This window comes from Mchenga conophoros, linkage group LG13 (assembly GCF_057382185.1).
Source record: "Mchenga conophoros isolate Kocher_MC1m ecotype Shallow Benthic linkage group LG13, M_conophoros_male_GT1.1, whole genome shotgun sequence".
Lineage (NCBI taxonomy): Eukaryota > Metazoa > Chordata > Actinopteri > Cichliformes > Cichlidae > Mchenga > Mchenga conophoros.
The window spans coordinates 7,162,926-7,223,873 of NC_140538.1; the positions used below are offsets into that span (position 1 = coordinate 7,162,926).

General features: G+C 37.5%; 2 protein-coding genes across 6 annotated transcripts; one reads left to right on the forward strand and one right to left on the reverse strand.

Annotated features, from left to right (window-relative positions):
- The first annotated feature begins 23,652 nt into the window (after nucleotides 1–23,652).
- On the forward strand, nucleotides 23,653–43,979 carry LOC146560764 (acetylcholine receptor subunit alpha). 2 transcript variants are annotated; one of them, XM_085296199.1, is made up of 12 exons: nucleotides 23,653–23,894; nucleotides 30,755–30,895; nucleotides 31,444–31,575; nucleotides 34,070–34,206; nucleotides 39,675–39,719; nucleotides 40,085–40,194; nucleotides 40,339–40,534; nucleotides 40,633–40,870; nucleotides 40,973–41,196; nucleotides 41,302–41,416; nucleotides 41,518–41,642; nucleotides 42,289–43,979. In XM_085296199.1, the coding sequence occupies exons 1-12, from the start codon at nucleotides 23,840–23,842 to the stop codon at nucleotides 42,415–42,417; spliced, it is 1,647 nt and encodes a 548-aa protein (XP_085152325.1). In that variant the 5' UTR covers nucleotides 23,653–23,839; the 3' UTR covers nucleotides 42,418–43,979. The 2 variants fall into 2 exon arrangements, with proteins under 2 accessions (XP_085152325.1, XP_085152326.1); XM_085296200.1 differs by lacking the exon at nucleotides 30,755–30,895.
- Nucleotides 43,980–44,223: 244 nt separating this feature from the next.
- Nucleotides 44,224–56,985, reverse strand: lnpk (lunapark, ER junction formation factor). Of its 4 annotated transcripts, none has more exons than XM_085296203.1 (16): nucleotides 56,827–56,985; nucleotides 55,788–55,858; nucleotides 54,506–54,547; nucleotides 54,260–54,310; nucleotides 54,031–54,167; nucleotides 53,758–53,816; nucleotides 53,163–53,203; nucleotides 51,965–52,048; nucleotides 51,820–51,871; nucleotides 51,540–51,656; nucleotides 51,191–51,277; nucleotides 50,812–50,917; nucleotides 50,089–50,159; nucleotides 49,596–49,766; nucleotides 48,335–48,415; nucleotides 44,224–47,045 (listed from the first exon to the last, which is right to left on the reverse strand). In XM_085296203.1, the coding sequence occupies exons 2-16, from the start codon at nucleotides 55,812–55,814 to the stop codon at nucleotides 46,852–46,854; spliced, it is 1,320 nt and encodes a 439-aa protein (XP_085152329.1). In that variant the 5' UTR covers nucleotides 55,815–55,858; nucleotides 56,827–56,985; the 3' UTR covers nucleotides 44,224–46,851. The 4 variants fall into 4 exon arrangements, with proteins under 4 accessions (XP_085152329.1, XP_085152328.1, XP_085152331.1 ...); XM_085296202.1 differs by having other exon boundaries at nucleotides 51,191–51,295; XM_085296205.1 differs by lacking the exon at nucleotides 48,335–48,415.
- Between the last annotated feature and the right edge of the window lie 3,963 nt (nucleotides 56,986–60,948).

Below are 60,948 nucleotides of genomic sequence, written 5' to 3' on the forward strand. Positions count from 1 at the left end.
GTCATACTTATATTGTTACGCCCAGTTCGTGCTGATTATGGTAAACATAGGAAATGGATTTGGTTAGTTTTGGAAAGAAATATTGGACTATCAGTGTACCTGCATCCTCTGTAAATCATCTGTTCAAACCTGAACCTTTCTGCTCATCAGCTGGGGCCTTGGTATTGTTTTCATTGCTAACTGCATGGATCTCCTGCAAGTACTCTGGTTTTCCTCTTTGGTTATGGGAATTTATGATTCTGAACTGCCCATAGGTGTATGGGCAGAGTGTACAGTCTAATGTCTCACTCTGTTAGCCCTCTGATGAACTAGCAATCACGGGGTACCCCAATTCTCAACCTATGACACAGGTTCAAAGGGTGGACTGCGGCTAGTTAGATAAACATTTTATAAAATGGATGTCAATTCAGTGTAGTTCTTAGTGTGATTCCCCATCACATGTTAGGAGCTACAGCTTGTTTTCAGCATTCTCTAAATTGTGGCACCAGTGGGGTTTCAGCCATGGTTCATGAAATGAAATGGCACACACCTCTGGTTGTGAACTCGCTTGATGATTAAACTGTATCAACTTTATCTAGTAAGTTGCTGTTGTGTTTAACCTCTGACATATGTTGTTAGTGACGAGGGTAACACTATAAATTAGTCATTAAGAATCTATTTAAACTGTTGCAAAAAGTTGAATGAGATTCTCAAATTGTGTCTAAATACATGTAAATTATCTTAAGAACAGTCAAAGGAGCTTGCAAAGAAAAGCGTCTGGACTTCTTTAAGTTGCTTGAAGACGTTTCACCTCTCATCCGAGAAGCTTCTTCGGTTCCAAGGTCAAATGGTGGAGAGTCTCAGATATAAACCTAGTGGGAGTTTCCCCCCACGGAGGGACAAAAGGACCTCCTGATGATCCTCTAATCGCCTGAGCCAAGGTGTGAAACTGGGTGTGGGTCCCCATCAGCCAGAGTTTCGGGTGTGTTCATTGTGAAACCTGGCCCCACCTTATCATGCGAATTCCTGAGGTCAGATGGCCCAGGATGTGAGTGGGCGTTAAGGCGTCTGGGAAGGGATCTCAAAACTGGATTATAGATGGCAGAGAGTTGGTGTCGTAAACCCCCGCCTCTGTTCAAAGATGGTCGCTCACAGTGGACATAGATGGCTTCTTTCACTCCTCTTTCAAACCATCTGTCCTCTCTGTCCAAAATGTGAACGTTGGCATCCTCGAAAGAGTGTCCTCTATCCTTAAGATGCAGATGGACTGCTGAGTCTTGTCCTGTGGAGGTGGCTCTTCTGTGTTGTGCCATGCGCTTGTGAAGTGGCTGTTTGGTCTCTTCAGATGAAACCATGGTGTCCTTTGATGTAGTCTCTCTCTTCACTTGCATACCCACCACGGAGGCCGTGGAGACTGTCAGAAAACGACTACAAGAAGACAGCTCCTTGGAGGACAGGACCAACTTCACACCCGATCAGATCTGCACACTGTTAGACCTCTGCCTCACCACTACATATTTCAAATACAACGAAGGCTTTTACAGACAAAAACATGGCTGTGCCATGGGCTCCCCCGTGTCACCTATTGTAGCCAACCTTTACATGGAGGAAGTGGAAAGGAAGGCTCTTGGCTCTTTCAAAGGAAGAGTACCCAGCCACTGGTACAGATATGTGGATGACACCTGGGTCAAAATCAAGACCCAAGAAGTGGAATCCTTCACTGCGCACATTAACGCTGTGGATAAGAACATCAAGTTCACCAGGGAAGACACAAAGGACAACTGTTTGCCTTTCCTGGACTGTGCTGTGCACATTGAAGAGAACGGCAAACTCAACATCGAAGTTTACCGGAAGCCCACACACACAGACCAGTACCTCCTCTTTGACTCCCATCACCCTTTGGAACACAAACTTGGAGTAACTAGGACCCTACACCACCGGGCAGAACATGTTCCCTCTAAGCCTGAAGGAAAAAAGAAGGAACACACACATGTAAAGGAAGCACTCAAAACGTGCGGCTCTCCTAAATGGGCGTTCTTAAAGTCAGCAAAGAGGCACAGAAAAGAAGATCAGACACCAGCGAGAGAGGATAAGAAGGACAGACGCAACAACATTGTCATCCCCTATGTAGCCGGTGTATCAGAGAAACTGAGGAGAGTTTTCTCCAAGCATGACATCCCGGTGCATTTCAGACCCAGCAACACACTCAGACAAAAACTGGTTCACCCGAAAGACAAAATGCCAAAACACAAACTTAACAATGTGGTGTATGCTGTACAGTGCAGCGAGGAATGCTCAGACCTCTACATTGGAGAGACCAAACAGCCACTTCACAAGCGCATGGCACAACACAGAAGAGCCACCTCCACAGGACAAGACTCAGCAGTCCATCTACATCTTAAGGATAAAGGACACTCTTTCGAGGATGCCAACGTTCACATTTTGGACAGAGAGGACAGATGGTTTGAAAGAGGAGTGAAAGAAGCCATCTATGTCCACTGTGAGCGACCATCTTTGAACAGAGGCGGGGGTTTACGACACCAACTCTCTGCCATCTATAATCCAGTTTTGAGATCCCTTCCCAGACGCCTTAACGCCCACTCACATCCTGGGCCATCTGACCTCAGGAAATCACATGATAAGGTGGGGCCAGGTTTCACAATGAACACACCCGAAACTCTGGCTGATGGGGACCCACACCCAGTTTCACACCTTGGCTCAGGCAATTAGAGGATCATCAGGGGGTCCTTTTGTCCCTCCGTGGGGGGAAACTCCCACTAGGTTTATATCTGGGACTCTCCACCATTTGACCATAGAACTGAAGAAGCTTCTCGGATGAGAGGCGAAACGTCTTCAAGCAACTTAAAGAAGTCCAGACGCTTTTCTTTGCAAGCTCCTTTGACTACGATGACCTGGATGACTGAGAACCTTCACAGACATATCTTAAGAACATTTTGTGCAGAGAATTGAAGTTACTGTTTCAGCAATTCAAAAAGCTTTAACAATAAAGATCAGTGTTTCACTCCCCCCTCCCCAGCACCATGCTTAGTAAAGGAATGGTATACAAAAATCCCCATATTGTTTGTTTTCCTCTGTTGATGTACACTAGAATGAAAATGCAAAGATGTATAATGAAACCAATAAGGGAAAAGCAGAACAAGATGAAAAACTAAATTGTGCTGCTGTAAAATATGACCTCAACATCTCATAAAAACACAACACCTCACATCAGAAAAAACAAGCAATCAACACATAGCTCTGAGAAAATTGATATCCAAGGTTATGCTGGCAGAACAAGACTGGGATAGCATAGACACCAAAAGTTGGGGAGCAACAGATGTAACAGGATTACAATAATCTAATTTCAAATGCAGTGACAAACTTGCTTTAAGACAGATTGATTTAGTGATGTTAAAAAGCCTGAGAAACAAAAAAAGGTAAATTTCTGGGTTATCTGTACAAACTATCACCAATCCCTTTAATGCAAAGGGGAAAGAATAAAAACTGCTTGTGTTGACAGTCTTCTGTAATGACAGTAAAACTGTGCATCCACACCCCTAACTCCAGAATCCACATGGATGAGGTATTAAAATCACCCTGGTATGACAGGGGAAGCTGCCCATAGTAGGCACAAGTGCAGATGAACACATTAGCAATCACTCAGCTGACACAAGATTTCTTTTTTTGTTTGTTTGTTTTGTTTTGTTTGGAAATACAAAAAAAAAAAGAAAAAAAGAAAAACAAAAAAGCTGTTCCTAATAGTTTTGGGGGAATATCCTTTGATGGAAAACAAACCCTGCTTTTCTGAGCCTTGTGTACAAGTGTCTGGAGGGCTATGTCCACTACAGATTGGTGTCCCCCATCTTTCAGCTAATTGTCAGGGACAGCCTGGCAATTCCACAGGTAATGGGAGAGCAGCCCTCTGCTAATGGATTTCTATCTGCGAAATGAGACTTTGGAAGCAGCATGACAAAATGATTGACAGGTAGATTAAAGCACAGACAGAGAGCAAGACAGGAGTATGCACACAAATAATGTGAGAGGATGAAAAGGAGATAAGTTACAAAAGGAAGGATTAAAAAAGAGATATAACAGAATACACAGAACAGCTCTGGAACAAAAGCACTGATACAAGCAATACAGTGGCACCTCATCCAAGAGATGAACTTTAGAACAATTTCTTGAAACAAAACAAGATCGACTTTCCACTCATGTTACATTTTTTCCACTTAAGGGGCTTAAAATGCTATTTAATAACATATTGTATTATTAACCTTGGGCAATGTGAAATGAAAGAAAGGATCATCATTACAATGCCAGTCACAGAGCTGGAAATTAATTTTACAGGAGACGTAGTGCAGAAAGTTATTTAAAAAACAGTGATTGTTTTAAAGCCTCCTCTAACATCCGCTACCTTTCTTTACTTAGAAGTCATCCTAGACACATTAACTCCAGATACTTTAAATCACTGAAAGTGTTGAAAGCTACTGACTTGCATTAGATGGTGTCAGCTAGGAATACTCGTCATTTGACAGCATAAAGCTGTTTGCATGGAAATATGATAAAGGCAAACCCTGACTCTGAATAGCAATAGTATTGATAAATTAAACAACAGCTTGTATCTGCAGCTTCAGACAGGCCAGACTATATTTACTAACTTCTATGGTCAGGAAACAGAAATGCAATAATTTAAAAAGCAACATTTTGATGTGGAGAGGCAGCTGTTTCTGTGCCAGAACAAAGGATATTTTTGTAAGGAAGAGATCAGAGCTAAACCCAGACATTGGGATATTCTCATTGGATGTATTCAGTTTTCAATTTTGAAACATTGATTTTTTTTTTTTTGTTTTTTTAGGGTTTTTATCTTTTCCTTTTTAGTTAAGACTACTATCTTGGCTTGGGCAGATAATATCTTTATCAATTACAACACAGACTCTTGAAATTTTTACTGTGTTGTTGTCAACTTAAAGACTATTTTTTCTTGATTTAGCAACTCTGCATCATATGCCTGTACGGTTTTTCCCCCCCCTTTGTAAAATAACTGCATGTAGGCTCCTGCCCCACAAGCACAAGTTTGTACTTGCTAATGATAAATGATGATTCAGATGAGTGTTTAAAGGAAAAACACTAGTCGATATTCACTGTTGAACAATTTTTTTTCACAAATAATCACAATTCATCAGACATCACAGATTGCTGTAATATGTGAAGTAAAGAAAGAAAGTTTTCATTTGTTTGCCGTTTTGCACAAACGGCAAACAAATGAAAACTAGACTAGTACTCAAGAAATCACATTTCATGTGAAAGTGGAAATGCACCCATAAAATGTCAAAGGCTCTGACCTTTTATCTAAAACCCATTCGGTTATCGCTGTGTGCAAGTTTCACTAAGATCTGATCTGACGAGTAGTAATTCTTTTGAACCATGGAGGGACAGATGGATGCCTTACCACCACATAAGCTAATGGGTTCTATGCCAATTTTTAAAAAAATTTAATAATGCATTGCTCTTTTAAATAAATGAGTGGCCATTCAAAAATTTATAAATACTTACCGTCCACACTTGATAGTGTGATTTTCATGTTGAGTTAAACTTCTTCACGTTTTGTGAGCTGTCTTTAAAAAGCCATGGCTCTGGTTTCAACACATCCTTTTGAACTAAACATTTTTTAATTTTTTTAGATCTTCAACATCACAATTACAACCAAAAAGTACAATTCACTCACAATCTCTCCTTGATTTGGTTAATAGAAGTCTCTCAGTAAAAGCATGGTAGCACTTCACTCATGTAACTGGGCCTTTGACGTTGACTGATTTTGATTCCCGTCCTCATGATGCTGCAGGCCGACCCTCATTGCGCCTAGGAGGTATTTTCCAAAACACTCGATGACAAAAAGGGGATTTTCTCGGGATTGGTTCAGTGAGCTTCAGACGGCGAACACTATTACTGCTGGGACATCATTTAGACAGCAGCAGATGGAACACGCATTACAGTAAGTCTCACTACAAGGGTTGACTTGAGTAGGGGTGTTGTAACCATGATTGCGGCTTGATTGCTTTCTTTCCAACAACAAAGGAAATGACGGTTGCTTTCAGATGAAATCTTCCATGTACAAAAGGTTGGTTTTCAGGAACTGAGATTCAGATATGATAATGCTTAGACTGACCATCATCCTCTCGGTAAGCTGGATTTGTTTTGCCAATTTAAGAGCCTTCACAAAGCCAGTGTAACAAGTAAGCAAAGAATAATCCTCCCCCCATCCTAAGTATTTGGATCATCTAAATTCCCTTTGCTCAATATGTTCATCCCTCTTCCTGTATCTTTTGCTTTCGTCATCTTTTCTTCCTTCAACTCGTCTTTCCCGTCACTTCCTTTACAGGAAATAGGAAAGTGAACTGTTTCTGTTTACTGCAGTTTCTCTTTTTCTGACACTCCTTTCGTTTCCCTCTTCTGTTTTCTCTCCACTTTTGTTGGGCTTTGGAAGCTTCGATGAAATCTGTCTGTTTGCAGTCCGATTCGTGCCTTTCATGGGCCATACTGTTATGATGCCAGTACTCATCTGTCTCTCTTTTCCTCCATTCTCCCCTTCATAAAAAGATGAGGATGACTTTTTTTTTCTTGCTGTGCTCTTCAGTCAGATTGTTTTTTCGTGCCATCTCTGTTCTCTCAGTCTGCGGTCTCTCCTTTGCTCTTTCGGTTTTCTGTGCCAAGATGAAAAGATCACTCTTGTCTGCTGTTTGTCGTTTTCGCTCTGAGAGTTTTTCCTCTGGTTCTTTGCCACATGCTGCTAGTCTGACAGCTTGGGTCAAACGAACTGACCCACCACGCATTGCTAATGTGCTCCGGGGGAATCCGTTAAATTATTCTCACTGCGGGGGTGAAGACATACACTGGCATCAAACTCCTCAAGGTTACGCAGTATTTAGCCCCAAAGCTTCCAGCTGTTTACAGAAGATGAAGCACAGATGTGTGATAAATTAAAGGAAAAGCCAACATGAAGAGCCTTATGTTGTTAGGTCACCATGTGCACATAAAACTACTTCATAGTGTTTTGGTGTTGATTCTACGGGTCCATGAAGCCTTACTGGAGAGATCGAACTCAATTCTTCCTAAAGATAATCCCTCATTTGCTGATGGTGTCAGAGAATCCAGCCTAATACGTCTAGGGCTGTTTTCAACCAAAGAAAGCCTTGACCAGTGGCGTGCATGCGTGCTTGGGGGATTTTTCTCTTGATGAACTTAATCTGCTACAGTGTAGAGGTACGCTCTGCCTGCTAGCCTTTTTAGCCTGAATTATAAACAGACATTAAAAAGCTGCTCTTCTGCCATTTTTAACATTTTCTAATTTAGAAAAGTCAGTACAGGAAAACATGCATTACAGTAAGTCTCACTACAATATAAATTCTTGTTAGATTAGATTGTAACACACAAACTGCCACAAAGTTTACACTCCACTTTTACACCATCTGTTTCAAGAAAGTGCAGCCACAGAGTGAACAATTAAGCTAGCTGTCACTGTCAGGTTGCCACATGTAGATGTAGTCTGCTCGTCCCGCTGTCAAAAATAATGGAGTTATCCTGAAAGGCTATTTTAAAGCACTTTTCCACTTGTCTGTGAAGGTTCTCAGTCATCCAGGTCATGGTAATCTAAGGAGCTTGGAAAGAAAAGCGACTTCCAAGCTACTTAGATCACTTTTCCATTCATGAAAATTTATGGTGACTTTTCCTAGTGATGAAAATTTTGTCAGATAAAAACATTTTGACCAAACAGCTGTCAAGGTGAAATAGAGACTGTGGTTCTAAACAACTTCAAATACTAAAAAAAGAAATTCAAATGAATTGAACTGGGCATAAAAAGGCATTCTAGGCCATCTTACAGGGGAAACCACTGATGCCTGCCAGCCTGCCACCACAAGGTTGAAGAGAGGCCAAGGTAGCAGCAATCCACAGACAAAGACAGCTTCAGGCAATACTCCACACCAATACTACTTAAATTTATTCAACTACAAAATCCTGACAGTTTTACTTCTAGATAGTTATTGTAGACTTCAGGCTCAGTTGGTTCAAACTGCTCTAAACAGCAAGTAAATTTGATTTGAAGTGCACTGTTGTACAGGAAAAGAGCAACTTATAACACAGAAATCTCTGTAGCAAATACATTGTTACGTTCCCCCCGAAGGGGTCTAGGCATGCGAGTGAGGGGACCAGTAACAAATGAGTCCGGAAACAGAGTGAAAAGGAAAACAGACAGTTGTTCTGTATTAATATAGTTTTATTACAAATGATATAGGTTTATTACAAACGACATTAACTTAAAGAGCCGGCAACGCCGTTTTACCAATAATGCCAAAGAAACAAAGGAAACACTCGCAGCAACAAAAGACAAGAAGACTACTAAACAAAAAACGGAGGCACTTCCCACACTTCCTACCCTACTCCTCACAGCGGGGAGACACTCTCAGGGCCCACAAGCCCGTCTACTCACTAGTCAGAAGGAGGCTGTCTGTCCAAAACCTAGCACAAAACCATGTAGCGCCACAGAGGGGAAAAAACCACCCTGCTCACAGCTCATCCCCAGTTTAAATAGCCTCAGAGGTGATTGCTGACTGGAGTCAGGTGGCAAACGAGGCTAATCAAAAGCAGCTGTGTCCTGGGGAGAGAGGAGAGTGAGAGAGACAGAGGGGGTAGGAGTGGCAAGAGAGGAGGAGGCGGGGAGAGCGGGCAAACACCCCACCCACACACTCCCACAGCCTCACGGGATGTAACATACATAATCAAAAAAGTAAAAATCTTGACATAATATTTTGTTTTTGCAATGACTGGGAACAAAAATTGTAGCTAGGTTTGAATTCTGACAAATTGCCAAGACCTTTTTTTAAAAATACCTAATAGGATAGAAAAGTTTCCCCCAAGAAAAAAAACAAAGATCCCTCAGGTGAACTTTGTATCGATTTGCAGTGAGTAAGTGGGCCCACAACATGCTAGTTAAGGATTACATCACATCCAATACCTTTCAATACCTAAAATTCCTGAAATGTAATCCTATTTTTAGTTTATTTGTATATCAACTTTCAGGTATCATTGGAACAATGTTTTTCTCCATTTTCTGTGTATTATTGTAGGGTACAATACAATATAAAGCACCTTGAGGCAACTGCTGCTGTGATTTGGCGCTATAGAAATGAAACTGAATTAAAATTAAATGAAATTTACTGAGGCAGCTATTGTTCCAGGAACTTTATCCATCGGTAGCTAATGGATAAAGTACCTCCAAAATGAATGGACCAGGCATGATAGAGGAAGACGGAAGACGGAGTTTATGAAAATTGCCATTTTCTGTTTAGTTAATTTAGGATGAAAATATTGCAGTTACCTTTAAAGGTGTTGAGGCATTCAGTAAGATGAAACAGAAGCAAATCCAGGGGTTAGATATAGCAGCAACTCGCAATCACACTGAATTTACAGTACGACCTGGATCTAAATGACAGAGCCATGTTGCCATCACCATTAGAGAGCCTGCTGTACCTCAATTATTTCTGTTATACCTGCATTATTATCATCATCATCATCAGTAGTAGTAGTAGTAGCTTAGTGTGTATTTCTATTCTAAGTAGACACAAAAGTGCAATTCCCAAGAAAAGCTCTTTGAGCTCTACTTAATTGTTTGTACACTCATTCAGAAGCAGAACTGTGATACTGGCAAGAGGTGCTGAGAGAAGGAAAAAGGAGGAGGAGCTAATTAGGGAGAGGTACAGACAGAGAATAAGTGTGGAAGAAGACCACTATACGTGTATGCTATGTGCACAAGAACTAAATCTATGCATTGCAGTATCTCCCGGCATCACGGCTTTTTCATGCCACTGTATGTTATTTCAAACTGATATACACATTTAATTCTGTTCATTTGGACAGAGTGTTTTTAGTGGGAGAAACATCATCATTTATCCAAGTTACTTCTTCAGTCCAGCTGACTGCAGGCTTCCCCAACCTTATAAAGAGTACAGATGCATAACAACCAAAACTAGTATTAGCATTAGTTACCATAACAATGAGCCACAAGCTTTTATGATCATAAATGTGCAAACTGTCATGAATCATTGATCATTGGCCATGAATACTATTCAGAGGGCTCTCATGGCCCTGAGTACATAGAGATCTCTGTGAATGGTACTCTTGGCAACTGAATATGGGTTGTGGCCATGAAAAGTTTCTTGCACTAAAAATCCTGCATCCAGATGAATGGAATCAATTTTCTGGGACTTCCTTACCTGGATTATTGAGAACGCATCAAGATTTGTGTCCTACAGTTTGCCATGCCTGACTGAAGTGGAACATACACTGGTCGTTGACATCAACTCGTCTGAGGTAAGATAAAAGTTTGCTGGAATGCACTCAGCTAGCCAAGCTTCAGTACCACAAACATCAAAAGAGTTTTATTTTGAACAGTAAACACACATACTAGACATTATCTCAGTGTTATGTCTCTAGTTTAGGTCTGACAATGCTTAGGGTTTCAACTCTGTATAGCCTGGTTTTACAACAAGCTGCGATTTACATATTTAAAGAGAGACATGACAATTGTTACTTTTATGTACTATAAAAAGAAAATACAATCTGAAATGTTTCATGTCAGGCAAAATGAAAAACAAACTAGCAGACCATCTGAAACGCTCAGCTATGCAAGTTAATAAATCAGTAATAGAGCCTAAATTGGCATAGAGCTTAGTATTACATACATTCTGCTTTGTGACAGAAAATAACAATTACTGTAGATTAATGAATCTTAATTTTCTTGCTAAATCTTTATTTCCGAGCATAATTCTGACTTTGTAAGTCTAACCATCTAGACACAACAGAGCGAGAGAAAAAAAAAGAAGACAGGTGGAAGCACAGAAATAGATCAACAGACTGTCAGAAAAGAGCAGACACATGAAGCCCTGGGGAGATGTTGCGTCTAGGTGAGGTTTTACAATGTGGAACATCACAACACTTCCATATCAGACATGAAGAGGATTTCCACAGCAGCTCTCTTCCTTCTTCTGTCATTTTACTCTCTCTCTTCCGCTCTTTTGCAGATCTTTCTGCAGCCCCACCCTTCTGCTATGGTTTCTTGCCACATCTGTCAGGTAGAAGACAAAAACCAACTTTTTTTTTCCTCTACAGTGTATTCTAAAGATAGTGTTGTTTCACTGAAACTTTATAACCAAAATTACACAATCTAGCATTTTAAAAAAATATAAACCGCCGAAGCAGTGAAGTAGATTTTCATTGGTGTTTGCGTGCATACTGAGAAGTGCTTTAAGTAACCCCAAAGTAGAAAAACATTATGTAACTGGATACCATTTACTGTTTAAAACTGCTACTTCCTGTATACCACCCAGTATCTCCTGAGCAATGCAGCTTATTTGACTTGACTGATTAACATTGACAAAATAATTTGATAATTTTAAGTCTGTCCATTACGATTTAACTTAGCTATAAATTATGAAACAGTTTCATAAAAAAAAAATGTTGCTTCCCATTTCTCTGTAATTCAGTACATGACTTCCCTCATGGATCTAATCACTTTAAAATATTAAGTGTCACTATAGCAAGCCTAGCCAAGTGTATCTAATGTTACTCAATGTACTTAGCATGGGCATCAGCAACACAGAAGCTAAGAACAAATGCATCATTTTTGATTTGTATATCTTTAGCTTTGCATTGTTTTTCATGTTTTGTTGTTTGCACACTGCTGACAGATGAGGATGTAATAAATGAAATAAATATTCTGCAAAATGCATGATGTAGTGTCCAGTTTTCAGTCTTATATGAACTAACTAAATAAATAAATGAACAACAAGCATTTTATTTATCCCAGCATTGTTAGTTCTTGCTGGACGCTTTATGTTTTCAGGTTGTCTGTCCTTGACACCTTGAAATATTTTTTCTTTATAAATTTGGCCAAAATATTTACCTTACTCAAAAATGAACAGACAGGATTTTTGGTTTTCTTTGTGAACAGTTTAGCGAAATTTTAGTGAAATTGAATTAAATTAATTATCTTTATAATTATCTTTTTTTTTTTGCTTTTAAAATGTTACTGAACACATAATTTTCCATTTTTACTGTAAAAATGTTCTCTAAATATTACACTATTAAATGGTATGTCAAAGTGATAAGATAATAATGATGTTTCAGTGTGCTTACTAAGGCCAATTAACACATTGTTTTTAATGCTTACCTATTCATACTGTGAAACATCACTTGTGAATGGCCTTTTTATAAACAGCTGGTGTTTTCTAGCAGCGAGATCTGCTATAAAACTTTGTTTATTTTGAGTTGTATAATCTTTTCATAGAGGGTAAAGATTGATTTGCCCTTCTCGAGCCAATAATACGCATGAGGCTATGTTGATAATGACAGTCAAGCACACACATCATCCCCAACAGACTGCAGGTATATGGATCACACCCTAAATTGCATAGAGCGCATCTATGTATGTATGCACTCAAGTAATCATGCATTCACAATTTTAACATCTTTGTGTAAATGCCTGGTGTGAGCCCATATGTGTAATGTGCATACTAATGTGTATGTGACAGTCAGTTTTTGTGCTGCAAATGTGTGAAAATGCTGTCTGTGTGTGACTGGGAGACAAAGGTAGAGGGAGCAGAGAGAAAATACCAGCATTGTCAGTTGCACTTAGTTCAGAGCCCATGTGATGAGTTCTCCACAGTGGCTGCAGGGGCCATAACCCCATTATTCGCAGGTCGCACACGCTGACCCCTAGTGTGGGAGTTTATGGGATTGAAAGTCCGGTTGTGGTCTCGTTGTGTACTTTATGGACTACATACATCGTGTGTGCATGACTGTACGTGTATTCGAGTGAATCATGACAAAGATATATATAAGAGAAAATGTAATATCAGCTAAGATTTGACCATTTTAACTAATTTATGTTCAGTTCAATATAAACAGCCCTCAGATATGCCCACAATCCTTTTTATAAGGAGGAGAGAATATACTGGAGAATTCTGAAATGCACAAGATGACCTCACTGGTCCCAAAGAGCCAATCAACAGTCAAACTGTGAAACACATTAGCTAATCATAATGCATTGATGGATGGGAGCGGATTTAAAATAATAATAATAATAATAATAATAATAATAATAATAACAACAACAACAACAACATTTCAGCTGTGTGATGGCCAACATACTTCTGTGCTTATTATAAGCAGTTATATAGCTTGGATAATATATAGCTAAGTGTACCTTTTAAGCTTTTCTTTATGTACTGTGTCTATAACACAAATTAGCCTAGCCTTTGTTAAGTGTTTTCATGTGACAAACAAAAACGTGGTTCATGTTGACATCTGGACCAAGTGTTGTAACAGCTCTGTCACATTCATTAAGAATGTGGCTACAAAATAATAGAATCATTTCAAAATAATAGAATCATTTCAACATGGCTGCCAAGCTTCTTCTTTGTTCTAGAAGCCCTTAGTATGCTCTGTGATACAATCATCTCTGTCACCGCCTGTGTCTAGAATCTGGGGGCCATGTTCTACTTCCTACCAGTGTTGGACTTTACGCTGCTTCATCATTCTCTGTATAATTGACAATTATTATTTATTTATTTAAAAAAAAAAAACAAAAAAAAACGCAAACTCTGTACTTCATTAACCCTTTAAAGCCGGTCGGAGCGGACACGCTCCATTTTGCGTAACTATTTTAAAATCCCGGTAGCACTGCAATCACGTAAGCTAGCGCAATAATTTTTTTTGCATATGAAACCGGAGGAGTTGTACTTACATCTTATGCCATCAACTTGTCCTAGGTCACAGTTTCCTTCTACATATAGCTTTGCAAAAATTGCATAAAAAGCGCTTGCAGCAACAAAAACATAATATTCCAGAAACACGCTTTGCCGATCCGATCAGCTGTTCATAACACTTCCTATGTCCATCAGCGTCGCATGTCCGCCATGACCTGGCCGAAACCGGAAGGGACGTCATTTTGCGGAAATGTAGTTTTTTACCATCAAGGCCTCATGAGCCTATACTGGTGTTTTTAAAAGTTATGTTTGACTTTATGACTTTCTGTGTTGTTTCTGGGATGCTGAGGACTCATATTGCACTGCTGGAAATAGTTTATTTTGATGTATATGCTGTTATTTTGCAAATTTGCATTATAATATTTATTTTCGTCTTTCCTGCAGTATATGAAAATTGGTGTATTTCAAAAATAAAACTATGAAGACACTCAAAATAAGTTTTTGTGGTGGGAAACTAGTTTGTGCAACTTTTTTGTATTTACAGTTTTGAGGGATAAGCCTCTTAAATTTCTCTAACTAGAAATATATGTTAAAAAAAATCAAAAACGATTTTCAATTTTTTTGTAGTTTATTGCACTTTTTTGCAATTTATGCAAGTACTATGCACTTAATGCATACATATTATTAAAATTTGGGCTATAATGGTTGTATTGATGTATAGCAACTTGAAATGCTCCCAAAAATGGCTCCACAGCATGTAAAAATATAATATAAGCTCTGGCGGACTTGGTGCTATGGTAGGTCTTAAAGGGTTAAATCATACCGAGTTCCTTCAAATGATTTAAGTGCACTTGAACTCTAAGAACTCCACCCAGAATATTTTGGCAATGCACCAGTTGTTGTCCATCAGCTAGAGCATGCTCACAGGTATTAGCCCTGAAAGCTTCAAAGTTCTCTTTTCCTTTGTAGGACTGGAGCTTAGATCCTGCATGAAAATTTTGACACTACATTTTGATTATTCATGACTGTGGAAAAGAAGGATGGAGTTGAGACACAAAAAGTGGAGGTCATGCTATTTTATGTAAAGTCACTTAAGCACGTTTTTGTTAGATTAGGAATATAGATAATGCTTATTGTTATTATAGTGTTTACAAGTATTTTTTTTCTTTTACAGGCAGAATTTTTGCTATTTAGTCTGGTCTGTGGGTTTTTTCAAAATTAATCAGTACTGTGATTCCTCCTCTGACATGCTTTAGGGTCACAGGGAGAATTGATTTTTTTTGTACAGTAGTTATTGGGGGTCATTTGGGTTGAAGTAGAACCAGAAAATGATATATACACTTACGAACTGTAGATGTGACATGTAGGGCTGATCATGTATGTACTCTTAGACTACATATTTGAAACAAGTTAAGACTGCATTGCATATCGTAAGAATTCGAAAGTTGATACATTTAGACATAAACTCACTAAAACTATGCTTCTGTTTCTGTCAGCCCCCCAAAATCTTGTTTCCTCAAGTCTGTATATTTGCAGAAGCCAGTATACTTTAATCAATTTAAAGCATACCACAGTATCTTAAAATTCTTGAAAGTTTTATTTCAGTAAAACAAAAAAGTCATCTTTTACTGTTAAACTGATACAGAGACTGAAAAACAATATCAATGGGACATGGATTTCCATCTTTCTAACTAGACACTTTAACAAACTAAATAAACTTCTTGTTGTGTACACCAAGATGGTCATATTACCTCATGCCCACCAGGGACCAAACGTAGTAGATGTAGGTAAATTAAAAACACATCAGTGCTCTCATCTTACAAGGACAAAATGTAAGTAAATATAGTATCTCTACCAAGAATTGAGGCTAATTAAAATATACTAGGACTCTTGGCATTTAGGGACTTAAGTGATCATCTCTCACCTGGGGCCTGTTCAAGGGGACATTGGATTTTGACTTTCCTTCTCTAATAGAGTTTCTTTGAAACAAAAGAGCAAGCGAGAATTTTTCCTACTTCAAAGAATCATGAGCACAGAACTCAAAGCAGCAGAGAAGAAAGACAGGCGCATGCCCTCAAAAAAGAAAAATTAAATCTCGCTTCCTGTCCATCTCTTCTGTCTTTTGCCTTCTACTTTCATACTGTGCTATAGTCAATACCTCATGCTGTGGAGTCAGAGAGGTGAGTTACTGAACATGTTTTCTAACAAAGTCAATTTTGTTCACTGTCCCGGTATATAAGCACACAACAATAAAAAGCACAGTCTCGATTTTGTAACGATAGAGCCCCTTGACACTGTTGTATTTGGATTAATAGCATGTGGCTGGGTGATTATTTTTGTTCTTTTAACCATTTAGTGCCCTTTGGACAACATTCCAAGAAACACTATTCAGTGCATGATCGCACAAATACTCTGATATCTCGACATCACTATAAAAATGAGTGAATACATTAAGCCAAGTATGACCTGACTACACAGAAGATTTGAAAATCCACTCTTGATTTTATAAAGATGTAAAAAAAGGATCAACAACATAACTAATTTCCCCCCCATTTCAGATTTGACAAGATCGTGATTTTCAAATGTTTGAAAATAATAAGCAAAAAAGAAAGGTTGATGTGACTGTTTTTATCTTAAAATGTATAGGTTCTTTGTTTTTGAACCATCAGGTGAATGAAGTCCTGCAGTCCAGTCCAGTGTTCATGGTGTAGCGTAATTGCATGCTGCTTTACTAAAGCAAAAAAAAAAAACATGCTGAGCCAAACCTAAAACCATCAAAAAGTCTTGTGTGGAATTCCTTTAAATAATGAGCAAAACGTGGTCCAACACCCACAGCACCAGTTGAAGATAGCATGTCACAAGTGTGGGAGTGTCATTTAAGAGTAAGTTGGGGTGGAGTCTTCTAAGAACTGAATATACTCCCACTGAAAATTAAACTGTATTTTTCCCTTTTTTAGATCTTGACTCGCTCTATTGGGGAGAACATCCACAGTGTTTCATTAAGCTTCCATGGACTTCAATGCAGGATTGCTTGACTTTGAAACTCTTCTCAACATATAATGCCTCTCACATGATACTCACCTTATGTAATACATCAAAACTTTTGAAAACATTTCTGTCTTTGTAGAAAAACATTATATGCAAAGAATAACACGAAAAGGATGTGAGCTACACAACTGTCCTGAATAGATCATTTCTGTTCTCATTCAGGATACTGGATTCCTGATAAAAAAAAATTAAAAAAAAAACCCAAAAGAACAACTTTGCAAAGACAGGGTCTAATACATCCACAAAATCAAAAGCCTATTTCTTTTCCTTGACTATATGACAGCAATGAGACTGGCAGCTTTTTGACAACTGTCTCCTCTTAATCAGTAACCTCTTTCTCTGCATTTTACGCAATGGCGTTTGCTGTTACCAGTGACCGCAGTTTACTCTGGTCAAATTACCTTCAGCAATTTGCCTTTGATTTCTCCTGAGAACCATAGATACTTTGTAGCAGACTACGCAACTACACTTCCCTGAAGAGCTGAGATATGTGATGTAATACATTTCATTTTTGGTGATGGGTGGAAAAAAGTTACACAACTTCCATCTTTTGTGCTCCCTATTCTACTATACTTTAAAAATACCCAATAGTCTAGAAGACATCCACATATTTTCCTATCCTTACAAATAACCATCCTCTTAGGGCAGTATTTGTATTACACACAATCATTTATTACACAAAGCCACATTTACAGAGACCATGGCAGGATGAAATTGATTTTTTGTGCCTCGTAAGGACACTTTCAATTCTCTTGATGGTGTCTCACGACAAAGGCCTTTCTCAAAACCCTGTAAAAAAAGATTTCATTTTTTAAAATCTCTGCTTGGCTGGAATGACTATCCTTGTTTCTTCAGTATGTCTATCTTTATGTCTCTCCCTCCCTTTATGTGGCCTGTTGTATTCATGTGATAATCAGATGTTTTTACATTGCAAAATATTTAAAATGACTGAATGATGCCAGACAGAATGAGTAAACAGACCAATATCCCCTCACACAGCACTTCAAATTTTCATCAAGCACCTCAAATTGCAAGCATTTTTATTTAACATTATGTTAAACATATTTCTGTCTGGTCTTTTTAGACTCTAACCACTGGAATGTAAGCTCTTCACCAGACATCGTTTAGCCAGCTGGAGAAATCTGCTCTTTCTAATCTCAAAGTACTCAGACTTTAACTTCCAGCATATTGCATGGATGAAATATTACTCCCACCTCCTCTCATATGTTCCAGTCCAGTTTCATTCAACAGCTGTGGTAACCATCAACACCCCAGCTTGAGAAAAGAGTATATTGAATAAACACACAGTATCTGTATCTGCAATATGTTATCCCAAACAACATATTAAAATGAAGCTGTTTTGCATTTGGAGTCTTTCCAGTCCTTCAGTTGGTCAGAATAATAGCTGAGTAAATAAAAAGCTGTGAGGTTTTAAAGATGTTTCATGTGTGGAGCACGCTAGAAATACGTTTGAATATAGAAGTTTGTTTTTTGTTCCAGATCCAGTCATGTTTTAAAGTGAACAGGCCTGCCCACTCTAACTAGGTGGCCCAAACATCTATGAACCAAATCCTGTATCTTTACACACGTAGTCAAGTTAAAGCATTACATTTTTACTTGTCATCCAATTTCGTCTTCCAAACAAGAAACTGTGCAGCTTAAATTTAATCATTTGGGATGTTCTTGTTTTGACAGTTAGCTGTATTTATGAAAGATCAGTGTCAGTTAAGCCTAGCAAACACTGATGGTGTCATATTGTACTTTGCTTGCTGCGGTTGAATTTACATAAGAAATTCTGCTGTTAACCCTTTTTCAGTGCACATTCATGTTTTGGAAACTAGTGTGCAACAAAGAAAAGAAAAAATAATCTATCCTTCATTTTCCTTACTATAGATAAACTGTCAGCTCATCTGAAGAACTAAGCATACTGAGATTTTCTCTATATGTAGTGTATGTGTCTAAAAGTAGGTCATCTTTAACCTAAGTCTGGCCTTTCTATGTCAGAACATAAGTGGCTTCGTCCTTACTGAGTAGCCTGTATTTTACTGTGAATACAGATTTATTTTTTTTTCTGCCCATTTCTTCCAACATCTTCATGTGTTTCTTTGGTGTGATTCTGGAATTTACTTTCATCTGTAGGAGACAGATTATGTCTCCTTCCTGACTTACGTGATGGCCGTATGATCGAGTTGTGTTTATGTTTGCATATTATTGTGTGTGCAGATGAATAACATACCTTCAAACATTTCAAAATGACTTCAAAGAATGAACTAGACTTGTGTGAGATCTTTCTTTTGATTTCACCATGATGTCAAGCAGAGAGGTTGCACAGCAGTTAAAGAAGCATCAAACTGACTAATAATGTCTGTTAACCTGTTAGAAATTGTTTGCATCATGCGCATAAATTCTGTTTTCTCAAAATTTAAGCATAGAAAGAAAAAGACTTGAAAATAATGCAAAAATAGACACTACAGGATATTAAAACTGTTTTGGCAGAGGAAGCAATTTACCACTTCATGTGATCTTGTGGGAATGGAGATGTTAAGAAAAATGAAGGCTGTGATTCAACAACTATAACTGTAACATTAGCAATAATAACAAAAGCAGAGGCCAAATAAGTCTGGATGAGAAAGTAGCTGGGATGACAGGGTCACTGAGGGTTGACTCTTCAGCAATAAGTGGAAGTAAAATTATTTCCATGAATGTGTTTTTGCACTGCATGTTTTGCTTGTTATAAAAACTATCTAACAGGAATCAGTATTACAGACTTCACTGACGTTTAGTTAGCAACTGTATGATCTGATCAAATGAATGCATTTGGAAAACAGTTGTCTGGACCCATTTTTGTAAATTCCTGGCTTAAAACATTTGGTTCTGTCATCCAGCCTTTTGCTCAATGTAGTTAATATTTTTCATAATCCAGCCTCACAGAATCTCCAAACACAAGAGCTGAACATAGAAAAAATCTGTGCACCTTGCTGACTTTGTAGATTATCATCGCCACGTCACTTCTAGTGATCCTCACTTCCAGTGTGGAGGCTCCTTAACTACCATCTAAAGTAAAGTAAATTACAAAGTAATATGTAAACCGAGAAAAAACAGAAAACTCAAACCCAAAGTAGATTCAAATATTAATACCACCACCCCCACCCTTTTATTAATAAACAAACAGCAGACACAGAACAAAAAAAGAAACAAAAAAAAGTCATGGCAACATGCAAAGAATATTTTCTTTAAACAAATCGGCTTTTTCAAAAGATTTCAATTTGCTTAATAGCATCTCTGATCAAAGCCATTAACTTAGTCTGGTTGACAGCAAGATTACAGGAAGCTATATTTAGGTCAAAAATAAATAAATAAGATTAAATGCACATTTATTATGACTTCATAAAAAAAAGTGTACACAATAATAATTCACTAGGTTGGCTCAAATGAGCTATTGTAACCTGGTTCAGTCCAGCAGGCTGGTTATTTTTTCAAAGGAAAGAGTGTCCTTTTAATAGCTAGGCAACTCCCTCACACTGCAACTAAATTAACCTCTCATGATGCACTAATACCAAATTTCTTTCACAGCTTGTTTCCTCACTAACTTAAAATCGTGTCTTTCCCAATTAGAGCATCACGCCTGTGTGTCTACTAAATAACCTTCAGTAAGCCTTGAGTCATATTAAATCATGGTTGCTCATTTGCAGATAAAATTAGCAGCCTAAAATGAACACAGACAACATAGTGCATGTAATGTGTCACTTATCCCTCTGGGAAAACAGTTGTTACTGGTTTGTTGTGAGTTACCAGAAGAAGACCAAAAAAAAAAAAAAAAAAAAAAAAAAAAGTCCTTTTTAATAATGACAATCTTTTCAGGAATGTAGTTTTATAACATGAGATCTGACACTTCAAAGAGATGGTAGAGTGTGCAGATGTAAAGTCTTGATTGGCAGTACCTTGTCAACTGTGCAACCAGTAAAACAGTCAAATTTGGGGTAATAATTGTAGCGCAGAAATGGTTTTTTATAACTGAAAATAATGTAAATTCGCCATGACATTTGATCCTGTGATTTCTTTGAGATAGTGGCAGGCGGTTATCACCACTTATCTCAAAGTATTCTTTCATATTCCCTTCAAAGACCAGTATCAGCTTTTACAAGAAAGAGGAGAGACCAAAAACTAGATTTTGGTGTGTGGGCTCGTGTGTCCTGAACAGAATCTGAGACAGGAAGCAAAACACATAAAGACATGTGAAACTAGTGTGCCAGACAGAGAGAAAGCCTAGAGGAAATGTACAGAGTGGCAGAGAGAAGCACAGAGTTTTAGACAGGGCAATAGAGGCAAACACACACAGACACACACCCAGGGTAGGCCACAGTGCCATCAAACCCTGTTGTTTAGTCTTGTACTGCCATCTACTGTGGGCAGCAGTCAGTTCATTCAGGTTAATGAGTTATTTCAGTGAATATTTATTAACTAAATGACTTGCTACACACTAATCGCGTGCTATAATGTCAGTGTAATGCAATTCTGTGATTCTTTAAACACCACCACCTTTAAGTCCACCTCTAATAATGAACAAGTTACACATTAGTTGGAGATACAAAACTCTTGACTATCATTACCTGCATAATGACATTGACTTCTAGATAAAATGTTTTTCTGATGCACATTTAGTGCAAAGGTTTATAAAGAAAAAAAAACAAGGCATTACATTTGCTTTTGAGAAAGTCCGATTTTAGTTTTGATTTGAACGCACTGAGAATACAGTGTACACAGTCTATTTAAGACCCATTACTGTTACTGTTCATCACTGGGATTATCTGGAAGTAAAAGTTGTGTGTGCTAGGAGTGAAACTTTGTGTCTTTGGTACACTTTTAATGTGAAGTAGCACTGGGTTGTTTTGATCATCATCATAAAATTTTGTTCACTTGCTTCTTCAAAATAAATTAATATAATGGTAATGGTGTCATATTTTACCCTGTGGTCCATTCGAGTTTAGAGGTTGAGCTACATTAAATTTTTATTCTCACAGCTGCTAATGGCTGCCCAGTCTAATCATAAAACCTACTGATTTGTGACAAGGCTTCTGATCTGAGCAGTTTCATCACATACAAAGTAATATCATGTTAGGAGATAAATAAACCAGCTTTTTGTCACTGCAGCCCAGAGTTTGTGGCAAAGTTTCTGAGCAGTTTTTTGTTACAACAGTATATTCTGCTGCTCCCAGTTAAAGACGTTACTCACATTCAGGCTCGTGTTCTCACGCTTTTTCTCTGGTTTGATGCGCTAAGCTTCTGCTCTCAACCAAATCCTGCCATCTAGTGGATGAACAGCTTTTTGGATTCTGCATTTTGAGGCCTGAACATTAGCATTTTGGCCACTACCGTGTTTTCTGTTTTGCTTTGTTTTTGGCTTGATTTGTAACCAGAAGTTGCTATATTTAGAAGAGAGGCTGGCATGATCAGCTAACAGCAACTGCATTCATAAACTGTACAGTGGGTCAAACATATTTTTGTTAAATGTTTGATAAAACACTAGAATTTCATTAACTAAAACTAAAGCACAAATTTACTAGATGCCCTATACTACACAGCAAGTGTTAAAGGGTTCTATTAAGAATATTTCAGAATGCAGGCACAGTGGAGAGGTCCAGTTCAGTGCGCAGAAGTGAGGCCTAGCAGGCAATGATGAGCTTCAGCTGCCCGTGTCAGGGGATCTGTCAGTCAAAACCAAATGGATAACTAATGAAAATAAATAAATAAATAAATAATTATAAAAATCACCCCTTGTTGAATTTTAATAAAGGGGGAAACTATAGTGGCCAAAAGCATATTTTTTACCAACCTGTAAAAATACCATTCCCTAAAGTTGGGCCTTTTTAAATTTAATTTATTTTTCCACCCTTATACTTTTTTCTTTTTTTTTTTTTTAAGTTACTTCACATTTTACAGACACTTACTTGGAAATGTAGCACACTTAAAGAAAAGAAATTGAAGAACAAAATAAAATAATGTTCAGGGGTTTGTAATATTGTCTCCAGTTATAAAAAACAATATGCAATTTCCACTTTTGGTTAAATTAATCATACCTTTTGTTGAATTTTAACAAGTCCTGCTAGAAAAGGACCAACTGAAAATCACGATTAATCTGTCTAGACTGCTCTACCAATATGCAAATCAATACAATGAAAAGCCCAAAGTAACAAAAAACTTAATGTGTGATTTTGAAAATTCTAAGTGCATACTCACATGTATACTTAAAAAGTTTTTCAAAGGAAAAAAGCAGTAATGAAAATCACTTCACAAAAATTTAATAAATTGCCTCGTCAAAAGTCAGTGGTTCGGTCATAAAATAAAACTGCTCTGAGTCATTTTTAACAAAATAAAATTCACCTTAAGGAGGAAAACTTTTTTGTAACGTTTAATACATGTCAATCGGAAGCACACTGCTTCATGCAAGCTAGCAGTGTAGTGGGTATAGTGTGTGTCTGTCTGCTAGAGTGTGTATTACCGCTTAGCAGCATGTGTGGACATGCTTCTCATTCCACCAGTGACAGCTATCAGCTGTCCTCCTGTTGGCCTTCCCGTCTCTGTCTCCTAAAGTGTTAGCATGTTTGTCTTCACTGATTTAAGCCAAGCTTTCTTTATGTCTGACTGTTCTTTGCTACTCCGTTTCATTGACAGAGCCTGTGTTGGGTTCAGTGAGAGAAAATGATGATTGTGCTGATTTGTGTATATTCAATTCACAGACACACACACACACACACACACACACACAGTCCCAGCTGTCTCCTCTGCATGACACGCGCTGAGAGGTCGGGATGTTGTTGGGTGGGGGAAGTAGAGTTGACCATAAGAAACATGAGCTCACATACTGGATGATCCCCTTCCCACTACTCACTTCAGCTTTAAGGTGACTGCTACAGCTTTAGTGCATGTTTCTGTGTCTATGTAAAGTTAGCATACAGGTTAGATTTGGTTCTGACCTGATAACGAGTCAACAACACATTACCAAACGGATGCCGTGGATTTCTAAGCTGTTTCTTTAAACATCTGGTGGAAATATGAATGTTCCAAAGGTCCACCTCTTACTGACATGCATCCTCTGTGTATGTTCTGGTAAGTAGTCCTCAGTATGTGTTGATATTTCAATCTTATCAGTTATGTTTCAGCTTGCTGTAACAGTGCTGGTTCGAAACAGATAAAGAAGAAAGAAAAAGAAATATATTATTTAGAAAATCAGATATTAGAAATGGTTAATTACAAAGTACTTCTCATGCTGTGAAATTTTAGTCTTCTGTAAATTATGTTCTATAGGACCAGTCTCAAGAAACAGGACATCACTTTCTGACCAAAAATAAACACGTTAAGCAACGTTAATAATATTTTAAACAATCACAGAGGAGCAGCTGATTTTGGCAAATCCATTATACTGAAATCAAAGGGCTTCATCACATCGATGAAAAGCATAAAAATAAATCCAAATAAAAATCTCGAAGCATCATAATCATAAGATTGAATCCCCTGGGAAACAACTGGCACAATGAGAGATAGGCATTTGCTACTTCTGAAAAACCCTTTACAAAGGAGCAATGTCTAAAAAGAAAGAAAAAAAAAGTCTCTGGTAATTGTGCTTTTTATGTATATGTGAAGACCATCTCTTTAGAGTTTACAGCTGCTGTATCGTGTTTTCACTGTGATGGTATTCAGTCTTTTGTTTTACTTGTAAATCATTTTTAAAATGACGCTGTGGTTTCATCGGTCCTTGAAATGTCCCATACCCACAAAAAAAGTCTCTCCAGCATTGTTAACATTCCTTTTGCATTCAATACTGTGTATTTATCATTGAGCAGGTATGCATTTAGTGCCTTTGCCCAAGGACATTTAATTGTGACACATAGTTGTTAATCAACACACTGTTTCTTGGTGTACTTAAAACTGTGACCTTTCAAGTACTAGATAGTTAAATAACCACAACTTCAGTACCAGAATACCAAAAACCTCAGAGTCTTATATTCTCTGCATTTTCGAATAAATTCCTGCAAGGTTCATGAGGTTTATGCTACTATTTTTCCCATGGAGTATGGTACTTTTCATCACCTCATCCCATACAAATGAATGCACGGTACACATATCATTTACTCATGTCATATACTGTTTTGAAAGGAAGATGAAAGATGCTCTGGTTCTATTTAGTATCAAATTACCTCAGCCACTTTTATCTCAAAGAACCTATAATAAGATTAACTGTACATGAAATCAGTCAAGGAGAACAAACACAAACATGTCCTCTGTATTGATGATACATAAAAATAGCACTTCAGAGTTTGTTTAAAAAATAAATAAATAAATAAAAAAAAACCTAAGGATTTAATATTTAGCAGATAATATGTACAAATGTATCCAAGACTAGAACATAAGGCTAGTGTATGTGCAACTGGAATAAATAAAATTAATTTATTCTGAAGTTTCTTTCACTCTCTTGAAAATAGGGCTGTGCAAGATCATCCACCATATCACTAATAGCAATTTCTACACTATGTAAAGGTTTTGTATTGCTAGAGAAATGCCATGTTTTTATGTTCCTTGGTGTGTACAAACAGGGGACAAGCCCAGATATGAGAGGGCAACAGCTAGGACAATTTATTAGATTCCAAAAAAAAAAAAAAAAAAAAAAAAGCTACTTCAACAACCTCCAACAAAGCACTGTACTTTGCAAAATATGGAAGAAACTTGGAAAACAGGAAAAGCAAATGGTGGATGGAAATTACTGATGTGGTTATATGCAGGAAAAGTAGGGCTTTAAGCAGCTGGGACACAATATCCAAGTCAGAAAATACTTTTATTATGTGACAATATTGCACAGGTTCCAAACACATATTGCCGAATCGCAACTATTGCACTGCTGCTACTGCTGGCACCTTGTTTCAATGCATTCCTACTTCAAATTAGGTAGTGTGTCATCAATGACAGTAGCTCACTAGAAAAGAATGGAAAATGCCTTTCATTTACTTGCGAGCATCAATCAAATTGTACTTTTTTGCTTTGCTTTTTCAATATTGCCAGAAATATAATTATATTATATATAATTAAATAGAATTATAATTAATATATTATAAATAAATTAAAGTGCTGAAAACACACAACCACTGGCAGCCAGTAGTTTGTTACTTGTCCACACTGTTGGTGTCCACCACTAATCTGGGAATAACATATTTTTCTATTTCAATTCAGTGACTCATACTGATAGATTTCATGAAACACATTGATGATAAATTGATGTAAGATGGAGGTGGTATGTCAGGATGAATGGGTGTAGCATGTAAGCCACCAGTTGGATATTATCTGCATCACTGCAGACGTGAAACAAAAATGGATGCTCATAAAGAATTTGAAAAGGTTTTTATTTCAAGATGTTATGAGTGTTCCTCGAAACACATTTACTAGGGTCTTATATCGACATTTCAGCATGTCAAAACTCTACTTAAATATAGTAAGAATTAGATATTCAGATAAAAAAAACAACAACTATATTCTACAATGGCATATCATGTTTTAATATATAACCCTAACCCTTTGAGCAAAAACCATCTTTTTAGATTGGGCTTAAGAATTCACAAGGTACCAGAGATAAGTTGAAATATGTGTTTTTTAAAGGCTCTTGTTTGCCAAAAAGTTCTAACAATCTGTAAATTGTAAATAAAAGCAGAATATCATGACTGCAAAAAATTTACAAATATCAAATGGAAAATCTGTGATCTTAGACACCAGCTGCGTATGGTCCTGCTGGTCCACAGCTAACTGAATCTGAGATGGTAGAGTTTTCATGTTGGATTATGTCCATAGGACAAGGAATTTTTGGAGAGGAAATGAAACATACTACTAGATTTTTTTCCATTTGTTACAAGGTAGTTAGAATATTTGCAGAAAATAACCTTTTAGAGGCTTTTTTGAATAATTAAGTTAATAAAGTATTGGTGTGTCATCCACACCCCAACTCAACTACCCCAATAAATTTGGCCCATTCCAGTAAGACACATGAAGAGAAGAGAAAGTGAATCCCAGTTCCTGTTATGGACACACGTAACTGTTATCATAGACACAAACATACCAGTTCAACCATATTTAACAGGATGCTCCAATTAAAGTCCACTATATGGAAGGCAAAAAATTCAAAGCAAAGCCAGGCAGACAGATGAGCTAGTTTAAAGCGTAACTGGTTACTTGAATATCTTAAAAAAAAAAAAAAAAAAAACTTGCTCAAATACAGTCACAGTAACAACTAATTATTTTCCCCAGAAGCGTTTGTCTGCACCTTCTGTGTGCTGACACTCAAACTAGTGATCTCTTTTCAAACGTTTCAAGAGCCCATATGAAACTGCATTAGACAAAAAGATTTTTATTTTGCAGCAGCATCATGTGAAAATGCAGAGTGTGGGCAATGACTGACAGCTCCAAGTGGCTCCCATGTCCCGCCTCTTCTCTATTTTTGTATGTGGTCAGATCAAAGCTTCTCAGTGCAACAGACAGATGACATGCACACAGCAACAGGCACAGCTAATGGCAGACAGCCAAGGAAATGAATATCAACATTGCAGACAACGACACCACACTCATTATACAGATCTTCGATAAAGATCCCAAATGAAACTTTGAAAGGAAACCAAAACATGCTTTTGTGTGCATGTGTGTGTACATGGTAGTGGCTTATACTATTATACATACATACACACACTTTGGCATCTTAACTCAATCTGACTGCTCTCCAAGTTCTGCTTTGTGCACCACAAATTGTGTGTCTTGTAGTATTAATGTGTATATGATGTTTATTTACATTCAGCTAGATATGGGCTGGGCACTGTGCATGTTCTTGTAACACATGTGAGGAACCCGTTTCAGTATTAACATTCAGTAGCAACATCACAGACATCATGTATTATGTGTTGTGAATCCAACTTTGTTTTCTTTGGCATGTTAAAACTCAAGAAGACACTCTCAGTCTGGAGTCTAAAACCTTGTTGGTGCCCACCACAACACATCAATAATGCCTAAAACAAGCAAAATCCTGATGCGTTATCAGGTGGTTGAGTCTTACCAGGGAAATAGCAAAAGTTGTAAACCTGAACCATAAAGTCCTGCTCAGACTTATTGCTCAGATTGTACACACAAACATAACATGCTTAGATTTAGCGTGTCTGTAAATCTGAGAGTCTACTTACTTATATGACTACAACTTGTAAATTGCATAGGTTGCCTGTCCTGAAGCACACCCTGTGTTATTGCTTTTATCCAAATTTATCTTACATATTTTTTTAAAGATCAATTTTGTGGCTTTTTGCCTTTAACAGTTGAGCAGTGAAGAATAGACATGAAGGAGATGGAGAGAGCAGGGGAAGGGCAAAGAGCTGACGGTTAACCTTCAACCTGGGCTGCTGCATTTCAGCATATGGGCACCTGCTCAACCAGTGAGCTAAAATGATTGCCCTTTTTTGGTTACACTAATGGGATCATAAACCTCATATTGTGTTCAATAAGTGAGACCATAAACTCTTTAGGAAAGTGGCAGTGATTTGACAAACATAAACTGCTCCATGTACCTGTAGCTGGTAGTTATTTTATAGTAGAGTACCCCTCCAAGTCAGAGTTCACAACAACTAAGTGTTTGTTTTTTGCTTACTTTCAGAAATGCCTCCTCTCCAACTAAGGGGTTAAATTAAGTTCTCAAAAACCTAATAAAGACTAAAAGTGGTACTCACTCCCAAGGTTGCTAGTCCTTGGAGAAATTTCAGCTGTAGAGAAGCAGTTTAAATATAGAATAACACTCAATTGTAAGATAACACTCACTTTTTCAAAACCTGTATCTATTCGTTTTGATAATCTGGTGGTGGGGAGTATAATGTGTCTGAGGGATGTTACCCTGGTGGACTAGCAGCAAAAGACTATGTTGAAGCTTTAAGTTTGACATTTGTGTGTCAGTTTGGTAATTTCTCCCATTAAATATATTATGCCCCTTCACATGTACCAGGTGGCTTCGTTTTCTATTCAGATTAAATGTGTGCCTCAGTTCTTCAAACTACATGACAGCATCAGAGTTTGATGAATACAGATGTATAAAGCACTCTAGGACACTAAACTTTAAATGAAGCATCTATTCTTTCTCTGACCCTTTTTATTTATTTACACACACACACACACACACACACACACACACACACACACACACACACACACACACACCCCAATCAAATTTAATCATCTGCTTTACAACAGGACTCTTTGTTTACTTTTGCAGTAAAATATATTTTGTGCCTACATACAGATTGATTGTCTTTTCTTGTAGTAATGATTGCCCACTCCTCTACAGGGAAGAAAAAAAAAAAAGTAGCCAAATTCCCCAAAAATGCTAAACTGTGGATTTTACTTCACTACTCATGGATCAAAACCCTCATCAGAAACACATGTCACTATTTAACAAACTAACTGCTGCAGAAAGGAGATGATTTTATTAGGAGAGATAAATAACTGGGCAGCAGCATCATTAAAAACTCATCAGTCAGGAGTGAGCCAAAGAGATGTGACCATTGTTCCCATTAATGAGGGTTTACAACAATAATTACAGCAAAATGAAACACTTTCTGAATGTTTTTACTCTCCGGCTTTTAAAGTTCAGCTAACACACAAACTTCAACACAGGTGGTGTCCATCCAGAAATGTTTGATAAAAACTTATCAAGTTTGACGCACTGACTGTTTTTGAGATTTTCCTTTTTGGTGATACTTTGACATTAAAATGACTATAAAACTGAACTGAATTCACACAAACTGCAGATAAACTGATTAAGTGTCTCCTACTACCAAAGCCATTTCAAAATAAAAGCCTGTCTCTCTCAGCAAAAGTAAACAAACCTGCCTGCCATTACAACTGGAGGGCTGAACAAAGTGAATGAGAACATCTGCGTATGAACTCAAAGGCATTACCTCCATTTAACATTGACTCCATGAGGAATGATGGATGGCCAGATGCTATTTCCATTAGATAAAGGATTTTGCTTTGTATTTCCACGTTTAAATGCAGTTTTTGTCCTGTTGACAAAAAAATAAATAAATTCTCTGTCCACCTTCACAGTAATCACCATCTGAGCTTTCTTGTCTGCAACTCAGCACAGAGAGAACATGCAAACACAAAGGACATGTTTAGTGGCATGCTCCCATTAATAATCTGTAGTAATCTGACTTTCTGTCCTGATATCCTGTATTTGCATAAGACTTCAGTGAAACTGTAGCTTCATGTTAGACACAGAATGTTGAAAAACATCCTATAAAAGTACAAATACAGTAAAATAAACAAATAACACTCAGATGCTAGTTTATTAATGGGATTTTCCTTTTATTTTTTAAATTTAGCAAACATGTTTCTGTATAACTTAAGAATTCACATAGTAATTTTGAAAAAAAAAATCCAATAACATAAAATCATGAAGTGTTTATAGTTCATACCTAAAAGCTGAAAGAATGGCTTCACTGTGGGGTTGGGAGATTGACCTACTTTTGAAGCCAATCTCAAGTGGACATTGGAGGAACTGCAGGGTTTGACACTTCACAGTTTCCTTTTTTTTTTTTCTTGCCATGGATGTTGATGGTTGGATGTGCCCATATTTCCCATTTGATCAGACACTAAGTTTAGAATTTTGATGCACATCTGTTAATGTCTTCACTACGTTTATCAGACAAATGTATACTGCAGCCTGAAAAACCATAAAGCAGCCAATAATAGTACAGTCTTAATTTCTACCCAAGTGCAAGATGGTACATTTAACTCACTGATTTGTCAATGAAAAAGAGATCCAATGTATTGTTACATCTGATTAGGAGAATCATCAAGTGGATTTATTATTTTGTTGTTTGTGTGTTGCTCAGAGTTAACGAACATTGTGAAAAACATGAAATACCATTGTCCGCTCCTCTTCACTTTCTCTGCAGGAGAAAAACTCTCCCTGAATACTATCCAGGTGATGTTAAACTTTGTCAAGGACAACCCGCAGCTCCTCAAAGAATTGAACTTGGACATGGAATCAGACGTAGATTTGGAGGAGTTCAAAACCATATTGAACAGACTCCCTGGTCAGTGATGAGGAGATTTTCTAGATTTTATATGCATCTAGCTTTTCTTGAATCTTCTATGCAAGAAAAACCCATCCCCTGTAGGAATAATTAACATTTTTATGTATTTTAAATGTTGAATTTAAATGTCTTTTTTTTTCTTTTTTCTTTTTTTTAAATGCAGCAACATACCACAACAACAGTCAAGGCGCTTTATTTTGTAAGGTAGACTGATAATACATACAGAGACAATAATCATATGACCCCCTATGAGCAAGCACTTTGGCAACAATGGGAAGGAAAAACTCCCTTTTAACAGGAAGAAACCTCCAGCAGAACCAGGCTCAGGGAGGAGCGGCCATCTGCCGCGACCGGTTGGGGTGAAAAGCTATGAGCATTGTTTTTGTTTTGTTAATTTAAGATTTTCTCTGTACAGAAAAATCTGATTAAGGAAAAGGCAACTAGCAGAAACAATGTAGCAAATGGTCTGCTTATGTTTTTCTTTATTTTGTTGTATGTCTTTGTGCGTCTCTCCTGTTTTGACCTTATGGGTCTGTGTGTGCCTGCAGAGCACGTGAAACAACATTTGTTGAGCAAGACCAGCTTGGATCTTCCCTACACCTCAAATGTTCATTCTGATGTTCCACAAAGACAGGATATCCTACAGCCCCCCATGCCATTAGTGCAAGGGCCCAAAGGAGGTAAAATCTGAACTAAAGCATATTTTAAAAGGGATGGATGGATGGATTTTCTACTTATTTTATCTGTGTTCCAGCCTCAGTAACTTTGACACAGTAACATCTGCTGAAATTTTTACACCTCCGATGAAATGTCACAAGCGTTAGCTTTATTTTGATACCAATATTGTTTGCACAGACTTTGTAATTGCAGAGAAATACCCCATTCATTTTTGACATGTCATTTTTGCCACTGTCAGCTATCGTTATCCTTTAAAAAGGGACTGTTCATGGCATTAGGGAAAATTTCTTTAAAGTGGATGCAACTTTGCATCCATCTAATGCTTAGTGAATCAAACTATTTATCAGCAGGAAAAAATAATTATGTTTTATGAAAGCCCAACATGAGCTGGTATAAATGTTTTCTGTTTAGTTAGCCAGCTCTCATCTCATCAGCTGTCATCTAAAGTAATTTATTTTTAATATGTAAATTAATTACAATTGTTGGAGGATGCAATTCGATGTTAAATGACCTCAAAAACAATTAAAGGGCATGACATTGGTAAGATTCAAAAACTAAATTTTCCAAATAAAACCACAAAGTAGATCAGTATTAACCGCAGCCTAAGAGCCTCCTTATGGACCAGAGTGCCTGGGTGAATCAGCGGCCCAGACAGAGTGCTCCTCTGAGAGAGAGAGAGAATTTGCTCATGGTGGCTAAATGAAACCAGATCCGAGCTCACGCAGCTCAATGTAGCCAGCCAACAGATTCCCAAAATAATATGCAAAAGCTGTCACCTGCTCACAGGGCTGTTTGCTTGGTCACGTTAGACAAAATTACATGATGTCTTTGCTATGATACTCAGTAAGATTACCAATACACTGCCTCTTTTGCTTTTTGGGTCCTTATAATAAATACAAGTAAATAAAATATTTATTTACTTTGTTTTTATTATTTATTTATTCATTCATTTTTTTAGGGCCTTGTAACTAAAGTAACTAAAGTAAATAGTTTCTTCAGTAAAGTAATGGTGCATTGGTACACATTTTTAAAGCAGTTTATATGTGACAGAAGTATTCATGTACTTTATATCTCACAAACTGACAAATGCCAATAATATATTAAAAGTTAAAACTCCCAGTACCATTAGAAATGAGTAGACCCACTCTGTAAACAGAACTGAAAGCAAACTAAATTTAGGACAAAAATGTGAAGCTAATGGAAAATGCTAGACTATTAAAACTCCTGTTGTTGGCTTGATGGTTGTTTGCTGTCTTGGTTTATTTATCAGACACAAAAAAAAAAAAAAAAAAAAAAAAACTACCAGGCTGAATTTCATCAGACCTAGTGGAGAGGACAAGCATGGGCAATAAAGGAAAGGAAAAAAAAAAAAAAAAAAAAAAAAAAAAAAAAAAAAAAATTGCAGGGCATGGTGCTCTCCATGGTGCTTCGGAACCCAAGCTGATCTAAACTTAATGTCAAAGGATTAGCCAGGGTTGGTATTCCCAAACATCCTAAGACCCCAAAAGTTCACTAAGGACTCATAGGACTTGCAGACTTATAGAAGCAGATTTGATTACAGTGTTCATAGGACATTCAGTGCAGAGGCTTTTCACCAGTATAAAATGACCACCATTTGTTGCTGTTGATCTTTTTGCATCTGTCCATCCCCGCCTCTGTCCTTCTCTCTTCTATATGCACTCTAGCTTTCTCTGAGATAAACGCAATGTTTCAGATTACATGTGGTAAGTCAGGCGTAGCAACAAATACCTTTGAAAATAATATTGAGAAGCTAAATTAGAATAGAGACTAGAATATAATAGAATAGCCCTTTATTGTCATTGTACACTTCAACAAAGTCCATTCTGAAAACCACTTGCCTTTTACGGATGCTGAATTTTGAAACATTGAAATATTACATTGATGTATAAGTGATAAGAACAGGAGCAGATGAGACAGTCAACAGAAAATATCTGAGTCCTTCTCACCCTCTCACTTCGTCTGAAACTTGAGAAGAGACCAGGTAAGTAAGGGGAAACCACACACATTGAAACATTTACCAGAAAGTAATATCACCATGGTAACAAATGTGAGACAAAGCAATAATCCAAAGGAACTACATCCGCAATACTCAAAAATACACATTTTGGTCCCTACATCAGGAAAATGGAGTGTAAATCACAGAAAATGTAATTTACTCCCTTCCCTGTCACTTCAGAGAAAATACATTTAGGGATACTTGGGTGGCAAGATGTTCTACTTATCATGTAATGCTGTCAAAGTGACTTCAAAATATAATTAGTAATGGCTGTGTGGTGAAGAGTTAGTGTGCAAAAATCAATACATCATAAGTAAAATTCCTTCCAATAAATCTGACACTTTTTAAATTAATAATTCGACAACCCAGACTGTCTTCAGCTTCTTTATCGATCAGTCTGCTAAAGTCTGACACCATTATGCTGTCGGTTTCAATCCTCCTGACTGCCCAAACTTTATTTTTGTTTGTTCTAAATGTAGAATGTTGCTCAAACGATGAGACGACGCTGGTGAAACGACTGTTCACTGGTTACAACAAAGTGGTTCGTCCTGTTAACCACTTCAGTGAAGCTGTAGTGGTTACTGTGGGATTACAGTTAATACAGCTTATAAGTGTGGTAAGTCTGTAACTCTTTGTCTGCATTTTACATGAAGAAAGATATGACCAGCTGTCACCACTGTGTTGTTTCTTGACTTTGACCTTTTGACTGTAATTGCAGTTTCTCTAAAAGGACAAACAATCAATCAATCAACAATTGTTGGCTTAAATTTCAAATACTAACCAATATAATGAAATTACAATAACCAAAGATTTTTGATTATGGAGGAGCTGGCCTTAAGGTGTTCAATGAAAAGGACTATGGTGACAGGGAATGATTTGTTCACAAAGGTAAATGCACCTTCATAGTCTTAGGCTGAAATTGGACAAACTGGAAAGTCTTACAGATGATGACTGTCTAAATCAGACAGGGAAAAATGCTGCAAGACACAGTAACTGAAATGAACCCAGAACTTACTTGTTGTTGATGTTAGGACTAAAAACTGGGCAAAGGCACTGAATCACAGACATTGTTGCACTTTTGATTCACTATGGTTAGACCACTTAGGGGAAAAAAAGAAAGAAAAAAAAAATCAAGCAGTGGTCTGTCTTTATTATTTATTTTCTCAAAGAGAAGAACTTTACGCATGGAAAAGGAAATATGCTTAGACAATATTGGTTCTCTTTGGATCTGCCTTCATATATGAACAAACATTCTCTGTGGTGAAGTTCAAGCTAATCCAGATCCTCTCGTGGTCATGATCACCTGCCTGCTGTCCTTCATATTACAACCTCAAACGTTGGACATGACTGCAGTGTACGTGTTCAAGCCCAAACAGACCAGATTTCTCGCAATGAACAGGGGAAAAAAAAAAGGAAAAAAAAAAAAAAAACAAAACCTTAAAACTGCAGATTAGATCATAAAACTGAAAGTAAAATAGCATTAGCACAGAGTTAGGTCTTTAAATTTGTTTTGGGTAATGTTGAATCAATAATGATAAACTAAGTGCCTTTATTATCCCTGTTTTACATTTTCATTGCCTTATTGTGGGATCTACACTTAACAGTAACATTTATAAAGAGATCAAAATAATATTGAGCAGAACTGAGTTGAGCTTATTGCTGCATTGCCCCACAACTTTCTCAGCTTCTCATGTGGCCCCAAAAAGTAATTAATGCAAACATATGTAACTCCTGCCAAATAAGTGCACAAAATTGACAGAGGTTAAAGGAACACTGTCTTTGACTGAAAAATAAAGTATTTAGAGAGGAGTCATGTGTCAATATGATCCCAAGCTTTTCTTTTTTGACTGTATTCAACAGCAAAGCAAAATAATAAAAAGGACCATACATAATTAAATCTCAGTCAGTGCCACAGAGATAATACCATTATTCTGGAAAGAAATTATTATACCAAATGTTATGAACTGGATAAGACAAACAAAAGAACATACGTAATGAAGTCTTTAAAAGATGAGGACTGCCATGTGCTGATTTGGAGGACCAGTTATGTTTTTGTAGTGCCCTGTATAAAACTGGAACTCCAAAGAGTGGACATTTTCCATTATATAAAATTAGAATAATTCATATCAAGTCATGCAGCAATATCACTTTGGTTGGTACTGAACACACCAAATCAGTTCTGAAAACCTAGATAACACATGAAGAAACCAAGAAACCAAGAGAGTCAAATAACACATATGATAAGAGATATCACGCCACAAGCAGTTACTTAATCTGCCACATACATACCCAAATCTCATTTATACCAGGAGATGACAAGCCAACCAAACAACCAAGGTGTTTTGGGGGTGTAGACACCCTGTTAAGACCAAGACTTGAACTCAGACATGTTCCACAGACATCCTGTTAATCTTGATTAACAACTGAATTTAAGACACAAGAACCAGGATAACAACAAACATATAGGATGGCACAGCAGCCTCAAAGAAGCGATACAGGTATAAATAAAACAAAATGAGCAACTGTCATTGTGTGTCCTTCTATGCTTATTAAGTCCATGAAGATGACTAGGTTTGACAGTCTCTGGGACAGTCCCTTCATCCATTTTATTCCTCTTAACTCATTCACTGCCAGCCATTGGCAGTGAATGAGTTAAACCCATTGACTCATTCACTGCAATTGACGGCTATAGACGTCAATGGCAGTGAATGAGTTAAGAGATGGAAAAAGTCTTCTCGTTTCTTCTTCTCACTTCAGTTTTACTCCAAGCAGTTTATAGTGGACAACAAATTAGTATTACCAGTGCTGACAAAAAAGATGAAAAGTTGATAACGTCAAGAGGGTACTGCTTTGTATGCCAAACCAAAATAAAATAATCATAAAAATGTTTGTATCTCGTGTTAACTAAAAAATGTAAAATACAAAAACATGAGAAAGTGTTTGTTAAAATTTTAGTTAATTTAAATCCATTTTAGCCTCAAACATGAATGCTAGTTCACAGTTGGCTAATTTTTTCAAGACATGAGCAATGCCACCTGTTAAACCCCAACGCCCCCAAAGCCGGGGGCAAGAGGGGGAACATCTGGTTTCATGGACCGTTTCTCAATATACATACTTGTGTGTACCTGCGTTCATGTGGACTTGTGATATGTCATCAGTCGCAGACCAAATATGCTTCCAAATCAAAGTACGCATCAAGTATGCTCAGAATTCCTGGATGTGTTCTCGCTCCTTCCATTTTATCAAGCATCGGTGGTGGCTTGGGTGAACTTGGTACAGCCAAATATCCCAGAATGCATTTTGTCCAAAACTCAAACGCGGCAATGGTGGAGGAGGGGAGCTAAACTTTTAAGATATTTCCAGGTGAGAATGTACCTGTGTAAACTTCAAATATCTGCTCGATTTATAAAGACATCGCATATTTGCAAAATTGCTCTGACGTTTTCGGAGACATCTGTTACCCCACCAGCTCAATAGCTCAGCGGTCCTCAAACCCAGGGCCACAGACCGGTACCGGTCCGTGAGTTGTTTGGTACCAGGCCACGAGAGTTGAGGCTCGGGTGTGAAATTTATGGTTTTCAGGGATTTTATTATTTTTCTATTGTTATTTTTCTATGGTTTTTATCTTTAACTCTGTTTCCCTGGGTCTTTTCCCATGTGTTATGACTAAATTTTCCTTTTTTTGGTACCGGTACTGGTTTTATTTTGTTGTATTTACAGCGACACCTTAGAGGACGGTCTGTGAAAATATTATTACTGGGCCGTGGCGCGAAAAAGGGTGGGGACCGCTGCAATAGTGACAGGGTGGTCAAGGCTCACTGGAACCGGCGAGAACAGCGGACTCCCGGTACATCGTTTTTAACCCCCCAGCGGTCTTTTGCACCACAGGTTAAACATGATATATAAGTCACTTAGCTTCTAAAAGTTAAGGTTTGGTTTATTTTGGTGTTTTATTTGTTCCTGAGTGAATCAGTTTGGCTGAGATTAAAGTTAAGCTTCATAACTGTACTGTTTTATTTAATACTTAAGTCTTACTTGGAGAGCTGTCAGTGTATTTTAAATTTCACCAGTCACACCACCTGAAGTAAAATGTTCTGTTCTTATTTAAAAAGCTGGGGGAATTAAATCTAACATTAAAAATATTTAAATTCAGGAGGAAACATTTTCACTGGGAGCAAAAACAGCATGTTAATACATGGAGATCCTGAAGCCTGCTCCAAACATGATCAGATTATATTTTAAATATTTGTTTAATTCTTTTCCAAACCTCAGCAGCTTGTAAGTTTTGAGTGTCTACTAAAATGAAAATAAAACCGTTCTACCATCTCACCTGTTTGTTATTATTCACACACACCTATCCTATTTTTATTAATAGAGAGAAAAGCTTGTGTTTCTGTCATGTAGTGATTGTGCTTAACTGTATGAAGCTTATTAGACATTATGAAACAGATGACACGTAAAAGCAAATTTTGCAAAATTGCTTAAGATTTTAAAAAAAATTCTTTAAAAGAAAAAAAAACTACTACATTATATGTAATTGCTTTCATGTCATGTGCAATTTCCATTGCAAATATGAATCACAGTTAAATTAAGAGGGAATGGCAGGAAAAACTCCTGAATGGCGATGTCATCAAGTACACTAGCGTTCCAATTGTAGAATGATCGCGCTGCGTTCTCGGACTCCTGTGTGAACTTACAAAGTCTACTAGAATAATTGAGAAACGCTCCTCCTGTGGTATTCACAGAAACGGCATACAAAACATTGCTACGACCACTAAGACGACAAACAATTAAAAGCGCATTACAGCACATTCTGCAAAATGTTGTAAACACAAAGCACGAATGTTCGATTCACCTGATAGCAGGTACACGGACAATTAACACCTGGACTCAAAGCCGACATCTCGCAGATTCCAAAACAGCAAGTTTCGTCACACTGCGACCGAAATTCACTGGACCAGCAGCAAAAGAAGACCAAAACTATGATTCATTTTTAGAAAACAGTGAATTATGTCTTACCTGTGCTGTCTTTCTTGCATCGAAAACAAGTTTCCACAGCTGCCAGCTACATTAACTGAATAACTGCATCTCCCATAATGCCTCAGAGCCATTTTCTGTCAAAAAAAAAATCGCCAAAGTCAGCCCAATGACAGAGATTGGACAATGGCAAGTGTCATGCGTTTGCTGCGCGTAAGTTTTTGGCTTTGCAATTTGCGTTTTGTTGGGAGTGACGTAAACGTGGTGACGCTATCCGTGATCCTATTGGCTTAAATGGCGGGGTCAATCATGCAAATTGGCCAATAGAAACCGAAGTGCCTGCTCCACAGAATTTAAAGTCTCAAAGACGCAGTGCAAAAACAAGGCCCATTATACCTGTGCGTGGGTAATCCTTCAATATATATATAGAAAAAACCACTAAGCATTTTTAGGCATGCAATAAACTTAGATCATTTTTGCAGTTTAATTCCTAAGAAATTTCAGCTGTCACAGATTCTGCCAAGATGAGCCAAAATGTGCCAAATTGCAGAACCATCTGTAACTTTGGTCAGCAGCATCAGCCTTTGCACAAATAATGTCTATATGTTGATTCCTGGATTTCTGGAATTTATTGTCTACCACAGGATAATATCAAAGAGGTTATATGCTGTAACATTCACAAAAAAAATAAGCAGGAAAACAATCTTCTTACCTGTGTTCCATCCTCAGTTACTATGACGCAGTAGCATCTGCTGTAATATTTACACCTATGATGAAGTCTCATTAGTATTAGGTTTATTTTGATTGTTTACACAGAGTTTGTAATTGCAGAGAAATACTCTATTCATTTTGGGCATGTCATCAAGCTGGCACCTTTGGGGTTCAAGATGTTAAATTTGGATTATTTTTATTGTGATAGATAACTAAAATATGGGGTGATGCCAGCAAGAAATTAAACAAGAAAAAAGATGTTACCATCATTTTGTTTTGTTTTTACTTTTTACTTTTTAATACAGGTCATGTAAACATGTATGTGGGGTAGACATCACAAAATAAATTGTCATAAAAATGTTTTCACCTGTTCTTGACCTTTTTGTCTGTTCCCAGGATGAAGTTAACCAAATTGTGACCAGTAATGTCCGTCTCCGACAGGTAAGTCTGTGTGACTACAGCTGGCCATGCATTATAACTTTAAGTGGGACTACACACCATTTGAAGGTTGGCCTAATGCTATGGACATCAGTGAAAGTTACAAGTTACCAGAAAATCACAAGCTTCGCAGCTTTTGATGAATATGATGCAAAGCAATGAAGAAAATAAGTCATAAAAAATAAATTAAAATATAATGTAATTGATTTCCTCCCAGCATTCCACTATGTCCCACACAAGCACTGTGTTTGTCCCACAGTTACTTTACTGGGATCTGGTCATCCCATTTAATCCTCTAATCGGCATCACATAGCTAAATACAACCTTAGAAGTGAAATAATGATCTAAAATTTTTACTCACTTTACAGCAATGGGTAGACGTTAACTTACGGTGGAATCCTGAAGACTATGGAGGAATCAGAAAGATCAGAGTTCCTTCATCTGACATATGGAAACCTGACCTTGTGTTATACAACAAGTAATTTTCATTTCTCTTTGTGTTAAAAAAAAGCAAACAAACCTATATTTGGTGGTGGTGGTGGGGGGGATTAATGACTTGCTGCTCCACTTACATGCTTGGTTTTCCTTTGCCTCTGTCCTCTACCCTCCTTTTTATCTGCAGTGCTGATGGTGATTTTGCCATCATCCATGAAACTAAAGTCCTGCTAGAGCACACTGGCAAGATCATATGGAACCCTCCAGCCATCTTTAAGAGTTACTGCGAGATTGTTGTCCTTCACTTCCCATTTGACCTACAGAACTGTACTATGAAATTGGGAACCTGGACATACGATGGCCTGCTGGTCGTAATCAACCCGGTGAGCGTAAATGCTTTTTTTAAATCTGTGAATTTAGACTGTGTGCAAAACAGCTGAACGTGGGGACGCTAAAATGTTTGTGAACCACTGTCTTTTAGGAGAGTGATCGACCTGACCTCAGTAACTTCATGGAGTCAGGTGAATGGGTGCTAAAGGACTACAGAGGGTGGAAGCACTGGGTGTACTACACTTGCTGTCCTGACACACCATACCTGGACATTACCTACCATTTCCTGATGCTGCGACTGCCTCTCTATTTTATCGTTAACGTCATAATTCCCTGCATGCTGTTCTCTTTTCTCACGGGATTGGTCTTCTACTTGCCTACTGACTCTGGTATGTTCATTCTGCAAGCTTGATAGGTAACAGAAAACAATTGTCAGTGATTTTTTTTTTTCAGATTATTTTGAACTTAGAGGTGATTCACTTTCTCTGCAGGTGAAAAGATGACTCTCTCCATCTCTGTCCTGCTGTCTCTGACTGTCTTCTTGCTGGTTATTGTGGAGCTGATCCCCTCCACTTCGAGTGCTGTTCCCCTCATAGGGAAATACATGCTCTTCACAATGGTAATGGTCATTGCCTCCATCATCATCACTGTTATCGTCATCAACACACATCATCGCTCACCAAGTACGCACACCATGCCGGGGTGGATCCGTAAGGTTTGTATGGGGGTATTTTTTCTCTCTCCACTTGTAATAAATGGGAAATATTGTTGCTGTTTTATAAGACTAGTAATATCATAATTTTATCTCCCTGCATCTCAGGTCTTCATTGAAACCATTCCCAACATGATGTTCTTCTCAACAATGAAGCGTCCCAGTCAGGAGATCCGGCAGAAGAGGCTGTTCCCTACTGACATGGACATTTCCGACATCTCAGGTGAGGCTAAACTGCAACTCCCATTACCATTATTGCATGCTAGTGAACAGTTTTAGTTTAAGTCTGTCCTAAAATTGTTGACCTTCCTCTCTCCTCTGTAGGTAATCCTACCCCGACGGCTGTCACCTATCAGTCCCCCATTGTTAAAAACCCTGATGTTCGTAGCGCAATCGAGGGGGTGAAGTACATCGCAGAGACTATGAAGTCAGATGAAGAATTTAACAATGTAAGAGAAAATCTGCATGAATTATTGATAGTGTATCAATCCATAAAATTTCTTAGAAGTTCAGAGCCTTGCATTCAACTCCCCAGCCATTCTTGTGCTTCTCTAAAACTTAAACGAATCTACAAGTGTAGGCACAGTAATCAAAACTTTTTACATTTCTGCTCTGAATCTGGATCTAAATGAAATGGCCAAAAAGACAATGATTTAATGGTTTAATTAATTAAATGGAAGGTTAGAATGACAGTAAGTGTGCCAAACAGTGTGGCCCCAGGAAGTCACCCCATCTGGGGAAACTCCGTCTAATCCACAGTTCTCCAAAAAACAACTACTTGTTATTTCATATTAATAAAACTAATATAATGTTTTGAATGTATAAGCTTACTGGCTTCTACATTCTCGATTAATCATTTCTACACCGAAGAGAATAACAGAAGTCTTTCTTATCTTCTGCCAATAAATGTAGTCCACAAAATCATATCTGACAGATAACTGGGCAACATTAGGTAATCTGATTTTCCACATCTTTTAGTAATGTTATTGATTCAATTGAAAAGCTTATCTCTTTTTGTGTCCTAGCAACTGATCAGTAAATTCCAAATATGTGAATGCTCAAAGTTAAAGTTTCTTCCATACCGTCTTATTGCAGGCAGCAGAGGAGTGGAAGTTCGTTGCCATGGTTTTGGATCACATCCTGCTCTGTGTGTTCATGGCTGTGTGCATCATCGGGACTCTTGCTGTCTTTGCTGGGAGACTCATTGAGCTCAACACACTGTAGAGGCCTTCATGATGGAGGAGAATGCATTTATCCCACTGTCCCTCACGCACAGATAGGCAGTCAAAGGTCGAGCTAATTTCAAAATTCTGTTCAGGGCCTTTAATTGTGTTGACTTTGAATGTGCAGATATTTTTTACTTTTATTGAGGAGTCTGCAGTAAAAACTCCAGGCATCTCACAGGTATGATGATACACAAATATCTTGATGGGTTATACTGGGTCACACAAAGCTGTTCTTGTTATTAACAATCCAGCATTTTTCTATTGTTTCTCTTGTATTTCTACAGTTGGTGATTGCTGCCCTCACAATTGCGCAGACTGTTATTTTACATGTAAAATCACGAACAGTAGTTGTTACGTTGTCATATTTGGCAGCTTGATTTAAGGTTTGTGTGATTGGTTCTCTTAAATGTTATTGTCAGATGTTGTCTTGGATTATTTTCCCCTTAGAACTTTTATTGATTGGTTTTGCCAGACATTCAGTTTGACAATATCTTAAGGGTTTTTTTCTACTATACTCACAAGATAATAGCAAGGTTTTATCAAGCAAATTTTTCCAAAATATGTTAAAGTCAAGCGGATCTTTAGTTACCCTATAGCAAGTAAAAGTGGTTCAAATAATTAAGATTGGTTAGTCAGCTTTGATTCCATTAAGTGAAAAACAATGGAAATACCACAGCTGCAGTATTGGCCAATGTGCTAAAGACAGCTTGATGTATGTATGCAGCTGCGACAGACCATTTATTTTAGTATAATGATATGGTTCAGTCCTGCTGTCTGTGTTAATCATTTGTTTGTTTTTTTGTTTTAATTTGTAGTTTTCTAGATGTGGAATAAAGTGAAAAATAACATTTTGTTTTAGTGTTATGAAGTTCAGACTACACTGACAAATCACTGGATGTTTTCATTTCTTGTCATGTTCAAGAATCCAGTTTAATTTGTTTTTGTGTTGTTTTCTTACTTGGAAGAAAGGTATATGGTGGTCACAAAAGGACAGCCAGGGTCAACAATAGTCAGTGTGTCATTACACCACCACCAGATATTACCTGAACTGCTGATTTAAGGCAGGATGTTATTTTTGTCAAATTCTGACCATACTGTCTTAATTTGCAGGAGAAAGCGAGACTTATTTGACCACCCAATATTTTTCCAGTCATCCATTGTCTGATTTTGATGAGCATGTGTGAACTGTAGCCCCAGTTTCCTGTTCTGAGCTGGCAGGAGTGGCACCTGGTGGGTTTGCTGCTGTAGCCCATCTGGTTCAAGGTTCCATGTGTTTTGCATTCAAAGATGCTCTTCTACATTCGTTAGTTGTAACGACTCATTATTTGACTAGATATTTTCTCATTTTCTGACTATTCTCTGTAATCCCCAAAAATGATTATGGAGGATAATCCCAATAGATCAGCATTTACAACAGCACCAACAATTACACCACCTTCAAAGTCACTTAAATCACCTGCCTTCCCCAGTTTGGTGGCTGGTTTGAACTTCTGCAGGTCATCATTGCCGTGTGCACCTGATTAAATGGAAAAATAATGTGACTGGCTGATTACACGTGTTAATTACACGCATTAACATGCACTTGAACAGGTGTGCCTGGCAGTGAGTGAAAGATGGTCAAAGTAAATTTGGTTGTTCACAAAACCCATTTAGAGTACACAACCTGTGACTGAATAATTAATAAGTCCACTAAAAATCACAAGTGGTGTCTGACAGTGAACTGAAAAGTGATTTACGGTAATCTAAGAGAAGGATCATAATATTTAGGATCAAAACAATTAACAAAACACAACCACGGCAGTCCTTTGTTGTTGAAAAACTCTTTATTGGGCGTTCCAAGTGCAAATTTAATGACAAAAAGCATGGGTAGAAATCCATTTGATAAATTTAGGAAGGCAAAAACAAAACTACAAACGGAAAAGAAACAAGTATTACACATCAGGATGCGAGACACCATGTTGAGGATCTGGGACATTCTTTAAATATTTAACAGGCAGCCTCATATTTTGAAGTTATACACATATTTCACCAGCATGTAAAAATACCAAAAACGGTTTGTTGATATTGGAAGCATTAAGCTAACCACAAGTCAGTAAGATGCTACAGCTACCAGTTTTTCCCCCAACTTTGTAAAACAATCAGATGAAGGGAAATAACGGGATTAAAAATTTTTTTTAAATTCAAGTGATACTCTACGTGTCATGACAGGAGACTTGAAATTCACAAAGTGTTCTCTCCTTAACATTTGACCAAGGTTTAGCCAAAAATATTCTTGCCTCTGGATTCTTTGGGCTGTCCCAATCCTACCAGCCAACTTTTGGCAAAACTATTTTCCCCACGTCATCAGGGTGTGTCTCTGGGACCCAACCTGTGCAACACAGGTGATGCAGGACATTTACATTTGCATAGACACTCACCATTTCTCCTGGTTCCACCTAATAACACAACAAGCCAAAAGAAGAATTAATTCCCATCCCTTAAGCTATACAGCTAGGACTTAGAATAATGGCACCAGGTACCTACTGTGAACATTTAGAATGAACGTAAACACCGAGACATAAACTCTTTCAATATTTTATGATCTAATGTTTACCGAAACAGAATCAAGGAATACACTTAAATAGCTGTGAACACAATGGCAATAAAAGGTTAAGTGAGTACATTTAAAAAAAAAAAATGTCTGATTTACTAATAAAAACACTGTATAGCCAAATAAATAAAATAAAAATATAACTCAGTGCAAATGACGACGTGAAGTAGAGACGAAGCAAAGCAATGGATTTGGCAAATTATAATCCTAACTGAGTAAAACCATTGGCAATGAAAACATACAGATAAACTGGCAGCTTAAGCTCAAAGTCGTTTGTTTCTTCTGCTTGCTATACAGAAGTTTATTCAGCAATTTTTTCATTGTTATCAGCTAATAAATATTAATGTTATAACTAAGCTAATAACAGTTTTTGACAGGCAATATCTTGCAGACATTGATTAAAAGTAAGAGCTTAGTTTAAATGTATTCTGCACAAAGATGGCAAGGAAAAATAGAGTCAACATGTTTCCTCTGGTTAATCTAATTTTCCAGATTTGATGGCCAGTTTGTTTCAATCCAGCCACAAAATAAGAGAACACACACACACACACACACACACACACACACACGCAGATTATAAAGGAAATAAGAGTAATGAGAGTCATGTTACCCGTTTCCATCAGCATCAGAAAAGTGGTGAATACCATACCAATTGGTAGAGCACAGATTCTTTAGCGTAACAGTTGAAGTTAAACATTATTTAAATTCATTCTCTCAGCCTCTTTAAAAAAAAAAAAAAAAAAAAAAAAAGTGAGAATGAGTCTTTTTCCCCCCACTTTCAGTGAACATACTACAGCTAATTGTTTCTGTAATAAGCATCCTTCCTTTCCTTGATGCAATATTAGCCACACTCTGGTTTACTCCCCTCATTCAGCATTCAGTTTCAGTACTTTTGCTTCCAATAGATTTAAATGCAACTAACTGCTCATATCTCATTATTGGCAGTCTGGGACAAAGATCCAGTAATATAATGAAAACAAAAGAGAAACAAAAAGCATTACAATGTATGGGAATAAAAGCATACATGCATCAGCATTGGCTAAACATCACTATAACAGACGGTATCCAAAGAGATAAATGTTTTTTTATTGTCAGCCTGAAATATAGGATCAGGGACTTAAAATGGAAGATGAAAAAGCCACAGCAGCAGCAGCCTGAAACCTAACAGCATACTTGTATGCACATACTGTAAACACAACAGAAGCTGTTCTGATTCACAACAGGTTTATCCTGAGATGGACTTCATGTGTTATGCATGTCAGTGTTTGGATAGTGTAGGAAAATCCAGTGTTTCCCACACTGGATAAGGAGTGTTTGTGTTGACCTTTCGCTACAACTATCTGACATTCTCACCCACTTCAGGAAGTCATTTTAATCAGCAGTAATCCTCTTTTTAACGTCATTTCATCTGAGGAAAAACAATGTGTGAACCAGCAGTTCTATCTAAAACACTTTTTCTTATCAAAACCATACAGCATCCAACTACATTAACCCTAAAAGGACCTTAGAGTGTAAATCGTTACTTTAAGTTAGTCAGTGCACCTACAGAGCAATATCACCAATCAACCAACTACACAACAGAGAAATAGCCTTAAAATTCAAACTACAACCCTCAATCTGACTCCTTCCCAGTCATCGGATCAAACTCATGACCAAGATATGTTGGCATCATTTTTGGCAATACTGTTGGACAATTTCACTAATAAATATAAATAATGATGATGGTAATCCTTGTCCATCAATGCTGCTTTTAAATATCAATAACTATCCTGGCTATTACCATCACCTTCTGCCTGGACAGAACAATCACATCCTTGTGGACCTTTTCTGGCCTCTTAGAAACTACAATGGCTGAGCTCCTGTCTCACAGGGGCTGCTGCGACTCTGCTCTGGTTTATCCTCGGCCACCTCTTCCTGAACAATTTCTTCTTCTTCTTTCTCTTCCTCCTTCTGCTGCAGCTGATCCTGCTCCTCTAATGGGCACTCGCTGTCTACTTCTTTAGTGATTCCTTCACAATCTCCCATCTCCTTCTCATCTGAGGAGAAAACATGCAAGGAAGAAAGGTATATAACCACGAAGCAAAAAGATAACAGAAGGGAGGCGTGAGAAAGAGCAAGCTTTGGGGTAACGTGAAGAGTTTGCAGTACAACGAATGATTGGTTTCTTGGATCAAGTGGTAAAGGAAATTAGCAGCATTCCTGTTGTTAAGGTTAACATTCTGTAAGCTTACAAGAGTTTACAAGAGTTCTACAAACAGATTTTGGAAGTAGCAAGCAATGTAAGGAGCTTTACTAACACACCCAGAAACCTCTCCTCTTCCATAAATTAAAGGGCCAGGAAGATCAACATCAGAGGCTATGGTATACGAATCTACATCTCAAGTACATGTTATTACATTTTAGGGATGAAAATGAAAAACGCTGTGATGTATAATGATTCATTTAGTGATGGGCAAATCCACTTGAGTTCTAGAAAAAAAGAAGAAGAAAGAAATCTGATGGTGTAAATTCTGTCAATTACACAGAAATGTATTGTAGAACTAGACTGTGGCAAAAGGAAGATTTGATTCCTGTTTGTGGAGGATTTATAGTTCATGTGGAGATTGGCAATGATTACATGATACAACACATCTCCTGACATAAGTGCAGAGTAAATAAATTTAGGTCACATTTTCCAATGGGGTGACTGAAAGCACCTACCAGTCCTTGGATATTTGAGCAATTTAAAATTGCCCCAAAAATGTATATTAATGTTATTCGAGCTGAATGGGAATTAAATCAGGAACAATGGCATGGGTTTTTTTTTTTCGATCATTTTCACGTTTCTACATGGACTCCAAAGCAAAAATTACTTAGTTAAGAAGAAGGTCTAAATATTTTACACACTCAATGAATACCAAACCTGGGTCAAATAAGTCAGATCAAAGTCATGTTGTTTAAATGTATAATCTATAAGGATAATTTCAACTCAAGAAGGATAATTTCAGCTCAAGAAATACAGGATCAGTGGATCAGCAGAAGCATAAAAATGTCACATTATATTTTTTATTTATCTATTTATTTTGTTTTGCAGTCTGGCTTTAAAATTTCTTTAAGGCAGGATAAAATCCATTTATGACTCTTATCGGGCCCAGGTCTGGTGACATCCATCACCAGCTAACACCCATCATTGCTTTAGTCTGATTACTGGTAGCAGTTTGGGATTGGCTGCATTCTACAGTGTTATGAATTCTACAGCAAAGAAAGATGGACCCATCTGGCGATAATCAAATCAGTTCAAATTATGCCAGTTCGCACAGCGCAGGGAGAGAAGGGGCAGGGAAACCTGGACTCCGCAGAGGTCGAGTCTCTGGTCTCTGTTGGATCTTGAAACTGTGGACCAAATTCCACGGAGCTGGAGCTTTTGCTAGAAGCAAAATCATACCATTAAACCCACCGATCACAGGAAATGTACTGTGAAACTTGCACAAATGCAGCTTTTGATCAACTGTTGACTGAAATACATGCTGAACTGCTTCTGCTTCTACTTGGTGCAGAGAAGTTTCTTGCCCAACTACCTCATGAACAGAAACTGCAAAACATGTAGCCTAGAAATTCTGTTCAATTAGTTCGACTGTGCAGTTTCATGAGCACTGAGCAAGAAAGCGGTTACAGGAAACTCATTCCATCTTGCTCATTGGAATTATATTTCTTGATTTTACAATCACGGTGTATTCCCCTTAAATAAAAAGTGGTGACAATCGAAGTGTGCCCGTGTGCTGCCTCATCTGACTTGTTGCTCACTAAAAAGCTTTAAAAAGGATTAAGGTTGAAAAAAATCAAAGATAAAAAAAATGAAGAAGGTCAACCGGCACATTGCAGCGAAGCATTTAAAACAGGTGTTAGGACATGGAAGAAATAGCCAAGATGTACAGGAGAGTCTAAGTGTAAGACTGCATACGGGGTGCCATTTGTACCAAAATTATTGACACTGTGTAGTTAGGAGTGTGTGTTCTCTCTGTCATGTCATTCATTGCCCCACCAGAAAAGGTGGAACATCTCCTATCTATACTTTTGTTAAAAAAAAGTTCGATTAAGTCTTGTTCAGTTGGACTGTGGCCTTGTATTAAAACTTTAAATGGTTAAAAATCTGACACTGACTTTGCTCAATGCTCTAGAAAAAAAAACTCATTGAAATTTGAGATCAGGATCACAAATTACAATTCAGTGTCAATTTTCAAAGAAAATGCAACAAATCCAAACTATAACACAAATGTGTGGTTGTCAAAATCATGTTGTCACCAACTACAGTTCAACAACATTCACAGCTAAACACACTTTTGGCATAAATGGAACCTCATAACTGTGTGCCCATTCTCTTAGATTTAAATACAAACCAACCTATGGTTACATTCAGACTAAATTTTCTTTTTTTTTTTTAAACTTAGGTATTCATTAAAAACAAACAAACAATGATTTCTGTTCTGATAAGTGAACTAGAACAGTCTTGGCACTGGTCATAACATTTAGTTTTTGCTTGGTTAGAGTTTAGCATGTTAGGTGAGAGCGACACAACTGTGTCATTTGTGTGATGAGTGTTCCGGTACCTCCAGAAGGTGGCGCGCTCTCCTCTGTATCTGTCCCAGAACGTGGTGATGGCCCAGGTGAACGTGACTCAGCCCGCAGCCTCTTTTCAAAGTTGAACTCTGGAAGTCGGGGGGCCTGAGGACGAGTCTTCCTGGCTGGATTCATAAAGTAGCAATACGCGCAACGAAATGCTGCAGGGAGGAGGAGAGAGAAAGGAAAACACACACAAAAAAGAATTGGCGATTAGATTGCTTAAATTCTGTACACATATCCGTGAATGTCCAGATTTTCATCAATTTGTGGACTGTACCATTTACGTGTTGTACATATAAAGATGGTTTCAGAACCATGAAAACCTATTTATCATGGAAACACTTTATCCAGGAATCTGAGCTTTCAGTGAGCTGTTGAGAAGTCAAGACAGTTTTATTGTTTACGTTGCTAATCTTCCAATCACTTCTGTCTTACCTAAAAAACATCTTCAAAAATGCAGTAGTGCATTTCTGAGCTTACCTAGATATTCAAACTCTTCTTTCAGAGCCATGCCATTATGAGAAAAACACTGCTGGCAGATCAGCGCGTATCTATAAGAAACAAGACAGGACAGAGAAAAATATAGAGGCAAAGAGAATAATGATCGCTGCATTCCAGGAGCTATTCAATGAAAAAAAATACACCTCAAAAACCTGCCTCATCTTTTTCAGTTCATGATTTCCCATGATGTTTTTTCTCCAAATGGTATAACTCCAACAGACAAACATAGTGAATACTATAAGTGCAGCTGAAGAGCAAACAGGTGTGAGTTCATTATAAACTATTTCAGGCGGGATAACTTCCCACAGCACTCTATCTGGAGAAGCAGCTAACCTGGCATGCACCACCTGGTTTTATTTATGTTTTATAGTTTCTGTTGTAACTACATTTTTTAAAAACACATTTACCATACAAATAATAGATAAAATGAGCAGCCTAGCTTTTCACCCTTGTGTAATTTTTTGCTATGGTGTTCATTTCCATGCAGATCATTCAGGTACAAGCTGCAGAGCTCAAAGAATAATGTAATGTTGCCTTTACCATGAGTGAATGCATTTATTTTGATTCTATATTATAGTACAGTTCAATACATGGCAGTGTTGGGCTGACATTGACTGCCCAACACTTCCTGTAGAGCCTAATCCATCAGTTTGAAATAAGACAATTCTACAAAGGGCTGTAAATTCAAAAAAGGATCGTCACCTGTTCTGTGGTCCATCCCCTACCAGATACTCAATGACTCTGTCCAGAGCTCCCCTGTCTTTGGGCAAGATGGGTCTAGCTAACGGAGGACCTGGAGGGTGCATACCTGTAAATAAGTCCACACATGGAAATTAATACAGACTCACATTACAAATACACTGTTTTGTAAGTTTAAAAAAACAGATTGGGTTAAAAACAAAAAAAAAACAGATTGTGGGCTTTTTGCCAGCCTCAAAACAATATAAACGGTATAAACACTAAGAGTGGTGATGTCCAAATTACTACCTTGAAAAGTTAGGAGAAATCAGGCACTGCAGAAGTTCTTGTTTGCCATGCATAGATGCCTGATTTCAAGCTAAGATGCTCTTAAAGACATTACCTAGCATTGGGGAGGAGGGAGTCCTCGGTACTGCGCCCTGTAGGACCGAAGCAGACAGAGCAGATCTGTCTGGTGGACCTCCTGGAGCTGAGAGAGGAACACGTTCTGTTGGAAGAGCGACACAAGAGATGGACACAAACTGGCATCTAAGAGAACTAAGTCAAAGGCAGCTGGTATTGCTGTTTACTACAGCTGCCTTTGACTTAGTTCTGTGCCTTTGACCTAAACCTTCATATAGATTTTGATGCTGAATATTCTTTTTACATGCATCACAAATGGGCACGGCATGAGATTTAAGAAATATTAGGATCGTTTATTATACTTAAAGTGTCTCATTTTGTCTGCTTACCCACAGGTGTGCCTGCTGGTCCCAGCAAGGGACGTGCTCCCGGTGGAGGAGTCATGACCATTGCATGCGGGGTGCCCATTGGCATCGGTCTCATTACCACCCCTCTCTGCCGAATCTCTGCCCAGGGGGAAGAAATTAATTGAAGCATTTGGTCCTTTCCAAACATAGGATTTGTTTATGCCATCACAGAAATCTCTCTCTCTCTTTTGAAGAGCGCCACTCTTCTGATCAGAAACTTTCCAAGTAAATCTAAGTAACACTGTACAGAATTATGGGGTACCTTGTCCTGGCCTGGGAGTCATCGGAGAACGCACTGGAGTTGACTCAAGTTCCTGCAGCAAAACAAAGCGGAGCAATGTGAAACAAAATAAAAATACAATACAAAAATAAACAGATAAAATAAACATCAAGTGAAAAGCTCTCACAGCTTTCTTCTTAGCCTCAGGATCAAAACGTTCCAGGATGAGCTTGGCATTTTTGTACGTTTCTGTCTCCATCACCTCCTCAAGCTGGAAAGACAAAAAAAAGGGAAATCTAAGCTATAACATCCAGGCTCAACAGGATAAGAAATGTTGAAGTAACTCGAGGAATAAAAAAAATACTGATGGGGCCAGTGATACCCCTCACCCTCCTAGTAAATACACTTATGGTATCAATTTCAAAACACTATGTTGCTTTGTTCTCGAGTTATTGCATTCACAAGATTTTCAGAAAACTTGAGCTTGAGGCTGAAGTCACTGAGATTCAAATTCATCTGAGATTTTAGCAGATACACATATTAAGCCTTAGGGGTAAAAAAAAAAAAAAAAAAAAAAGGCCAGAATGATTTTCTTCTTGAAGATGCTTTCTGCTTCTCAAGGCGTGAAACTAAATAACATACAAAATAAAAGAACAGACCCAGCTCTGATACCACAGAGGGTTCGGAGATTGAGTGGAAATTTTAATCTGACATACCACTGCAATCCTGAAGAGAAATAAAAAATAACTAAAAAAAAAACAAACAGACAAAACTGGGGGAAAACTTACAATTTTTCAATCACAGTTAAATAAAATAATAAAACTGGACGTGTAACACACAATTTTTCAGATCCAAATAACGAGATCTGACCAATCAGACCACTGTATTTGGCAATAAGCAGACTGTAGCTCAAAATACAAACCTGTAATGAATATACAAATTATAAAATAACTAATTTATCTAAGACACGCGGCTAAAAGCTGCTTCAGGTCCATCGGCTCTCTCAAATTATCTCTCTGCCTCTTCAGTCCTAACTCTGCCATCAACAAAAACAGGCCGCGAAAGCGACTGTGATACAGCTTCAACTCCTGGATTAAAAAATGAAATTCCCTCTGCTGCTGCCTTCTTATGAGAATTGAGAGTTGAACCCAAAATCTGTTTATTCCTTTTCTTCTTTAGAAGCATCAGGACCAGCTCATCGTCACTTAATACTAACTGTATTTTTTTCACAGTGCATATTTTGAGGACGAATTTCCAGCAAAAGCGCAATGCATTCATATGTGTTACACTACAAGTTCAAATGTGAAAAGTTTGTAATTTCAAACTGTTATTTTGCAGTGCATTCAGTGTGTAATGGCCTTTACAGTGAAAGACTGAATACTTACAATCTTTTTTTTGGCAGCCTTTAAATCTTCGAGTTTTTCACCTAAAAAGAAGAATGAATAACTTTAGTCAACTGGCATCATTTCCAATAAGCTCCTTTTTCCATCGACCCATGCTGTGGAAATAAAACACAGTTTAAATTATTATATGCTCAATTTGTGATTCTGCTAGTATCTTAACATATCTCAGGAACAAATTATGCTACTTTGTCTTTGTAGCATAAGCAGTATGTACTGTCAACAATAAGAGTGTGACTCGAGTCGCAAAGTTAGGTTGTAAGAAAACACATTTGTAAGCAAGGACAATCAAAATGAAATGCTTCAAATCATATAGTCAACAACCATTACTCCTCAAGCCATTTTTCAATAGGCCACTGCTCAGCAGGCCACTTTGCCTGAGCCTCCTTGTGCTCAACTATGAGTATGACCTAATTAATTATAGAAGGAGGCACAGCGCGAGCAGTAGGTAGACAGATTTGATCCAACCGAATTGTATCTTATGCGAGACAACTTCTAGCTTAATAGAAGCCTGAAAATAATATATGTGCTTTTGAGTTTAATGGACAGACAAGCAAAGGAAGACTGATAGATCACTTACTGTTTCTCTCAGTGCGTTTGGAGAAGAGAAAAATCAATAACTTTCTGATGAACCACACCCTGTTGAAGAGCCAGAAAGAAATGCAGAGAGAAGAATATTGTCTTCATCATCTTCGTCACATTCAGAAACCCTTTTCTCTCCTCACAACTTATGGAAAATAATAAGACCTAATATGAAGTGTATTTTTTACTTTGACACATTGAAAGTTATCTGTACCAGATAAAAACAAAGACAACGCTGTGAATTATTGTGAAAAGCAACAATGGCACTCACAGCACAGGGTATATGAAGAAAGGCAGGGCCATGGCTATTCTCTGCAACCAATGCTCGGGGAGGTAAAGACAGTAGACGATCAGGGAGATCAACAGGTAAAGGGCAGATGAGTAAAGTAGTAAACGGCCAACCCATAGCTGCAGACAGATACATACAAATATATCAACGAGAAAAAGAAAGGACAGCTCAAGAATACAACTATAGATCTTTAATGTTTTGCTGACATTACCTTTTGCAGACGCTGGTTTTTAGTTTTAAACTCTTCCAGCTCTTTAATCTCCTACAAGAGAAACATGGTAAAGGTTATGTATACACTAAAAGAACTACTATGGAATGTACTCAGGTTTGTAGTTGTATTTGTTGTATGTTGGTGTTTCCAGGTGGCATACTACATCCTATTTTTAGTAAACCTAAAATGGAATTGAAACATTGTGCAAATCCATAAAATCAGGTAAAAAATATACACAGTCAGTACCTTGTCCAGGTTCTCCAGCTGTTCAACTGTTGTTAGCTTTGCCTGGATTGCAGATAAAAGTCAGAAAATCACCATTAGCGTAATCAACTGATTTGCCAATAAAGACTCAATTTTGATTTATCAAGAGTTCATCTACAGAGGGGTCTGCAAAAAAAGCGAGATTAATGGTTTTATCATGCTATTTTGAGCTTTGAGTTTTCTGTCTCACAATAGTGTCTCTTGTTTTGCTAAATCACTGTAGCAACTTATGCTTAACACATAACCTGACTGGAGCCAGGTTATGACTAGAACAACATGTTTTAAGAGCAATGTAGATTTTCTGCTTGGGTAATATGGTTTATATGTAAAGCAGAACCCAGAAAGCCCACTTAAAAAAGTTGATAAGTCCCATTGTGATATCCCTTACCTTTGACTGTGGTTTTAGGTTTTGAGAAGCCAGCAAAAAAATCCCGGCTTTGCTAAACTTCCTTCATAGTATACCCTTCTGATTAACTAAATATTTTAGTCAAAGGAAACTTAAAGCAAATGGGATTTTGATTTTCTGAGTGAGAAAAACAATCAATACCTTCATTGTTGCCAAGTCTCTCATGCTGCCTGTCTGCTCCTCTTTCTTTCCCTTTGACTTGGTTAGTATGTCTAAATATAGTGTATGAATTCACCTAGCTTGGGTGCTAAGCTCAATCTGTTCATAGTTATCAAACTGTCTCACAGTAGAGTCACACAAGGCAAAACTTTACTGAGAATCAGCATCCAGAGTTAGCATTTTATTTAATTATTCAAGGCTTGTGAAGTAAAAATAACGAGTTTGGCAAATATTAAAATAAATAAATAAATTAAAAAAAAAAAAAAAAAAAAAATATATATATATATATATATATATATATATATATATATATATATGTGTGTGTGTGTGTGTGTGTGTGTGTGTGTTAAGTAATGAGTCAGTTAAGTTATTTTGAATGTAAGGAGTATGACTAGTGAGCTAAAAAAAATCTTTTAAACCATATTTTGGACAAAGTTGACAAGCTTTTTAAGTGTTTTTTGGGGTTTTTTGTGGATTGGGGTTAGACATTTGACTGGAAATTCAGTGCATGTGGTTCATTTCAAAATAATCACTTGGATTCAATCCAATACAATCAACTTTTTAAATGCCAGTCACTCTGTGATTTATCATAACCAAGAAAATTTCTCATCATGTTTTTATTCAAAATCCAGTTTTCATTTTGAATTTTTCTCTGTTTCATTTTCTTGTATTCAAACATGTTTTCTGTCAGTCACTTACCTTCCATCGAGATATTAGGGCCCCCATGTTTTTGAAACTACACAAGTCTCTGCTTTGATTTCTTTGGTTCACTAAGAAACACACAAACAACACGTTACAGGTAAACAAAGCACACGGTCTTTGCTGCAACAGTTACACAACTTTTGATGTTAAACTCCACGTTTGAGCCTGACCTAGACATTTATGCACTTACATCATAACAGTATTTAGGAAGCTGCCTACAAAATCACAGACAATGGCAACTCTTGTTGCAATGGATCTACGAACATAATCTCTCCCTATGGCTCCTTATACATGCAACAAGGTGGCTAAATATATCACTTTTCACTTTCTTATTTAAATTTTCAGAATCTCACTGGTTAAATGCAATGCATAGCAGTTGATTCAAGTTCCATCCTCTTCACTTTAAAATGGCCAGACCCTATAATGAGATGAGTCTAGCCGCGGCTAATGTCACCGCTGTCATTCCAGCTACAAATATTTCTGAAACTGGAAACAGTTTGTAGTTTCCAAACATGCACAGCAACATGAATAAAGCCCCAACTGTGCTGTATTTCCGCTGAGTACCTAGCTTGCTAGCTGACCTAGCTTTAAGAGTTGGGAGTCAAGTCCCTGGGCGGTCACAAGACATAACCGCTAATGATGCTGCCAAGATTTATAACTGGTATTTCCTAGCTATTTAAAGAAGATATTTCCTATTGACAGCAGCAGCAAACAATGATATAACTTGCTGTATTCCTGCTAACGTAAGGTAGTTATGGCTAGTATTAGCTGCTCATTTTACACTGCTGCAAATCAGCCACGGTAACCTAAATACTCAGAAGAAAGAAGAGCCTTAGAAAACTAAGCTTTAGCATGACCACTACTTTTTGGGGCATATACAGAACTCTGATCAAGAAAGTACGTAAACTGATGTACTAAGCTAGCTTCTATAATAACAACATACTGGTGCCGACATCAGCAGCAGGCACGCTGTGATAATAATATTCATCTTTACGTGGTCTTTTCAAATTAATACGTATTCGCAGAGGAAACTTACATTTACTCGATGTCTGGGTGTTTCTGTTCACTGACCATTCAGTAAAGTTCACGCAGAAACAAGAACATCTTGTCTGCTAATGCTACCTAAACTGACATTTCAACTGCCAACCAGAAAGAGAGTTTGGCGCGGTGTTGAGACGTAACGGAACGTATGTGACGTGACTGGGCTGACCCATTTCCCAGAGTCCTGTGCGGTGTAGTCTTTTTCGTTTCATTTTGTGAAATTTATTTTTTTATCTAACGTTATTAAACAATCTTTAAAAAAATTAAAAAAACAGGACTAATGAAAACAAGAAAGGCAGATTGGTCCACAATAATTGAAAATTACATTAAAAACACAAGTTTAACATGTATATGGCTTGTATAGGATATGCTGGTGTACTTTCATGAAGTCATGGATGTGAACACTTTCTTGATAGTTTTCTGCGCTGCTAGTGTTTCAAAGTAGCATCTATTGCTTTTCACTTAACACTGGCTTTCCTTCCAGACCATTTCCATACATGCAGGTGTAGCTTCCAGCCATCTGGTCCATAGTATCTACACCTCCTTTGGTCTTGTTGTAGAATGTGATTAATTGTGTTTTTTCTCCTTTCTGGTATTTTCATCCACCATTTTGTTGTGATAAATTGCGCTCAGATGTACAGCAGCTTTCTTTCTGACATATACAACTATATGGTAAGGCTGCGGGATTTTTTCTGACCCACTTGTGCATTTAAAGGTTAACATATAATTTGATTTGTCAGAGAAAAACATACATATCTATTAATGAATTTGATGCTACTGCAAAACAAATGAATGAATAGGTGAATAAATAAATAAATAAATGTGAATCAAAGGAACCATTCTCGCTTTAGAAGTCTGCTCTGTTAACTAACTGATAACTCAGCGGAAAAACCAGAGGACTTATAGGATCAGCACAAATATCTGCAGGTTGCCTTTATGTGGGTATCATCAACATATAGTACAATACAAATATATGCATATGTGTAAATTATTTTGAGAGGTAATAATCATAATATAAGGAGATGAAAGATTATGTTTGGAGTCTTCAAAAAGAGGTTTCAGATTTCTACAAAGCTCGCTCTTTTTTTTCTTTTGGACTTTGATTTCTTCTTTGAAAGAAGATGGATTGTTTGGGCTTTTACGGATACTACTCGCTGGAGAAATAGGATGAATGGGCTAAAACAGTGGCTCAGCTGGCTGCTTATGAGAGGATGACATATACATGGGCCCCTTGGGGCATCTTCACTGCTGTAACTTGGAGGTCAATTTAGTAGTGTAACCAAGAACATCAGAAAAAAACTGGAGTTGTATATGGTGCTTTGTCTCAATTTTTAAGTAACAGCTACAGCTTTAATAGCCTTTTCTCTCGTCTTTGTCAAATTAGGAGAACCATCTAAGCTAAATAATAATAATACTAAAGCACGGGAGAGTATTTTCTATTGAAATTCTTGCATCATGCCATGTTTCCAAAAGCATAAAACTGAACAGTTATTTCAGCTGTGTAATAAGACATTACTTTCTTCCATAACAACACTACAGATGAAAACATTCAACTCAGTGCCAGTCAAGCCTTTTTCTTGTAGTTCCCCAGTTTGTTGTCAACATCTGTACCCTGAAGGCCGACAAAGCTGCAGGCTAACTTTAAATTGTAATTCCAACTCTTGCCATTAGATGTCGCAGTTTTACTGTATGATGTGGACTTTAAACCCACCAGTAGGACTGAGAATATGTATATGCCTAGGTGTTAAACTAAACAACTGAACAAATCGCATATGTGTACATTTAGCCTCCATTATAGGTCTAAATTATGTTTTTTTCCTTCTTTTTGATATAAACCTTTAGTACATGAAAGTGGCTTGAAAGAAAGAAAGGAAAAAGAAAAAACCATTTGGGTTCCAGCTCAGCATCTTAATCACAAGTTCCCGTGGTGTCTCACTGTTATCCCATCGCAGGAAATGTGAAGTTGTGATATCTCACCAATATTTATTTCTCAGCTCTCAGCCGAGCTGTTTCAGATTTGGCTGCAGTATGCAGAGATTTGGCCTTCAACTTTTATGCTTCCAGCTTCCTCTGGAGTCTTAAGAGTTATGGGCCTAATAAAATTCTGCCTCTTTTCTCTCTCACACACAATCACTCCTACACACACACACACACACACACACACACACACACACACACACACACACACACACACACAAAGATAGGCCTATGCTGTATATATAGCTGATGAGTAATCCTGATGCTGATGTTATTTCCGTTTCATTAACCTGTAATAAATTAAACACTGAATGAAAATGAGCAACAGGGACTTTTCCAACTCTCCAGTGCTCTACTTGCATAGAGTACACACACGCTAATTTACGCGGGACAGCTGGATGTCACTAAACAATAATCACTCGTGTTTGACAATTTTAGACAAAGTACAATAAAACGCGCATTTAATTGAGTTTTTAATTAGACTAATCTTTCTTTCCTCTATTTAGATGAAAGTAGAGAAGAGATGTTTTTATGTTAAAGAGAATTAGAAAAAAATGTGTGAAACAGCTTTTTTAACAGGGATTTCATCGCCTGGGTAATTGTTGATAACGTCAGATTCTGCATACGTATCTAAAAATACAGAAACAATGTAACAAAAAAGTATAACTCCACAAAAACAATTTAAAAAACGAGAAATTTTTTAAATGTTGTTATCAGATCTTTTATGATTTCCACGATATTTGCAGCTTCCTCTCCAACTTCATTCATTTAAAGTCCTTATTTGCATTAAAAGCTGCGCTACAATCGACTTTGAACAGGCGACGTTGATTCGGGTGCACGTCAGGGATGAGGGGCCCCCTGCACTTTGCACTCAATTAGCGAAACGTGACAAGAAGAAGACGAATATTTCGAAGTGAGTGTGGTGGGGATAGATCGTTCTTTGGACTCCGTAGTCAGTGTGTGTAATTAAAAAAATAAAGACCTGCTTTATGGACAATGTCCAACGCAGAGCCCGTATATTTGTTCTGGATGACGCCACTCCGCCTACCTTTCTAACTGTAGGATTTCATACTTTACTGATTAGGGCATTAGGCAACATGTTAATAATTTCGCCTCTTATACTTTTTCTGGTTTTATTTACATTTAGTGTTTCGACTGTTTGACCCTCACTAAACTGCCTTAATAATGTATCTACCCGCATCATTTTTATTTTATTTTAATATAGCCTATGTTTATTTATTTATTGGTTTAGTTTTGGGCATCTGTTTCACTGAATGAGGTGCGAGGCCAAAATGTTCAGTGCTTTGTGTCGCAATATATCAAAACACAAAATATTAAATACACTGTCCTAAACACACTGTCCTAAACACTTATACACATATTACAACATATTAATTGCGCGAAATTTCACAATACTACTGCTACTACTACTAATAATAATAATACATTTGCGGATATTTAGGAGATACAGAATTTACAAGATATTATTTTCCTGGCGTGGGTGGATTTCCTGTAAATGAAAATCTGGTTAGTTAATCGATGGAGGACAAACAACACATGCTTTTAGTGAACTATAAGTTTCATTCATTATCTGTGGGGGTTTTTTTGTTTGTTTTTTTGTTTGTTTTTTTGCTTTTACAACTGCCGTTTCACACCCTAACATTATTTTTTCTATTTTTTTTTCTTACCGCAGTTTAGAGTAACTACATTTTTCGAACAAGATTACTAAAAATACACAGCCTTATATTAATTTTACTAAAACATACGCACTACCAAAGGTAACGACTATGACCACTGTAAGCTGCCGTTTAGAACGAACATCGGTATTTGGCACTCTGCGATGAGAAGGTGTTATAGAAGCCTATTCTGCATGCCAGACATTATCACGTGTGTCCTAGACGTCCACAGGGGCTACAGTAACTACCGTTTAATATACACACATTGTACAAAGTAAAAAATCTCAAAGCATATTGTGTTCCATATGGTTAAATGGTGAGCAGTGGGCATCATTTTCACTGGATATATTTATTTGATACATTAATTAAAATACACCAGTCCTTTGTGGTTTCTGCCATCAAGGATGTTTTGCCTCATTTAAAGACTTGCATCAGCTTGCTCTACATTTGTTTTGCACAAAAGT

Coding starts and splice junctions, on each gene's coding strand:
- lnpk (XM_085296202.1), bottom strand. CDS start 55,814: ATGGGGGCCCTAATATCTCGATGGAAG. Junction 49,767..50,088: donor AGAAGAGTTTGAATATCTAG/GTAAGCTCAGAA, acceptor TCCTCCCTGCAG/CATTTCGTTGCGCGTATTGC. Junction 48,416..49,595: donor GAGCGCGCCACCTTCTGGAG/GTACCGGAACAC, acceptor TTTTGCTTCTAG/CAAAAGCTCCAGCTCCGTGG.
- LOC146560764 (XM_085296199.1), top strand. CDS start 23,840: ATGAATGTTCCAAAGGTCCACCTCTTACTGACATGCATCCTCTGTGTA. Junction 31,576..34,069: donor AGTGCAAGGGCCCAAAGGAG/GTAAAATCTGAA, acceptor TTCTAAATGTAG/AATGTTGCTCAAACGATGAG. Junction 41,417..41,517: donor GGACATTTCCGACATCTCAG/GTGAGGCTAAAC, acceptor TCTCCTCTGTAG/GTAATCCTACCCCGACGGCT.